The 60,948-nt window shown below is 41.7% G+C and overlaps 3 protein-coding genes across 5 annotated transcripts in view; all 3 read left to right on the top strand.

Moving 5' to 3' along the window:
• Window positions 1-1,831: 1,831 nt before the first annotated feature.
• ZNF285 (zinc finger protein 285) lies at window positions 1,832-7,441 on the top strand. Its single transcript, XM_054588385.1, is given in 11 exon segments — window positions 1,832-1,846; window positions 4,677-4,766; window positions 4,768-4,804; window positions 5,805-6,163; window positions 6,166-6,271; window positions 6,274-6,572; window positions 6,574-6,676; window positions 6,679-6,918; window positions 6,921-7,006; window positions 7,009-7,106; window positions 7,108-7,441. Coding segments are annotated over 11 exon segments (1,767 nt in total).
• A 12,142-nt stretch (window positions 7,442-19,583) lies between these two features.
• On the top strand, window positions 19,584-41,493 carry ZNF112 (zinc finger protein 112). The gene is made up of 5 exons (XM_054588583.1): window positions 19,584-19,638; window positions 23,205-23,252; window positions 25,596-25,722; window positions 30,444-30,539; window positions 38,415-41,493. Exons 2-5 carry the CDS (start codon window positions 23,238-23,240, stop codon window positions 40,886-40,888), a joined length of 2,712 nt encoding a protein of 903 aa, XP_054444558.1. The 5' UTR covers window positions 19,584-19,638; window positions 23,205-23,237; the 3' UTR covers window positions 40,889-41,493.
• Window positions 41,494-51,535: 10,042 nt separating this feature from the next.
• The window catches only part of ZNF235 (zinc finger protein 235), an 18,310-nt gene continuing 8,897 nt past the window's right edge, over window positions 51,536-60,948 (top strand). The window contains exons 1-4 of one of the 3 annotated variants that reach the window (XM_054588580.1): window positions 51,536-51,583; window positions 53,094-53,154; window positions 57,744-57,870; window positions 58,374-58,499. In XM_054588580.1, the coding sequence (XP_054444555.1) occupies window positions 53,140-53,154; window positions 57,744-57,870; window positions 58,374-58,499 (268 nt within the window). In that variant the 5' untranslated portion in view covers window positions 51,536-51,583; window positions 53,094-53,139. Of the gene's footprint in view, window positions 51,584-51,609; window positions 51,726-53,093; window positions 53,155-57,743; window positions 57,871-57,948; window positions 58,113-58,373; window positions 58,500-60,948 lie in introns of those variants that run through there. The other 2 variants (XM_054588581.1, XM_054588582.1) reach the window with 2 other exon arrangements.

Here is a 60,948-nt window from a genome sequence, read left to right as displayed (position 1 = left end):
TCTACAGGATTTCCAGTAGCTCTGACAGGGTTAGGGAGGAATGTTTTTGGCTGTTTTTAGTTGTGAAGCTGTGTGGTCAGTGCTGCACTAAGGAGTTGAACGAATCTTTGTGGAGCCCAGAATGTGGGTGATTTATGCTCTTTCTTAAAGGCAGCAAAAGGGGGCAAAGGAATCTAAGAATTTGTCAAAGACGTTTCATATCCTATTAATCTGAATCTATAACCTCGTCATGCAACTCAAAGAGTGGCCGGTGAACTGGTGACAGTTGGGGAACTCGGTGTTTTGGTCTATGACCAGATAATTTCAGAACTTGAGTGTAAATGTTTAAAAATTTGTATAGCGCCCTGACCAGCATGGCTCAGTTGGCTGAGCATCGTCCCTCAACGTGAAAGGTTGCCGGTCGGATCCCTAGTCAGGGCACGTGGGTTGTGGGCCTGGTCCCCAGCTGGGGCGTGTGCGAGAGGCAGCTGACCGGTGTTTCTCTCTCACATTGACGTTTCTTTCCCTCTCTTTCTCGCTCCCTTCCCCTTTCTCTAAAAATAAATACAATATTTAAAAAATAAAAATTTGTATAACAATTTTAGTAACTGTATGATTGACTAACAATACAAAATTAGGCTTGTAATTTGTATGCCTTTTTATTTTTTTTCTAGAATTTCTTTATTACTGTATTTTACCAAAATATTAGTCTGTGACAGGTTGAAAGTAACAGGGATAACGATGTGAAACTGATCCTTCCCCACAGGTAGTTTGAAGCACAGTCCAAGAGGACAGAGAGTGGCTTTGGGTTTTTATCTTTTCATCTTTGGGGCTCCCACAGTGCCTACAGCAGCAATTTTATCCAGTAAGTTTCTCCTCAAAGGATAGAGGCCACTGGGTTTATAAGACTTACCAGACGGAATCCCAGCAGGGAGCAAACAGCACCTTCTAACTGGGTAACTGGAGCAGAGCTTACTAAGGGGGCAATTTACAAAGGTCCTCACCACAGGGTGTTACGGAATCCCAGAGCCAGTACTAGCAGCACCACATAGCCAGCCCAAAGGAACTCCCAGGGAAAGGGCTGGGGAATAAACACCTGCCTGCCTGCTGGCTTTTCCCCGTCCGTGGAACCCACCCCTACAAGCAGTGCCTGGGAGGGCACTAATTGAGAGTTCCCCAGGTCACAGGTCCTAGTTACACAGGAACAGGTCTTGTGTGTGAAAGTGCAAGCAGAAGAAGCCCCCTGTCATCCTGAGAGCACCCTCCAAATCAGCAGTTCTGGAATTTGAGTAACTAGGATGTAGGTACATACACAAAAATAGTGAAAGGAAAACAATGCGGCAGTTTTGACCAAAAATTTGGGAGGAGAGAGGCATTACACAAAGGTCTGGGATAGGGGTGGGAGGAGGCCCGAGGAGATGGGAGTTCAGTGTATTAAGACCAAGAAAAGAGCCCCAGCTAGTGTGGCTCAGTGGATGGGCATCATCCTGCAAATCAAAAGGTCATCGGTTCAATTCCTGGTTGGGGGTACATGCCTGGCTTGCGGGTTCAGTCCCTGCATGGGGAGCAGATGAGAAGCAGCTGATTGATGTTTCTCTTTCACATCAATGTTTCCCTCTCTTTCTCCCTCCCTTCTCCTCTCTCTAAATCAAAAAATAAGATAAAATAAATTTTTAAAAAAGACTGACGAGGGAGGAAAAAGTATATTAGGAGAGAAAAACATGTGAGGAGAACTGTACAGATAAGAAGGAACAAGCATTCATTCACAGCTTGTTGAACCCTCGGCCTCATGCATTATTCCTCTCTGCCGTTCTGCTGTCTCGGGATCTGGCCCTTCCAAGAGGAGGATGGTATGATTAAGTTGCAGGTGGGTTAATGTTTCCTTTCTTCCTCTGGAATACCATGCCCAGTCTGAGGCCCTGGAGACCTCTCTTTTCTGAAAGGAGGCCAGCAGTGCCTGAGGGACAACTTGCGTTAGGCACTTTACCTTGGCTTGTAACAGCTGTGTAAGGTAGGTGGTATTCGTCCTTCTGTAGAAACGAAGAAACAGGCTCAGATGTCCAGTTGTCACGATGTCTAACTCAGTGCTACTCCAAGTACAGTCTGTATGCCACTGCCACTCCATGAACTGCTTGTCCCTGGTCCATGAGAGAGAAGCTTGTCCCTGGTCCATGAGAGATAAGAGAGAACCCAAGAGTAAGATAGTACAGAAATTTTTATAGCAGTTTGGTGTTGCCACAGCATTTGGACACATGGTCAGCATGACACGACCATTCTCTGAGTAGCCCTGGTCTACGAGCAAGATTGGAATGGATATGTACCAGTGAGCATTGAGCCAGCGAAACAGAACCAGTAGGAGAAAGATCTTAAGAGATTTATTATAAGGGAACTGGCTGACGTGATTGTGTGGGCTACACAGGTTGGAAGTTCATAGCGCAGCCCATTACGAAGGAGGACAGGCGGGAACTCCTGGACCCTGTGAAGCGGCTGTCTACCCGCGCGCGTTCCCTATCTCCCAGGGGGCCTTAGTTTTATTATTCATGCCTTTCGACTGACTGGAGCAGGCTCACCCAGATTATCTAGAGTGCCCTTCCTTAAACTCAACTGATGATAGACTTTTATCACGCCTACAAAATGCCTTCCCAGGAACACCTAGATTTTTGTTTGATTCAGTAACAGGCCTATAGCTTAGCCAAGTTGGTACATCAAAAACATCATCACAGGGTGGAGCAAGGATTTTATTAAATTATGAAAAAAAATTTCATTATGAAAATACACAAAAAGGAAAAAGATGCATAGCACTGTGACTCTCTGCATATAATACCCATTATGCAATTTCAACAATTAACATTTTTTGGTCTCTTTTTTACTTTTCTTTTCTGAAGCATTTGGGAAGGATTTTCAAAATAATGTACATAGTGCCCTGGCAGGTGTGGCTCAGTGGGTTGAGCGCCAGTGTGCAAATCAAGAGGTTGCCAGTTTGATTCCCGGTCTGGGCACAGGCCTGGGTTGTGGGCCAGGTCCAGTAGGCGGGTGCTTGAGAGTCAACCACACATTGATGTTTCTCTCCCCCTCTTTCTCCCTTCCTTACCCCTCTCTAAAAAAATAAAATCTTAAAAAAAAGAATAATGCATATAGCATGCTATTTTATACTGTATTGTTTTCTCTGAGCTTATCACTTTATTATAGTTCCTCACTGTATGCAGGTAAAATAAACAAGCTCACGTTTTCATCCTTCTGCCTGGAAACCATGTTGCCCAAGTCCACAAATTCGTTAGGTGTGCCTTCCATCTCCTAAGTTACTGCCAGCAACACTTTTACAGAGCGTTTTCTAGCCCCATCCCCCAGGTCACCGTTCCTCCAGCCTCCTGGCATAGTTTCCTCAGTTATTACAGCCTGGCCCCCAGCAGCGCCACAGGTAGCACTCTGCTTGCGGTAGCGGTTTCGTGTTGGTTAGCTCTGGTGTGGTCTTCCAGTGCAGGCAGAGGGGCACCAGAGCGGGCAGCAACATGCAAGACCCCTGAGGGCCTGTGCTTGCTACTGGAACCAGTCCTGTGGCCAAACCCAAAGTCAAGGGGTGTGGAAATTCACTCTGGCCCTTCTGTGAAATTAAGGAGCATGAGAGAATATTTCTAAATGACAATCTAATTTATCACATGCTCCCATATAGTCCAGTATGTATTACTAAAAACAGAATGAACTGCCCTGGCTGGGTGACTCAGTTGATTGGAGCATCATCCCATAAAGCAAAAGGTTGCACGCTCAGTTCCCAGTCAGAGCACATACCTAGGTTGTGGTTTCGATCCTGGTCGGGACATGTACAGGAGGCAACCAATTGATGTTTCTCTCTCACATCGATGTCTCTCTTCCCCCCCCGCCCCAGCTCCTTTCCCTCTCAAATCAATAAACATATCCTTGGGTGAGGACTTAAAAAAATGAACTAATGAAATTGTCCATATTCTTTCGTATCATTGAATACCCAAACAACTGTCAAATTTCCATGATTATCTCAAAGGCGCTTCTTTCTTGGCGTCATTCACTGAATTCCTTTCCATAATATTTCCTGTAAGTGGAAGCACTAGATGATTTGTTTCAGGTTCAAGCTGTTACAACAATACTTCATAAATGGTCTTCTGTACTAAGGAAAAGATTTTAAAATTTTTGCATTCATGTCTATTGGCTTATAAATTTGGTTTATTAATATTTTTGGACTGTCCTTGTACCTGAATCCTATAGCAGTTTCTGCACAGTATCCCTACAAGGGACACCTAGCTGCAAGGGTGGTAGCGAAATGGGTGTTTTGTTTTCCCAGACTCTAGGCTGAGGCCAAGAAGTGAGAAAGGGAGGAAGCTGAGTGAGCCTCTACCCCTAACCCCTCACCACTACAGTGTTTGTGCCACGTGGGCTCTAGGCTATTGGTTTTCCTGGCTCGCTGGCACCAGCTCTGTTTCCTGCCCTAGCCTTGCAGATCCCTCTAACGCCCCCACCCTGCGGCCAAGCCTATCGCAAAGCCAGTTGTTACCGGGAAAGTGTGACTTGCAGCACCCCAGCTCCAGCACTACAACAGCAGGTTTAGAAATGAAGGTTTGGAGCACGAGGACAAAAGCATACTGACTGGCACAGCTTTCAACTTTGCTCTTCTTCCTGCGGTCATTTATATGGATAATAGATGATGTGGCGTGTGCTTCATGTTTTAGGAAACCGTGACCTTCAAGGACGTGGCCGTGGTCTTCATTGAGGAGGAGCTGGGGCTGCTGGATAAGGCCCAGATAATCCTGCCGAGACCGCGTGATGCTCGAGAACTTCCCCAACCTGGTCTCAGTGGGTGAGGACAGCGACCCCCTGTGACTGAAATTCGAACTACTGGTTCTGTTTCCTCAAAGGATCAACTTCAACCGGATAAAACGTGCCCGTTGAGCTCAAAGGGAAGTTTTGGCCACTGGAAAGAAAACTCCTAAGAGATGTAAACAACGATGAGAACCCTGGGGTTCATGAGTTTTAACAGATAAGTGTGAGCCAGTGGACCTGGGAGATGTTGCTGAGGGAGCTGCCCTCCACCCTGCACCCCACCCGCCGGGCCTGTGGGCCTCCCATGCCTACCTGCACCTCCTCCCATGCGAGGCTCTCCTTCTTTCCTTCTGCTTCTCCTTGGTGAGCCTGATAACGTGCACACACTACCAAGGGCCCGGGTCCCTTGGGTGCTTCTGGAGAAACACCAGTGTTTTGGACAAATTGGTGTTAAAAGAACCAAACCAGGATCAGGTATCTAGTAAGTTGTCTGTTCCTGTAACCTTGTACAGCACGTAAAAGGTCCTTGAGATCCTTTGTGTCTCTCACCTTGTCCAGCACTCGTCATATGGGAGCCTTTCCCAGACCTTTTATAAAAAAATAATTAAAGGCTTTTTATTGACAAGTCTTACAGCAGAAAGGTGAATTTCTCCCTTTATAAATTTTCCCCAAGATTTCTTTTGATTTCCCTGCAATACCTGATTTTTAATTGGAAGCTCACAGATAGAATCACTGTGGTTCTTATTGTTTCACATATGAATGGAAGCCAGTTTTCTCAAAACTTCTGGATAGCCTTGGCTGGCTCAGTTGGTTGGAGTATCATCCTGTAACAGGAGGGTCGTGAGTTCAGTTCCCCATCAGGGTACATACCTAGGTTGCGGTCCAGGTGCTTATGATTCCCGGTATGGATGGAGGCAACCAATCAATGTTCCTCTATCACATCGATGTCTCTCTCTCTTTCAAAAGCCATGAAAAAAAAAAGCCTCTGGATAGATGATTTACTTGTCTGCTTAGTCAAATTCTCTTTTTCCTCATAGGAGACAGGATTAAAAACAACATTGCGAATCTTCAGGAAAAAGTGTTGAGTTGCCTCTCCCAGGAAGTGCTCAATGGTTGGCAGGTTTGGAAACAAAGGATCAGTGAATTAACTGGGAGTCAGGAGTATGCCATGAATCTTCAAGGTGGCTGTCTGCCGTGTTTAGAAGGACATGTTTCCCTCTCTGAAGGGCGGGCAGGATTGTCTCTTCAGAGTTCTGAAAATGAAAACTATGTAATTGATGCTATTAATTTAGAAAATCAGGATGGCGTAGCTTGGAAAGTCCTGACAGAGATCCCGACCCCAGAGTCTTGGAGTAGAGCCCACATAGTGGTCGAGTCCCAGAATTCTCAGGGAAAATGTATGAGAGTCATACAGAGGAGAAACTGCGTGGATGTGCTCAGTGTGGTGACAGCTTCAGTCAAACTTCACATGACTGTGATGATCCCCAAGAACATAAAGGAGAGGAATTGGTAGATACACCAACCATGGGAAGAACTTGGTTATGAAATCAACAGTCAAACAATTTAACGTGGTTCGTGCAGTACCCAAACCAGGCAAATGTAATAACTATGGAATGGGCATCACAGATGATGCAAATCGCCACATCTGTCACAGTGCTCATGTTGCAGAAAAATCCTATAAATGTGACCCATGGGAGAAGGACTTTAGTCAGAACTCAGATCTTATTGTTCATTATAAAACCCCCTCAGGTGAGAGAAGTTATGAATGTCAGGAGTGGGCTGAGGGCTGCAAACAGAGCCCTAACCCTTCCGAACATCAGAAAGACCCCCTCCGGACACAAGCCCTGTGAATGTCGGGAACGTGGCGAGGGCTTCCGGCGTAGCTCCTCTCCCCACAACCATCATGGAGCCCTCCCAGGGAGATGCCCTACAAATGCGATGTGTGTGGGACGGGGTTTGTGTTCAGGTTACTTGCTTGTATTCATCAGGGAATTCACACAGGGGAAAAGTCCTGTAAGTGTGAAGGGTGTGGGAGGGGCTTTGATCACAGCTCCAATCTTCTTGTCTACCAGAGAGTTCACACTGGAGAGAAACCCTACAAATGAAGTGGGTGTGGCAAATGCTTTGGTTCAAGTTCCCTTCTTCAAGTCCCCCGAGGGTGCTCACAGGGGAGGAGCCGTATAGAGGTAATGGTGAGTGTAGAAAGAGCTTCAGCCAAAGCACACACCTTCACACCCACCGGAGAGAGTTCACACTGGGGAGAAACCCTACAAATGCAATGTGAGCAGAAAGGCATTTGCATACAGTTCCATTCTTCACACTCACCAGAGAGTTCACACAAGAGAAAAACTATCAATGCAAAGTGTGTGGTAAGGGCTTCAGTTACAGCTCGTATTTTCACCTCCATCAAAGAGATCGTAACAGAGAGAAACCATATACCTGTGATCAGTGTGGTAAGGACTTCAGTCAGAATTCAGATCTTCATGTTCATCTCAGAGTCCACACAGGAGAGAGGGCCTGTAAGTGTAAAGAATGCGGTAGGGGCTTCGGTCGTGACTCCCATCTTCTCGCTCATCTGAGAGTGCATGCAAGTGAGGAGCAAAACACATGGCAGGAGCATGGCACAGGTTTTAGTTATAGCTCAGACCTTCTTACTCATCCAAGACTGCACTAGAGGACAGAAAAACAGAAGCCACATTATGTATTCCTGATGACAGAGGCTTACTCAGCCCTTGGAGGGCTGGGGGAGCAATGGACAGGGGCTGCCACGGGTGATGTCTGCCTATAGCACCAGCACAGGTGGTTCTGAAGGACATTCCAGGAAACCTCCGTGGATCTCAAGGACTTCTCAGGAGCTTTCATCCATTGTTGGATGCTGCAGTGGCAAAGTAAGTGATTCTTTTTTTTTTTTTTATTGTTGACACTATTACAGATATCCCTAATTTCCACCCCCCGCCTTAATATAAGTGATTCTTGGTAAATGGGTGGGTTGTAACAATGGCAATAATTAGAGGTCAAATTTCTATTAACAGATGTGCCCAGGAAGGAAATTCTAATTGAGATGAGTACAGTAAGGACTTCAGTCCAATCAAAATCTTGACTTGTTGTTTTTTAGTCTTCTCTTTCAGAGCACCCCCACTAGAAAGATACTCTCTATAAAGAACATTTAAAGTAGTGCTCAGGAATGAATACTATGCTATTAGTGTGGTAAGAATATTAGTCTATATTCAGGTTTTCAGACCTATTTGCTTCTCTTCACAGGAGAGAAGCTCCGTAGAAGTGATAATTTAGGGGTGTGACAGACACAGTTCTGTGTGTTCATCACTCTAGTTCCATTTCCTGGGAAAGTGGAAAGACTACATTTCCCAGAAATCCTTGCAGTTAAGAGCGGGTACATGCGATTGAGTTCCAACCAATGAGGTGTGAGCAAAAGTGATATAAGCTACTTCCAGGCCCCTACCTTACAAACACCTGAAGTCCTCTAGGCTTCTCCTTCCTGTCACGGTGACCTTGGAAGCTGTTTGTTCTAGAGTGGATTAATGGAAAGCAGCTATCTGACCTGTGTTGGACTTTTTTAGTAAGAAATAAACATTTATTGTGTGACACTAATGAGATTTTTGGCAGTTTATTTGTTACTATCATGCCTAGGCTATTCTGACTAGTACAGAGGAGATGGAAGGCAGTGGGCTTGGCCTGTCCCTGGGTGGTTGTTACAGTGTAGCGCCTTGCATGAGTAATTATGCAAATGACCCAATAGGCGAGCCAGTTGTCCTCTCACTGGATGGCCTTCTTGTGTCTCTGCCTACCATGCTGTATGGGCCAGCCCTTGGCTAGCTAAACCCTATCCGGTATGTCTTCCAGTGTAACCCAATGTTTACTGAAGTACTGACCGATAACTGGGACTTCAGGAGTGACAATGATTGAAGTTAAATCTAAGGTCAGTGTTAAGTTACCAGTTAATTGCCTTTCAGCTCCAAATACACCCTTCAATACGTACTCTGTGATAATGAAAGAAATTCCTTTGAGCATTTCTTCTTTGCAGTAAACACAACATCAAGCTTTCTCGGCAAAGGGTGCTGGAGGGCGACTGCAGGAGCAAGGGGGTCTCCTGCTGTTTGTAGTAGCTGCACAGTCAGTCATATGAGGACAGCTGGTCATGCGCTGCACCAGCCACAAGCCTGGAATGCACAGTCTTTTGCTGATTGTGCAGCCGTAGCCTGTTGGTCACATTCCCATGAACCTCTGGGCATGGACCCTGCATGCTCTGGGCTTTGTGCCCACCCAGGCACACCCATTCCCTCTGCACATCCATGTACCGGGCCCCTGGCTGTGGCTCATCTGTCCCTCAGATGGCTGCCATCTGCTCCTGTCCTCCCTGCATTATCTTATACTCCAGAGTGTCACTCCCACCCACACATTAGTAATAGTGCTCCTTCGCGCAGGAGCTTTTGTCATAACAGAACATCCTATTTTAAAGGAAAAAAAATAGTGACAATGTCAAAAGCTGGCTAGGATGCAGAGAAACTGGAACTCCCACACATTCTTATTGGGAAAGTGGTCTGGTGGTTCCTTAAAAAACTACACATACTTACCATACTCCCCAACCACTTCGTTCCTGGACATTTACCCCAGAGAACTGAAAACTTAGATGCACAGACAAACATAGAGAAAAACCTGTATGTGAATGTTAATAGAAGTTTTATTCAAAATAACAAAGAGAAAAAAAAGAACTGGACACAGCCCAACAGTTCTTTTAGGTTGGCAGGTAAATAGCTAAACAAACTCTGGAACCTCCATACCATGGAAACCACTCAGCAATAAAAGGGAATGGGCTCTGGTGCAAGCAGCAGCTTGGACACATCCTGAGATCTTTATTCTGAGTGAAAAAAAGCCAACCTACTGTATGATTCCAATTGTATAACATTCTCAAAATGACGAAATTATAAGGAGACGGAAAACAGATTAGGGGTTCGTAGGCGTGGGAGATCATTGAGGGAGGGGCAAAGGGTGTGACTATAGAGAGGTACAAAGAGGGAGGTCTGCAGTAATGGAATAGTTCTGTGTCCTTTTTTATTGTCATTCTATTACACTACAGTTGTCCCAGTTCTTTCCCCTTTGCATTTCTCCACCCAGCCCACCCACTCCAGAATAGTTCTCTGTCTTGATTGTGGCGGCAAACACACAAATCTGTGATAATGTGATATTCAACAGAGTTACACAAATCTACACATGTAATAATATAACATACAATTACCTATACTCATTGCATCAATGTAATTTCCTGCCTTTGTCATTGTACTATAATTATAGACAAAATAACCATTGATGGGAATTGGGTGAAGAAACCAACTTTGCAACTTTGTGTGAATCCATAATTATTTCAAAATAAAAAGTTGAAGATTTTAAAAGAATAATTTGATGCTTAGGATTTCTATAGAGGTTTTTATTCATTTTTTGCCAGGTTTATGAGCAATACAGGACAGGGGATTGAGCTGACTTGGGCCTGGGCTTAAACCTGCCAGCTTAGATCTACTTTCCATTCACCCTTCTTCCTGGGGGGCAGAACTTTGGAGTCCCACACACAAAACCCAGGTATTTTTTAAAAAGACTTTATTTATTTCTTAGAGAGAGGGGAAGGGAGAGAGAAAGAGAGAGAGAGAAACATCAATGTGTGGTTGCCTCTCACACACCCCCTACTGGGGACCTGGCCTGCAACCCAGGCGTGTGCCCTGGCTGGGAATCAAACCAGCGACCATTTGGTTCACAGGCCAGCACTCAATCCACTGAGCCACACCAGCTGGGGCCAGGTTTTTTGTTTTGTTTTAAATCAAAATCATCCCACCCCACCTTCGGCAGGTTCTGTGTTCCAACTATTAGCTTCTTGGGCTTTTACCTTAAGGAACTGGCAAATTACCCTCAGGAAAAAAAGTGGTCTCAAATGCCTAAATTACCTTGACAGATTTCCTTCTTATTCTAGGCTTTCTCACCAATTCTATACCAGCTTTTACATTCTCTGATACTTTGAGAGAATGTTCATCTTTTTCATCAAGAGATGGCTTCAGCCCTGGCTGGCATAGCTCAGTTGGTTGGAGCATTGTCCCATAACCAAAGGATCACAGGCTGATCCCTGGTCAGGGTACATACCTGGGCGCAGGTTTGATCCCTGGTCACAAATGGTAGGCAACAAACTGATTTTTCTGTTACACATCTATCTTTCTCTCTCTTCCTTCCTCTCTCTCTAAAAGCAATGAAAAAAATGTTTTCAGGTGAGGACTGAAAAAAAATTTTTTTTAAAGATTTTATTTATTTATTTCTAGAGAGAGGGGAAGAGAGAGAAAAAGAGGGAAACATCAGTGTGTGGTTGCCTCTCACACACCCCCTACTGGGAACCTGGTCCACAACCCAGTCATGTGCCCTGACTCGGAATCAAACCAGCAACTCTTTGGTTTGCAGGCTGGCACTCAATCCACTGAGTCACACCAGCCAGGGCTAATTATTATTCTTATGACTTCAATATATTGCTGATTTTTTAAAAACTTGTTTGTTTTCTTAGAACAATTTGGTAAGTTATGACAATATTGAAGCATTTATATTTTTCTCACTACTTAATCCTTCCAGAATTTAAAAACCCTTAATGAGCGAGTATTATTATTTTCATGACAATATGTTTATTTACATGAACCCATAGAAATCTAAATTTCTTCATAACAGGACACTTGAAGCCAGTTTCCAATTGTGGTTTTATTAACCAAAACTTTGAACTGTCATGTTTGAGAGAGATATGTCTAAGTCTCTGATGTCAGCAAAAGGCTTTAAGGAATGAAGATTGACCTTAAATCTGATAAAATCCCCTTGAATAAATGGCCTGGTACCTTACTTATTCTTATGGTTCATGACAGCCTTTCCAGGTAAGGAGCAAATGTTGCTTTCCTGCAAGATGGTACAGGAAGAATCTCAAGACATTTTGTGGACCTTGAGAACTTGATGAATTATAGGTATTGCAGGCAAAGCCTGATGGCAACTGTATGCCTTGGCTGTTTTGCCCCAAGAGGCTAATTAAAGTTCAATCTGAAAATCCTTATAATATTCCAGTAAAGCAGTTTTAAGAACAGCTATATAATCAATAGCTATTGCTGTTGTATTTATGCAAAGAATCAGGCCAAAGGGAAACTGGACTTAATATAGTAAATGAATTGGTCTGCATTTGACTCTTTAATAAAAATAAGGGTGATTTTAGAGGAAAATTTGTATTTCAATAAAATCAATTATACACAATTATGGAAATTAGATTCTGGTTCAGTAAATTGTCTATAAAGTTTTACTTTTCATCTATAAACTAGAACTGAATCCTCTATTTTTCTAGTTTTCTTAAATGTTTTGGCTACAACCCTCTAAGTTCCACGGAAATGGAGAAAAAACTGACAGTGGGGAATTGTGATAGTGGGGAATTGTAACCCACCCCACCATTCTTTTGATATTATTTTTGTAAATGCTGACTCTGACTAATATGTAGCTTGTAGACAAACAGCTTGTTTGTAAAAGAATATTAGGAACCAAGTTCAAAAGATACAGATGCCAACCTTCAGTCATCCCAGTTCTGGGAGAATTGCTGACCTTCAATTGTAAAACCCAAATGATACACATCAGATCATTGTTTGACCAATTTCAAGGTACTTATCGGAATGGACTGTGCTGGTCTGCATGCTGAAAACTTTTCAAACCCCTCCTTTGATCTCTTTTTCTGCTTCCCCTCTCCCTCCTTATAAAAACCTCTGCCTGCACTGAGATGTTATGGTGGACTTTGAGACAAGAGCCCCCCATCTTCTCAGATTGCTGGACCTGCATTCAGTTACATTAGTAGTTACTCATCTATGTATATTTGTCAAAACTCATTTACCTGTACATATATAAAAAGAAGCTTTTACAATGTATGTACATTATATTTCATCAACCAGGACTTTTTAAAAATGTCCAGAACTTAAAAAACTTAAGTGACAAAATCTCATAGGAAATCACAGAATTAAATTAAGATTTACTATATAATCCTTCTACTATAACCCCTCTCACATAAACATCATTTTAATTATGATTTATTTTATGTTATGTTTTGTAGATATTTGTTTTTATTAAATACTTTGTCTTTTAAAAATTCTTTTTATTTTACGTGGTAGTGGGCAAAAAGTAACTTTTACGTTTTGCTACATTCTTCATAATGTTCATTTCTAATTACTACATTGAGTGAATATGCAAAGGGAATTTGAAGACCAAGTGGCATGATGAAAAGAATGTGGACTCGTAAAACCTGGGTATGTGTAATGTATTTTTAACTATTCTCCTGTTTTTCTATATTATCTATAATACAGAATTCACAGGATATATACTACATAGAAATGGAATATGGATTTTTAGGGTAAGAGGACACATTTAATCTCAAGGCCTACAGCAGATTTACTTTCTTAGATGTGTTGGACAATTGACTTAACATCTCTGAAATTTGGCTTTTAAGCCTGTAATATGGGGATAACTCCCTTAAAAGCTTAAATGATGGAATATATCTTTTCCCTGAGGACATTGCTTCCTCTACAGTCTTTTTCAAGTGGTGGCTGTTTTTCTTGTCATGTCTGTTTCAGCTGTGCTTGAAATAGAAATTGGTATCCTTTTCATTCCTTGTTGCCCCTCCTTGTAAAAGTCAATTCTCATTTCATCAAAGTATAAATCATTACCCTTCTTTTTACAGGCATCTGCTGCTCTATAAGTTCAGCATTTCCTGATTCATTGAAGATTTTCCTCTTGGCTCTTTGACACATATCTTTTATAATTCTGTTTTTAAAAGATTTTATTTGTTTATTTTCAGAGAGAGGGGAAGGGAGGGAGAAAGACTACTGATGTGAAAGAGAAACATCAATCAGTCGCCCAACTGGGGACCTGTCGCACAACCCAGGCATGTGCCCTGACTGGTAATTGAACTGGCGATCTTATGGTTCACAGGTGGGCACTCAATCTGCTGAGCCACACTGGCCAGGGCTGTTATTCAATATCCACATTCACAGCTTTGTTTCCTTGATATCAATGCCTCCAGTGATCTTGTCTTACATCCTACCTGGGGCAATCATTTTTATGGTCATACTATAGATCTTAATGACCAACAGCTGCAATCCCTCCATAACCTGTATTTGAAGGCTCACACCCTGACCAACATGTCTTTCCAGATCTGTTTTACCCTGACTTTGTCCTCTATCAATTTTTACAATTAATTGATCCTACTGCCCTTTCAATCTCCCTTGTTCTCATATCCTCAATGCCAGCCAAGTCTTTCCCCTTATTTCTTTTTTTATTTATTGATTTTTAGAGGGGAGGGAAAAAAGCAGAAAAACATCAGTTTTTTGTTTCATTTACTTGTGCATTCATTGGTTGCTCCTTGTCTGTGCTCTGACTGGGGATCAAACCTGCAACCTTGGCATATGAGGACAATGCTCTAACCAACTGAGCTACTCAGCCAGGGCCTTCCTTTCTTTCTTGAATATATAAAAGACTTACACTTGTCTCATTGCTCAAATTGTGCCCCATGACAACCTCTAAGCTTTAGAAAAACTAAAAAATTGAGTATCTTGTTTTTTCCCTAGTTTTGTAGAAGAGACATGCAGGGCAAAAAGGATTATGCATGGGTACTGTGTGAGCCAGTCAATAGTATCTGTTACCAAAGGCTTCAGGTTAAAGTATATTTCCTGGCCTACTAGCTGCTTCAGAAAGAAAGCTGCAGTGCAAGTGAGAGTGATGATGTTATTACATGAAGAATATGGACTTACCTCTGTTTTTGTTTTTAAGTAACTACTAGATTATCTATTGCACAGTTGTTACTCAGAAATTATAAGACATTCTATAACTATTCATGACCTTGTCTAAGAAGCACTGCTTTAGGGGTACAGAGACAACTCAGAGAAGCAGATAAGTGAAATGGTAGAAGTATTTTAAATATGCTATGAAAGGGAAAAAACCACTAAAATTTATGGCATGTATTTTGAGAAAATAGTTCTGATATACCGATGGCTTAATCAGAGAAGTTGTTTTGGAGGACAGTGCTAGCAGTACCACTTTAATCGTGCAATGTGTAGTCCCTGAGATTTATGGGTATCTATTCTAGGAACTCATCCAATGGTAGTTCCCAGATTGAAGATCAAGATCAAATGGACATGGATGTTCCTTGCAGCATACTTTGCAGGACTATGGATGTTTAATAGGATGAAACTGGTAATATGAGGACAGAAGAGAAAAACATTCAAAATCCTGTCTTCCTTTTAAACTCTTGCAACATCGTTCTTCTCATGGATATTTGTATGCATGAAGTACAGTGTCTTTGATGTAGGAAGCAGTCACATTCAAGGATGTTTTGCGGTCTTCACTGAGGAAAAGTTGGTGCTGTTGAACAAGGCCAAAATAACTCACCTATGAAGTATTGTGATCAAAAATGATAAGCCTTAATCTAATCTTCCTTTGAAATCTAAATTGTACAATAGTTTACCAGAACTACAGGAGAAATTGTAGAAGGTGTTAAATGACAGCATGAGGGAACCAACATGTAGGACATCTTTCTTGAAAAATGACCTGGTTTCTTCAATGGGCCAAGGTCATAAATTAAACATGGATGGAAGGGGATACTCGTTTAGATTGAGAGACACAAGGGACAACAAACAAATGCAACAAATGGACATTTTTGAGATGGCTGTAAAATTTCAAGAGTTACTTTTTCAGGTATGAAATAATACTAAGAGATTACCATCGATTTTTTTAGTGTGATAGTTGTATTGTGGTTATACCAGAAAATGGAAATATTTAGGGGGAAAATAATTCAGCATCATGGTTTTTCTTTAAAACATTACAGTAACAAAAGGGAAGATAGAATTGATAGGTCAGGGAAATGTGGCAAATTTTGATAATTGTTGAATTTAGGATATAGGAATTGAGGCTATGGTATATTCCACTCTCTTCTGTACTTCTATATATGTTTGAAATTTTTCACATATAAAGGTATAAAAATGTTAGTTCCTGTCCAGAAGAAAATCTAGAAAGCAGAACCTTTGTATATCTTTTGTTGTTGGATTTTCTGTATTTGAGTCCAACCTTCCCAATCCACCTAGCAGAAAAATTGTGGTCTCACTGGTTTCCATAGTCCTAAGACACTTTATTGTATTTGTAATGTAAAGAGTAAGGCAAAAGTAGGTTATGTGTTGCTTGAACAAAAAGATATTTCAAATTTTTACACAATATTTTTCTCTTCATATTATAGCAATGTCTCCAATCAATGCATGCAGCTCCTTTCATTCACTTCAAGATCAGCATTTTGTAATGAGTAGTTAATATCAAGGTAGAGCTGAAAGCCCCAGCTGGTGTGGCTCAGTGGATTGAGTGCCAGCCCGCGAACCTAAGGGTCACTGGTTTGATTCCCAGCCAGGGCACATGCCTGGGTGGTGGGCTGGGTCCCCAGCAGCGGGTGCATGAGAGGCAACCACATTGATGATTCTCTCCCTCTCTTTCTCTCTCCCTCTCCCTCTCTCTAAAAATAAATAAATAAAACCTTTAAAAAAAACTGAAAGTTTTGCTGCTTTTGCTTTATGTCTTAATAAAACTTGCCTTACTTTCTCGTGGGTTCTAGTATGTTGGAATGCATGGTTAATGCCATAAACACTCTCAGGGTTGTAGATGCATCCAATGCTTATGGGATAAAGTAGAAAATCCAATCAAAGTAGAATTGAGATACTATGTCCCTTACAGTGATGCCATTTCAATGTCTGCATTTTTAACCTACACACATCGTCCCCTTTATAACATATGTCTCAGTTTCCTTTCACGTTTCAGGTTTTGTTCTTTTCTACAAAAGGGATTTTAGACGTTCATATTTGTTGTGTCATATATGAAAGGAAAAAAATGAGAAAAAGGGACTGAAAGGCTGAGCTCGACCGGCAAAGGAGAACTGATTCAGGCTGAAACTAGTGATCTAAAAGAAAGAAGGGGAAAGGCTCCGAGAAGCACCACCTGGAGAGGATCCTGCAAACCGGGGATTCACATGGATGGAGACACTTCCTGTAGAAAATAATTATTGATTAGAACCAAGTGGTTTTGGAGGCATTTCGCTCAAAGGGGATGGGGTAAGAAGCTTGCGCTGTACTCTGGAATCCTGTGAAATATAATGCACCCTCTAAGGGCAGTAGCCGAGCTTCCGCCCTAGGAAGGCAATGACGTTGACAGTTCTTCCTGAGGGTTCTGGAAAGTGTAGTCCGTGAGTTTACAGCGGCAGGAGGGCGGGGCTGTGACAATTATCTGGTCTAGAATTCTGGCAGTGTAATGAAAGAACTGTGGGTAGAACCACTTCCGCTCCTGGGAAGTTTGGTAGTGGCGTTCACCCTTAAGAATCAGGAGGGGGACAGCAATGCTTCTGGGCTTGGCCCGGGGCCGGCTGCGGCATGTGCTTGGCCTTCTGGAAGGGAATCTGTAGCCAGCAGCAGAGGCTGGGGTTCGGCCCGCTGGTCGCCGGGTTGAGGGTCTCCTCTATTCTGTGCTTCCTGTCCCCTACTCCGAGACTGATCAGACACCTCTGTCACCTCCTAGTGATGTGAGATAGGGCAAGTAACAAGCCATCTGTGCTTTGCATTCCTTTTTTATAAAATTAGGGGAACGATAGAGCTTGCCTAATAGAGTCATTTGGAGAATTAAATGAGATAGTTACAAATAAAAGATTTAAAACAAGTGGTAAAGATGGGTTTGTTTTAATACATTAATATTATATAATTTCTTGAGTAATGCTCAGTTACCTGAAACTTTGTATGAGCCCAGGAAGGGACCAGAGTGTCACCTGCAGAGCTACTGGCCCTGTTTTTCCTAATCCCTGGAGGAATCCGGGCTATTCTTGGCTTCCTTTTGCTCTCCTGCTCTCCCTTCCCTTCTCTCTCTTTCCTTTTAGGAAGTGGGGACAGGAAGTGTGTGTCACTCAAGGCTAGCATATGAGGATGTCCTCTGTGATTCATGCAGAAAGGAGCCACAGTTCGGATTTCTCTCAGCTTCCTTCGCTTCCCCAGCCCTGACTTCTGGAAGAGGGCCGCAGGAATGTGGAGGGAATGAGTCTGGCTGCCAGCACCAGAACCTCACCTGAGTCAGACTTACCATCTCTCCTATGTCATCTCTCATCTGTAATTATTACAATTAATAATTATAATGAGCACGTTCTGCTACATGTTCAAATGTTTGTTGAATAAATGTGGGAGTGGATGGGAGAAGTACTTGGGCATAGTAATGGTGATAGTTAATATTTAGTGCTAAGTAGTACTATTTTAAGAACTTTATATAAATAATCATTTAATCCTCACAACAGCTTATCGAGGTGGGTTATTTTCTTATTTAAAGAGCAGGAGATTGAGACACAGCGAAAGCCACTTACCAGAAGTCATCCAATTACTGAGTCTGAGCTGAGGATTGAACCAAAGTATTCTCAGTCCCTAGCCTCACTTTTCTTAAAAAAAGTTTTTTTTATTCTCACCCAAGGACATTTTTTTCCCCCATTTCATTGCTTTTAGAGAGAGTAGAAAGGGGATGGGGGAGAGAGAGAGAAAAAACATTGATATGAGAAACACGAGACAGAAACATGGATCCACTGCCTCCTGCACACTCCCAGACCCTGGATTCAACCTGCAGTCTGGGTATGTGCCCTCCCTGGGAATCCAACCTTCAACCTTTCCAGGCACAGGACAACCCTCCAACCAACTGAGCCACCGTGGCCAGGACTGTAGTCTCATTTTTTAATGCTTGTTGTCAGGTTTGGAAGTGATAATTGGTAAAGGACTATGAAAGCTATGTTAGTGAGTTTTGTGCTGTTGATATGCTTCTTAAGGCATCTTCCATTATTTAGTTGCATTTTATTTCAACTAATAGTTGATATTTTGATTATTGAAATAATGGTTGTGTATTGTAGATAATTAAGAGACTATATGAAACTTGAAGAAAATGTTGAATTCATATTCCCAGGATGTACAGGTAACAACTGTTAACATTTTAATGTATTTTTTTCATATTTTTATGTTTGTTTACCGACATTTTACAAAAGAGTTGTCATAGGTCTTTTATTTTTTCCTTCTTTGCTTTTTACTTTGTGAACTTCCGGTGTGGCCAAATGCTCTAAGAATGGGATAACGTTTCCTCACAGAATCATCACCAAGCTTTAACACTCATCAATATTTGCTCATTTTGTTGCATCTAACCTTCCTACCCACACCACCCTCTGCTCCCCGGCCATGTTTGAAGGAAGAAAAAAAAAAAATTAGAGAAAAGAGGGTGGCCAAGCTCGTTCAACAGTATGGAATTCAGACTGACTCTCCTAAAGAGAATGACGACTATCCAAATACAGACCATCCAAAAGAAAAAGGGCAGCCTTGAGGAAAGGGCTGCCCCGCAGGAGATTCAGTAAGGGTAGTCCAGAAGAGCCACACGGTGAGACAATTACATTCCCCAAAAGCCGCCTTTAAAGCACGATTGCTTGGAGAAAATACACAAGTAAGTATACAATAGAACTCCACGTTTGAAGCATTTCGGCTCCAGAAAGGCGGGGTTACGGAATTTGTTCCGGATCCCCTCGCTGTGAAATACAATCCAGACTCTCGGAGTAGCAGCCGGCACTTCCGCCCTAGGAAAGCGCTGAGAGTGCCCGGGAATTCTGGGAAGTGTAGTTCGGGAACACTGTAGTTGGATAACTTCCGCTCCAGGAGACTGAGGCTGTGTCCCTGCTCCCGTCAGGAATTCTGGGAAGCGTAGTCTAGGGGGTCTCTGTAGACAGAGTCACTTCCGTCCCAGTTAGTCGAGGCCGCGGCCTTCATTCCTCTCGGAAAGGTGAGCCCGTTACTCGCGGTGTCCCGCTCCCCGTGCCCACACTGACCTTTCTTCGCCTTGCTGTGGGCCGGTAGTGAGCAGCCGTGGACCTTGAGGAAAAGAGTCCTCCTGCGGCGAGGGGCGCTTGGGCTCCCTTTGAATGAGCCTGCGGGACTGTGGGGCGGTGGGTGCATCTCCAGCTTAGGGCCCCGCCACGGTCATACAGCGCTGGGATTCAGGGTCTCCAGGATTCTGTACTTGCACAATCCTTTTCCCGACCACAGGCCAGCAATGCCGCTTCCTAACAGTATAACATTTGGAGAGCATCTTAATGTCTCTGCCTGTTTCTTCTTATTTAAACTGGTGTTAGTGTCTACCTAATAGAGATATTTTGAGAGTTAAATGAGAATATAGAAATAAAAGGCTTCGAGCCTGGCATGTGGAACAAATACGTCTCTTGTTGCTAGCACTTTGTAGTTTCTGGAGAAACACTCAGTTCCCTGAAAGCTTCTGTGCACCCGGGATGGGGTCAGACTGGCTCCCTGGTCCTTGGCTCATCGCTGAAGGAAGCGGGGCAGTACGTGGATTTCTAATACTACTTTTCACTTTAATTTGGGAGAGGGTCACGCCTGGCTGTTGTCTGGGATGTCCACTGTAGTGTATGCGGGAGTTCTCATGAAGATCTAACTTCTCAAAGCCTCCTCTCCTTTGCAGCTTTGACTCCTCGAAAAAGACTGCGTGGGGGTGGGAGTGACCCTTTCGCTCCTGGCGTCGGAGCCTTACCTGAGTGGGATTAAGCACATTTCTTCCTCTTTTATCTCTTTGGGGAGGAGATATTTCCTTCACCCATTGGCAGATTCTTCTGCTTCGAAGATGCCATGCTATTTGTTGAATAATGCGGGAAGGGATGGCGAGTACTTGGGCATGAATAATAACGATAGTGCTTAATCATTGAGTGCTAAATATTATTCTAGAAGTTTTTTATGAATTAACATTTAATCCTCACCAGAGCCCATGGAGGTCAGGGGTGCTGTTATTCTCATGTTAAAGATGAGGAACTGATACACAGAGCTTAAGTTGTTTATCCTAAATTACATAGCTAGTAAGACATTGAGCTGTGATTTTAATTTAGACAGTTTCAATCTGTTGTCTTAGAGGCATGTTTTGGACTTTTATAGAGGACCATGAAAGCTATGTTTGTGAGCTTTGAGTTTTTGATAAGATTTTTTTAGACACTTGCAATTTAATTGCACTTTATTTGAAATATTTATAGTTCAAATTCTGATTAAAGAATTGATTGCATATTGTAAAGAATTAAGAAAATACATGAATATAAGGAAAAAAATTTAATTGCCCATGACCACAAGATACAGAGATAATAGTAATATTTTAATGTTTTCCTATTCCATAGGTTTATTTTTTGATTTTTCCTTAAGTTTTTACAAAATAGTTATCATAGGTTTTATTTTCCCCTTAATTTTTTTTCTATGGAAATTTATAATCATAGCCAAATGTAATAAATAAAATAATGAACCCCTATGTAATCATTACCCAAATTCAACCCTTGTTAACATTTGCCTATCTTGTAGCAATGCCTCCCCTCCAAATTTTCATGTTTCAGTATTTTAAAGCAAATCCCCAGCATTGAGTCAGTATGATAGTGATTGATTTATTGTCATAACTGCCAAAAATGGATGATCAGGCGTTGTTTATATCCAAGACCAAGAAAGGGAGACTTTAGCAGCTACTCTAATGTGATCAGTCTTTGCATCTTGGAGAATGGTATGTACTTGAGAAAGCTAAGGGACACAAGAACGTTGTTCCACTCTGAAGAGGGATGGTGATGAAATTTGTTTTCTCACAACACAGTTTGACTTACCTGAGTCTTGGGGCTCTTTGTTTCTTAGGTCTGTCTTTTTATACACTGAAAGTTCTGTTGTGACCATGGGACCATGTCATATGTTTCTGTCAGCACAAAGTGCAAGGTTGCTCTTCCTGGCTAGTACAGCTCTGTCATCCTCCAGGGCTAAGGCTGAGCCACATTTTCTCCACTGAGCTCATCCAGCTCCCTCCCTTACCCACTCTGGGTTTGGGGGCCCCTTCTATGTTCTCCCGAGGACCCAGCTTGAACTCCACCCTGGCATCTATCGGTGTGGTATAATTGCTGATTATCTAGTTGGTCTCCCACATGAGGCTCTGAGCAAACACGGATCTGGGAATTGTATCCCTTTTAGAAGGTGACCCGTAAATATTGGGTGAGTGAAAGAAAACTCAACTCTGGTTAATTATGAGGCCAAGTTAATCCTTGTTCTTGGTAGTGACACATCATTCTGTGGATTCTCCAGCAGTAGCCTTGTGGGCAGGGACCTGGGAGGGGTGGGTGTTCTACTAGAGGGTCAGAAAACCTCAGCGGTGCTAAAAGGCTCTGCCTTATTCATAGCCCGGGACTAGCCCTTGTTTTAGTTCTTTCTCTTTCACAGATGACCTTGCAGTTGCCTGGGAACAGTATGTAAGGTAAATAACAATAAATATCTGTTGGGAACAGTGAATAATCTGGAGGAAGAACCCAAAGAAATTAAACTTCCAGTCTCCAAATCCTCCCAAGAGTCGAGCACTGAGCCAGCACTTTTCACGGATGAGAGAACTGTGGGAGCCTCTTTCACTATATCGGTGCGGGAAGAGGATGTGCTGTCTGAGCCTCCTCCGGCTTCAGCAGGGATAGTCCCCAGCTTAAACCTTTCAGAAGGTGGTCTCAATCTGAACGTATGTTATTACCCAGGCCACCAATTATTAAGTAAGAAGCTGTAACCCCTGCCACCTCGATGTCTTAAAGACACAACTGCAAGGACATTTTTTGATGTACAACAGTATCTGCTTCTTTGCAGCTACAAGATAATAGAAAACGTTGGTACGTGTTACAGCAGTTTTCCACTACTCATGCATATTCTTCCACAACAGTCCTGTAATGTTGGTGCTATTGGCCTAATGTAGATCACAGAAGTGAAGCATAGGGAGGTTTATCAATACAACCATGTATGTAAACATGGAGAGCAGTGCCAATATATAGCAATGTCAGGTTTCAAAAGGAATTGTCACCAGGGTCTGCTTTTTTTAAAAGAGTTTATTTATTTATTTTTAGAGAGAGGGTAGAGGAGGGAGAGAAACATCAATGTGAGAGAGAAACATCAAGCAGTTGTCTTCATGGAACCTACCACCCAGACATGTGCTTTGCTGGGAATCAACCAGGGACCTTTTTGCTTTGCGGGATGACACCCGGCCCACTGAGCCACCCCTGTCAGGGCCAGAGTCCACTTGAACCAGTACCTTCCACCCCCTCTCCTTTCCCACATTTCCCAGTATCAGCATCTCAGGAGCTATAGGGTGAGTGAGGACTGCCGGGCCCAGCCGTGGAGGCTCCCTCACTCCAGGAGAGCCTGGTGGCAGCTGGAGTCCAGCCCACTCTGCCTGCCGAGGCATGTGTGGCAGCGTCTGCCTGCGGGGAGGGACACCCTTTTCCAATTTGCACAGAGATCTTCTTCCCTTCTTCTCGTGGCTTCTTTCTTATCGTCTGCCTTCTGCTTTCTCAGGTCTCTTCCTTTCCCTAAGAAAAGAAAGAGAAAATGACCAAGTTCCAGGTGAGTTGGATTTTTATTCCTGTCACTTAACATGTTATTTCACTTCTCAGCAAGTGGATACCTTTTTTCTCTTCCTTGACAAGTATAAAAAAATGACAGACATTTAATACGGTTTACATGACATGCTTTGTGTTTCATCTTTTAAAAAAAATTTACTTTTAGTATTTTTTTATCACTTTATTAAGAGACAGCAATTTAAAAAATGAAAAACCCACACACTACTCGTCTTACAAATCACCAGTTTTTTCCTGTGGCCATTTTTTATGTGCATTCATAACTGTACTTGCAATAATAGACACAATTTTGAATTGGCTTTTATTTTCAGTTAAAATTATAGCCCTTAATTGTTTCATCTAAGATTCTTTCAGTGGCCGGTGTACGCCCCACTTTTCGGCTCTTCCCCATTCACAAACTTGTCACTTCTCGAGGTTCTTGCAGTTTTGCACAGCAGCATCAGTTTTCCTACATTCGAGCTTTACTAAAAAAGCAGTTCTGAGAGAATTCTAATATAATTTGCCCTTCTGTTCCAGGGACCCAAAACTAAAACAAAGCGTTTTTTGTGCCTGACATACTTTGTAAAACATACACCTAAAAATGGTTTTGTCTCACAGGATCATACTGAATGAAGCTGGATTCAGAAAAAATTAGTGTTAGATATTTTCACACAAAAGGACTAGATTCTCTCTTTCCCGGACCTGAAGCTTTCTGTGTGTGTGTTGATTTGTGTGCCTTGTATGTGTCACCATCCATAGATTATTTTATTAGAGTAGTGCAGGTACTTAATTTAAAAACTTTAATCATACTATAGGATGTGGACATTTTCCATTTATTACATTATTCACATCTCTGAGAGGCACTTAGCATCATCTCCGCTGTTAACATGAACATAGAGATTCGTGTAAACTCAAGTCCTGCTCAGCTTCTTACAGAAGTCAGGTATCTGGTCAACTCCCAGAGTATTTACCATCCTGATCAAGAGTATTGGGCATACTGATCAGGTGTAAAGAGAGGCAGAAAATTCTAAAACCATCCAGAATTCTCATTCAAAGACCATACTTTGATGTTCGGAGCTCCAGCCAGAAATGCAGTGTTAAACAGGTCTTTATCCAAAAATTTAACTTTCCCTACAGCAAAAATTACAAGACAATAGCAAAGTAGAATGAAAAATATTAACAGCAAATTAACGTTATTACATGATCGTGACTAGCAAGTAAATGAAAGAGAATGATCTTCATTATTAATTAATTTTGTGAAAAATATTTGAAGGAACTTTTTTACTTCCCAAACTTACTTCTGACACTGTCAGTGTTTTTTGGGTTTGTTTTTGGTTTGGTTTGGTTTTCTTAAAGTATTTGTGTCCAGTGTTGGCCAGGGCACAGAGGTTTAGGAATTTACACCTTCCTGGAAGAAGAAGTTGGAAAAGCCTTTTTGAAGGAAATACCTGCCATTATGATTTCAAAACTTTAAAGGTTATTATTCTCCAAAGTTACTATTTCTACTTTTTGGGGGTTTATTTTAAGGAGATGATTAACAGATTTTCAGGGACTAAGTTCTCTGTGAAAGAATTTTCTTTTCAACATTATTTATAAGAGAGAATCTAAAACGAAGTAAGCGTGCACTATTACATTAGGTCAGGGTATGGTCAGTTAACTCCTTGAATTACCACGCAGCCCTGAAATGGGATGACAGATGATGATGATGATAATCACAACAATGGTAACATTTACTGGGTATTTACGGTGTGCCAAGCGCTGTTCCTAAGTGCTTTACCTATAGGTACTCATTTTATTACCAGGACCCTACGGTATATGTATCAGCATAGAGATGAGGAGCGGATGAGGAGCTTGTCCAGGGTCACACAGCTGGCATGGGGTAGGTCACACTCCGGGACTGGGCCTGCGCCACGACACCGTAACGCTGCTCACTGTAGCCGGGCCGCGGAGGGTCTCCGCGCGTGAGCAGTCAGGGTGACCGATAGCCTCTAAGTTCGGCAAATAAGTGGAGTGTGTGTGTAAAAGGGAGAAGAGATTCATCACACGTGGTCAGAACTGCATCTTTTCTGGAGCAAATGACATTATTAAGAAAATTTAAGTAATTAGCAGCCCATGATGCAGCAGAATTCCAGAGCCTTACCTACAGGTGTGCTAACGAAAGGTAGCAATTTAAAGTACAAGGGTATCTTTTCTTGCAGCCTTTTTGGTGGATGGAATTAGCATTGTGGAAGGCAGACAGAAGGCAGCTCCTTAAATGCGACTCGGGTGCCTCAGAAGCCAGAACAACATCCTTTACACTTTCTTACAGCTGCCCCTTTTCCATAAACATACTCTGTGTTTGGTGGCATAGGAGCCAGTGATGTTCAAGGATGTGGCTGTGGTCTTCACTGAGGAAGAGCTGGGGCTGCTGGACCCGTCCCAAAGGAAGCTGTACCGGGACGTGATGCTGGAGAACTTCTGGAACCTGGTGTCACTGGGTGAGCACAGGCGCCCTCTGTAACTCAGCGTCAGCCTCTTGGGAGTCTTTGTGTGCTCAGCTGTTGGAAGCTCCACGACCCCTGAAATCATTCCCTGAGCTTGAGCATCTAAGAGTTCTAGTAATCCCTGTGCAACAAAGACAAGATTTTTTTTGTTTAAGATTTTATTTATTTGTAGGGGGGGGGGAAGGGAGGGAGAAAGAGAGAGAAGGGAACGTCCATGTAAGAAAGAAACATCAATGGGTTGCCTCTTGTTTGCACCCCAGTGGGGGACCGATCTCAAAACCCAGGCATGTGCCCTGACTGGCAGCACTGCGCTTTGCAAGGTGATGCCCAACCAACTGAGCCACACCGGCCAGAGCAAAGACAAGATATTTTTGATGTCACTGTTCATGTACAAATCTGTCCTTTGAACTACAAAGGAACATATTGTGGTCCTGCCCCCATTGATTTGTCATGAAATTAATTTAGTTAGTTGTTCCATCTTTTTTTTCTCAGTGTGTCAGTAACTGTTTATTAACTTGAATTTTCAGGGTGTTTTTTGTTTGTTTGTTTTTTGCTTTAGCAATATGTTTGTAAATAACTTTAAACTTAGAATATTTACAAAAGTAAAAATATAGAACAAGAACACCCATGTAGCTTTTACCCAGATTCACCTATAATTACATTTTATCCCTTTATCATTTACACTCATATTCTCTCTCCATATAATTTATGTATATATATGAGAAAATGTGTGTATATTCATAATATTTTTTTTTCTGAACCATTTGAAGGTAAGTACTTACATCACCTTCTTTTTTCTCGAGATACTTCAGCATATATGCAGTTTGGGAGTCCCCAAGACTAAACTCCCTCAGACACCAATTGCAAGTTCAGGGGTCCCCAAGACTATCCTGAGGCTTGATAATTAGCTAGAAAGACTCAGAACTCAGTGAAAGCTGTTTTTATTTATTTATTTATTTATTTATTGTTGCTGTGGTTGTTCTGTTACAGTTGTCCCAGTTTTCATTTTTAGAGAGAGAGGAAGGGACGGAGAGAAACATCAGTGTGTGGTTGCCTCTTGAGCACCCCCTATTGGAGATCTGGCCTGCAACCCAGGAATGTGCCCTGACTGAGAATCAAACTGGCAACCTTTTGGTTCACAGGCCCGTGCTCAGTCCACTGAGCTACACCAGCCAGGGCTCACTGAAAGCCGTTGTACTTATGGTTACAGTTTATTACATGGAAAGGAAATGAGTTAAAACCAGCCAATGAAAGAGACACCTGTGGCAGTGTCCAGGCGGGTCTCCGCACAAGCTTCCACTTGTCATCTTCCAGCGGAATCGCAGGCAGCACTAACTTCCCAGCAACGCGGGGTGACAGTACACATGGCGCACTGCATCTGAGCTCTGGTGTCTAGAGCTTTTAGTGGGGCTTGGTCGTGCAGATGTGGTTAGACACCTCTGTGACTGTCCTTAGTTTCCAGTCCCACCAGAAAGCAAGCTTATAGCACGTGGCCTAAAGCCCCCCCACCCCGTAAACCACATTGTTAAGCCATCTGGTATGGCCGAAGACTTTGAGTAAAAAAAGAGTCTCTTACCACGTAGGACATTCCAAGGGCTTAGACGTCACCTCCAGAGAGCTGAGGGCAGAGACCAAACCTCTGATGGGGCAAGGTTCATTCTTTACTGAATGGTGTATTTTGTAGAAGGAAGAATATTTTCTTACATTTCCCCAGTGCAGAAGTAATGCTTTTGTTCACTCTATCATTTACACTTTAATTTTATCAACAGAGCCAATTCTATTCCTTCTGGCATATATTTCTCCAGAGCAAGATGTAGTCTAGTATCTAGTCTCACTGCCGTGTCTCTTTAACCTCCTTTAATTAGGAACATTTCCGCAGCATTTCTTTATCTTCTATGACGATGACATTTTTGAAGGATATTGTTACCCCATCCCCCAATTTTAATAGAGCATTCCTAATATTTCCTCATAATTAGATCCAGCTGATCCTTTCTGGCTGGAACTCTGCACTGGTAGCGCTGTGTCCATTTGAGGGCATTGCATCTAGAGGTGCACCGTCTGTCCCTCGTGGGTGATGCTAATTTGATCACCCAGTCAAGATGTCCAATTTCTCCACCATAAAATTACTGCTGTTTTTCCTCTTTGCAATCAAGGCAGACTTTTAAAAAAAAATTATTTTTCCATTTATTTTTTTCTTAGGGAAGGGAGAGAGAAAGAGAGAAACATGCATGTGCAAAAAACACTGGTCAGTTGCTTCCCATACGCCCCCACCTGGGGATCTGCCCTGGAACCCAGGCATGTGCCCTGACCAGGAATTTAACCAGCATCCTTTTGGCTTGTGGGACAATGCCCAGCCCACTGAGCCACACTAGTCAGAGCATAATGAAACACTCTTTAAGACCACACAAATATTTAGCATCCAGTGATGATTCTTGCCTTATCCAATCTTTGCCGTGATGGTTACAAATGATGACTTTCTGTCTTAGTACTTCCCTCACGTTTAGAAGTCAGCACTTGACATTCTACAATATGCAAACCCTGTCCCATTTATTTGTTATTTCTAAGGGTTTGTGAAATTTTTAAAATATGGCTTATGATTTATTGCTGTAATTTGCTGCTAAAATTGTCCCAAACCTAGCCTTTTTAAGCTGACTCTTGTGCCCTTGTAATATGCCCCAACATTTTTTTTTAGCACTTCCTTATTTTATGCTCATCTTTTATTGGGTAGGCCAAAAAGTCCATTTATTATTTTTCCATAAAATAAAAGACACATTTTTCATTTTCACCAATAACTTTATTGATTTGGATATTTTGAGTATATCTGCTATTTCACGTGCAGTATAATGTCAATTTTCTCGGTTAATGTCCCGATTTGATCACTATCAACTTCAGCTGGTCTACCCAACCTTAGAGAATCATCCAGTGAGAAATCTCCAGCATGAAACTTCACAAACCACTTTTGACACATTTGATCAGTCACAGCACCTTCTCCATACACTGCACAAATCTTTTTTTGCGTTTTTACCTTTCTTGAAAGAATAAAGCGTAATATACCAAAAATGTTGCATATTTTCTTCCATCTTCAGTATTAAAATGGCTACACAAAGCTTCACCACTTTTGATAAGCTGTTTTTTAAATGCACTATCCGTTGTAACAATCTAACAAAATTGTTTCAAATGACTTAAAGACAACTAAGCACTGCTAGAGCCACTAGAAAATACCCAACAAGGTTTCTGGCCAACCCAATACTTCGCCCCAGCTCTGCAATCGTCCATTTCTCCTACTAGAGAATGGTATTTAACTTCAAGGTCTGGATGTTAAGTATTGTCATTGCCGGTGTGTTGTTTTGTTTCTTGGTCTCAGGGAATAGAGCTAGGAGGGGTGTGTGTGTACGTGTACGCACACACGGTCATACACATACACAAATGTGGATATTACATATGAATAGATGTTCAGTTTTATTCAAAGTAAGAGATGGTTAATTGAAAGTATGCTGAAATACCATTTCTGACCCATGGGATTGGGAAAATGTTAACTTTTTTTGGACAAAGCCATAGGAAATAAAATACTTTAACACATTGAAAGTGGGAATGCTAAATGATGCAACCCTCAAAGAGGGGAATTTGACAATATCTAACAAAACGATGTATTAACCCTTTCCTAGCAATTCACCTCTAAGAATTTTTCCTAGAGATAGCAAAGTACAAAAGAGCATGCATTGCACACTATGATTTCTGAAAGAAAGAAGAGGAAGTAGGTAAATATATGAATCTCCGCTTATCTTTAACTAGAAGAAACAAAAGGATTAATCAGAAAATCACGGAGTTAGTTTTTATGAGGGGTGGAAGTAACAGCGTGGAAGGAACGTGGGAGGGAGTGACGCCTGTTTGAATATACCTTTCCATCTCGTTTGGACTTCTCAAAATGTGTTGGTTCAGCACATTATAAAAATTAAATTAGAGTGCAAAGGAACGATAACCTAAAACTGAAAGTAAAATGAAATAGCCCTGGCTGGTGTAGCTCAGTGGATTGAGCACTGACCCGTGAACTGAAAGGTCGCCGGTTTGATCCCCAGTCAGGGCAGATATGTGGGTTGCAGGCCAGGTCCCCAGCTGAGGGCATATGAGAGGCGACCAATTAATGAATCTCACACATTGATGTTTCTCTCCCTTTCACCCTCCCTTCTCTCTCTTAAAAAAAAAAGTAAAATTAAACAAATGAACTCAGCTGTACCTGAAATTGATACCATAACCACATTGAAGAGAAAGGACTCATGGAGGATAACTAAGGAACACAGTATGTATCTCTTTACCCTTAGTTTTAGGAATAGTGGGAGGGGGAGGAAAGAATGAATTGCAATCTCAACACTTTTTCAGTGGGTTTGTTTTTATAGTGATACATGGAAGAAGCCATTCTGAAACTTTTAGATGTGTTACAGGTGCCAGGACAATTCAGTGGAGAGGCAGTCTTTTCAACAGGCAGAGTAGAAACTTTGGACACCTAAATGGGTCTATATGTATGCCTTATGCCTCACAAAAAATTATCTCAAAGTAGATAAGAGATCTAACGTAAATCTAAAATTATGAAACTTCTATAAGGAAACATAGGGCAAATCTTTCAAGCATCCTCAGGACACCAAAAGCATGATTCAGAAAAGAAAAAGAGAAGTTGGACTTCAGAATTAAAAAATTTCTCTCTCCTTGCCTTTTTGCAGGGAATCAGCCCTTCAAACCAGACCTTATATTCCAGCTGGAGAAAGAGGAAAAGTGTTTGATGATGGAGACAGAAACTCGGAGAGATGGGTGTTCAGGTGAGAACTGTCCCGCGGTAACCCAGCAAGCAAAGAGACCCTTCTAAATCATGAGTCAGAACATATCACTTCTGTTCAACTGTAATGGCTTTTCATTTCACACATGGTGAAATCTAAAGTACTTAGTGACTATTAGGCCTGAAGGCATCTCTCCCCTCGGCCCCCTCTGGCTTTCTATATTTTCCTACTATTGTCTGCTCATTCATTGTGTTCCGGCCGCACCGCCTCACTGCTGCCCATCAGACTTGTCAGTTATGCTTCCGCTTCAGGTTCCTTGGCTTGATTTTTCTCTCTGCCTAGTTGAATGCATGGATTGGTTAATAGGCACATGGTCTTCTCTGTCACAAATGCTCCCTGAGATGGCGAGTAGGTATAGAACAAATCAGTTTCATCGAACGAGACTCCAGAATGTTTGTCATCTGATGAATGCGTGTCCTAATTCTAACTGTTGAGGTGTCCTTGATTATTCTTAGGTGGGTAGCCATTATTCCTAAAAGATTAAGAATCACCAGTCAACTAGAGTAAGTCCCAAACATGGGCAATGCCAACATTATGATTGACCCTTCCCACGCAGCATTTTCAGGTGAGACATTTTTGCCTTGGCAATTAAGTTCCTTATTCATATGCCTAGCTCTTTATCTTCCCATTCTGTCCTCTCCTTTCCTCCTCCCGTCCTCTAACACCTATATAGTCGCTTAACCTAACTATAATTTTGAAGTAGAATTTTCAAGTTGGACATTTGTATGAGTCCAAACATCCTTTGTAATGTTTCTTCTACTCTGACCTTCTTTTCTGTCCCAAGTTGAATGTCACTTTCTACAGTGAAAAAGAGACACAGCTGAGTTTCTCTGCCCCCACCCCACATAACCTTGTTTTTGTTTTTATAACATTATACATTTTTCCCTGTGGACTGAGTTAAAAGTAATCCTAAAATGATAGCTCTGTGGCATGGAGTTGGATATTGGAGCCATTGTTAATGTAGATAATTCGAAAAAGAAAACTCTTCTTCCCAAGTTCACACGAAATGTGGGCCCTAAGTCACACCTTAGCAAATTTAAAAGAATAAAGTCATAAATGTCAACTCCAAGACCGCAATGGGATTAAACGAAAAATCAGTAAATTAAATTACTGGAAAACCCCAAAATACATGGAGATTAAACAACACATTTCTAAATAACACATGGGTCAAAGAAGACTTCCCAAGAAATTAAAAAATATTTTGGGTGAAATGAAAATGATGTTTACTTATTTTGATAAGTTGTTTACTTATCAAAATTTGTGGGATGCCATGAAAACAGTGCTTAGAAGAAATTCATAGCATTAAATGCATAGAAAAGAAAAAAGAACTAAAATCAGCCATCTAAGCACCCACCATAGGAAACTAGAAAAAGAAGAGCAAATTAAATCCAGAGTAAGGAGATGAAAAGGATAAGAATTGGAGCAGAAATCAATGAAAGCGAAAATAGAGAATCAATAAAACTAAAAACTGGTTCTTGGAAAAAATGAATAAAATTGATAGAAAAGTTTAGCCACGCTAACTAAGAAAAAAGAGGATACAAATTACAAATATCAGAAATGAAAGAGGGAGCATTACATTAGAACCTATGGGCTTTAAAAGGATAATAAAGGAATACTATGAACAAACTCTGTGGTCACAAATATTTTTAATTTGTAATTACAGTTGATATACAGTATTATTTTCAGGTGTACACACCCATGATTAGACATTCTATATCTCATTAAATGATCATCCTGATAAACCTCATACCCATCTGACACCATATGTAGTTATTAGAATATTATTGGCTACATTCCCTATGCTGTATTTTACATCCCCATGACTATTTTGTAACTACCATTTTGTACTTTAAATTCCTTCACCTTTCTCATCCATCTCCCCAACCTCCCTCCCATTTAGCAATTGTCAAAATATTCTCTGTATGAGTCTGTTTTTTGTTCTTGTTCATTTATTTTGATTTTTAGATTCAGTTGTTGATACTGTCATATTGTTGTACACACTTATCTTTTTTTTCTTCTTAAAGAAGACCCTGTAACATTTCATGTAATACTGCTTTGGTGGTGATGAACTCCTTTAGCTTTTTCTTGTCTGGGAAGCCCTTTATCCATCCTTCAATTCTAAATGATAGCTTTGCTGGGTAGAGTAACCTTGACTGTAGGTCCCCACTTTTCATCGCTTTGCCACTCTCTTCTGACCTGCAAAGGTTTTTTTAAAGAAATCAGTCTTTTTTTTTAAAAAAAATTTATTTTTAGAGAGAGGGGAGGGAAGAGAGAAAGAGAGGGAGAGAAACATCAATATATGGTTGCCTCTTGAGCGCCCCCAACTGAGAACCTGGCCTGCAACCCAGGCCTGTGCCCTGACTGGGAATCAAACCAGCAACCCTTTGGTTCACAAGCCAGCACTCAGTCCCAGGGCTAAGAAATCATTCTTATGGGGGCTCTTTTATAGGTAACAAACTGCTTTTCTCTTGCTGCTTTTAAGCTTGTTTCTTTGTCTTTAACCTTTGTCATTTTAATTATGATGTGATTTGACGTTGACCTTTTTGGGTTCATCTTGTTTTGGTTACACTTCCTGTAATTGTGTGTCTGTTTCCTTCACCAGGTAAGAGAAGTTTTCTGTCATTATTTTTTCGAATAGCTTTTCAGTTTCTTGTTCTCTCACTTCTTCCACCACCCCCATGATGCAAATGTTGGTATGCTTTTAGTTGTCCCATAGGCTCTTTACATTATCTTCATATTTTTGGCTCTTTTTTCTTTTTGCTATTTTGTTTGGGTGGTTTTTGCTTTCTTATATTCCAAATTGCCATTTTGATTTTTAGTGTTATCTGCTCTGCTGTTGATTCCCTGTAAATTATTCTTCATTTTAGTTAGTGTATCCTTCATTTCTAACTGGTTCTTTTGTGTGGTTTCTATGTCCTTTTTCATACTCTTGAAGTTCTCATGAAGTTTCTTAAGCACCCTTATAACCATTATTTTGAACTCTGTATCTGGTAGTTTGCTTGGTCCATTTCATTTAGTTCTTTTTTTGGAGATTTCTCCTCTTCTTTTATTTGGGACTTGCTTCCTTGTCTCTGCATTTTGGCTGCTTCTCTATTTTGCTTGTATTTATTAGATAGAGCTGCCACATCTCCTGGGCTTGGTAGAGTGGCCTTATGGAGTAGATGTCTTGTAGGGCCCAGTGGCTCAATCTCCCCAGTCACCTGAGCTGGGTGCTCCAGGTGCACCCCTGCGTGGGCTCTGTTACACGGTCCTGTTGCTGTTGGCATCAGTGGGAAGGATTGACCCCTCCGAGGCCAGTCAACTGCACGGACCAGCTGCGACTACAGTGAAGGAGCTGCTGTGCAGGAGTTGACCCTACGGAGCAGGACTTGCTTCTGTGGGGCTTTGGTGCTCACTGAGCCCGCCCCTTGAGTGTGTCACTCATCGGGACAGTAGTGCTTTGTAATCTGTCATTGTCTGAAGCTATCCACTGGCTGCACTGGCTGTGGGGTCTCCTGGGAGGTGCAAAGTCAGCCACTGCCTGTGCCCTGCCTTGGGCCTCCTGGCACAAGCCACAGATGGCTGCTACTTGTGTTGGGCTTGGAGGTGCCCAAAAGAGGTCAAGCTTTGTACCAAGATGCGCTGCCACTAGTGTCCGGCCTGGGGCTGCCTAGCAAGATGTAAGAGGTATCCTGAGGCCAGATGCTGGTTCTTTGAGAGATTTTAGGAAAGTCTGAAGCATAAGGCAAGAGAGGTTAGGAGTATGGAAAAGCCCCTGGAAATGCCTTGGGTAGGCCCCCAAGTTAAGTGGGGTGGGGTCTCAGGGAATCACTAGGGCAGGGCAAACGGTGTGACCGAGGTTGATGGAGACTCAGATGCGGTGCCCACCTGTTGGCTCTGTGTGTGTGCGTGGTGGGGAGGTCTCAGAAAAAGACCAATGGCCTCTGCCATCACTCGCCTGATGCCAGACAACTCAGTTCTTCCTCATATGTCCCTGTTCCTTTAAACTTCTGCCCCAGGGCTGGAGTTAAGTGGCAGTGAGTCTAGGTAAGTCCATGCACAGGCCTTTTAAGAGGAATTGCCTGAGATTCCAGAGGCCCCCTGTCTCCCTCAGTCTCAGTCCCCGCTGGGTTTTAGAGCCAGAGGTTAAGGGGACTTGTCTTCCTGCCCTTGGGACCCTTCTTTCCTCAGGGAGTACCCCTGCAGCTAAGATACCCCTCCCGATTTTAAACTTCGACACGTGGGTATGGGACCAGCCCTTTTATATCTCTGCCCTTCCTACCAGTCTCGATGTGGCTTCTTCTTTAAACCCGTAGTTGTAGGACTTTCATTCAGCTAGATTTTCGGCAGTTCTGAATGATGGTTGCTCTGTAGTTTAGTTGCATTTTTGAAGTGATTCTGGGAGGTTTTGAGTACTGTGTTCACCTAAGCTGCCATCTTGACTGGTGGTTCTGTGACCATGGATTTAATAACCTAGGTGAAATGGACCAGTTCCTTGAAAGACACAAGTTTCCCCAAACTTCCACAAGAAGTAGACAATACCAATAGGCCTATATCTGTTAAATAAACTAAATGAATAATCATAAATTTAGAATTCATTCAGTTAGGAAAAAAAGTAGAAACAGACAAAAAGTCAATAAAGGTCAAATATATTCTGTTAAAGAAGGATAAGCCTCAGCTGTGGTTAAGAGAGTAGCCCACACAGCAGCATAAATATTTGTAATCAAAGCATTGTTACTGTATCATCTGTCCAGAAAATGCCTTAACTTCTCCTACTGTCGAAAAAAGCAATTTTCAGTGGTGTGCCACAAGAAATTTTAAAACATGAAATATCTGACTATTTACTCACAGGCACTGACCTCTTTTTCCCTTAGATTGTCAAATACAAAAATGACAACAACCAACACAACAATCATCATCCAGTTGAATGAATCAAAATTATACCTGTTTTTTGTCAGATCAGCAAAAATACATTTTTTGGCGGCCTGCAGAATTATAGTAATTAGTTTATGTATGCCATGAGATGAAAAGGTTGAAAATCACCGATCTAAAGCATATTAACAAAGCAGAGTAATATCAGCCTGGGTTGCCTGAGTTGATAATTCTGTTATTTTTATTTTATTTAAAAACATTTTTTTCAATTACAGTTTACATTCAATATTCTGAGTTGATATTCTTGAGTATTCTTTATTAAAGGAGAAGAGAAAAGGAAAATATAAACAGATTTTTCTCTTAATTCATTATGGTTAACTATTAAATTTAAAGATTTAGTTTTTATGATAAATACAACAACTTTGTTATTGAGTGAGTTAATGTAAGATGCTGGAATGGTTAACTTTCTCAAACTGTAAGGATGGATTACAAAGAAGATGAAGTAAATTCTTACTTCAGGTAAGGTTTTTCAGTGCTTTTTTGCAGTGCATATTTTTTTCATCAAATGAAATTTTTTTATAAATTTGATTTAACACAGTTTCTCATCAGTACTCTACTGCTGATATTAAAATAGAACTTAAGTGTTGAGATATGGGAAGGAAAGGACAAGGTGTTTCTTTATGCAGTATTGACTAAAGGAAATTAAAGTTAATGTTGTTAAATATGTGATCTTTCCCACAAGAGGCTGAAACTAACTGAAATCACTTTTTTCCCCCTCTATGCCTTTAATGTTAAAACCATTGGTCAGAAAGAAACTTTAATCTCTTTTATATATTTGAGAGATTCTTATGTCATAAATTTTGTATAAATTTGTATTGAAACAGTCGCTTTGTAAGTTGACTAGCAAGCTGCTTTCGGGTCCTTAAGCCACCTCATCAGTTCCAAAAAACACAACTTACTAAATTGTATCTTCAGAGATGAATACTGAGTGTTTTTGATGGCACCAAAACAAAGCTATAAGCATTATGATTAATTCTAGCTTAAAGCCCAGACTTCTTAAATATAAGCTGTTTACTTTATCCAGTATGCCTCCTATAACATGCCTCATTTAACCTTTACATGGTAAAATATTAATGTAATAATTGAAGATTCACTTTTGAGAAGCCAGATAAATTACTAAATATTTTTTAACGTACTGAGATCTGCCCTGGCTGGTGTAGCTCAGTGTATTGAGTGCTGGCCTGCGATTCAAAGGGTCACCGGTCCGATTCCCAGTCAGAGCACATGCCTGGGTTGTGGGCCAGGTCCCCTGGTAGGGGGCTTGTGATTGGCAGCCACACATTGATGTTTCTCTCCCTCTCTTTCTCCCTCCCTTCCCCTCTCTAAAAATTAATAAATAAAACCTTTTAAAAAAAGTACTGAGATCTTACAGATTAGCCGTGTTACCCTGCAGTCAGTGCAGGGTAGTGTCAGAGTGTGATGTCACTCAGTCATCAGTGTGGCCTTTTCCATTTTTTAAGTTGACAGTAGGGTGGAGCTACAGGTAAGATTATGAATGACAAAAAATATACCAACCTCAAGGTTATTTTAAAAATTAAAAAGACCCAATCCACAAGAGATTCCTGTGACCTTTGCTTTTCTCATCAGCACGTGATAGGATACCCTGAGAGTAGCCTTACCTCACATATGGCCTTACAGCTTTGCTGCTAAATTGCCATCACTGTTTCTTTTCCCATGAAAAATAACTTACATATACATGACCTTTTAGTCCAGTGAGAATGACTAAGTCTATGAACTGTTTATTGCACAGCTACTATTCAGTAGGAGTGTTGTAGGCAGTGAGGGTAATACCGTGCACAAAACAAAGTGTTTGTCCTTGTGGATAATACATTCCAGTGTGGAGAAACAGACACAAATAGAGAAGAATGATAATGTTTGAAGGTAATATGTTATGGAAAAAATAACGCCTACTGCTTTCTCTTCTGGGCGATGTAGAAAACTAATGTGCTGCCAAGTGTTAGGAGAGCACATGTTATTACTTTAACCCTGTTGAACCAGTCATTCTCAGGAAGGATATTCTCACTGGATTATGAAGCTCTGCTGTCTGCTTATAATCTGAGCTTTAATAATGAAGTGAAAAGCCATTTCTACCCACACATGCTTGTCTTCCACTCTTTTGGTAACTCACATTCCCTGGACGTGAAAGTAACTTTCCAATAAGATGACGCAAGCCAACATCAATGTTCATAATTGCCTCAAAGGACACCTATAGGTGCCATGAAATTTGGCTCTGCTTACCTCCCTCAGCGTCTGTTTTTTCCTGATGTCTTTGGAATTGGATTCTGTCTCAGTGTTTCACATCCTGATCTGCACCGTGGCCCTTGGTAATTGTGACATATCTTATGAAAGTACTTAAAGCTGATAAGGCTTACAGTGACTTAGAACTTACAATTATAATGAAGATAAATAGCTCATTAGATGTAAACCATACGGTGCCTCAAATGTCCATTAAAGGTCTGTGTTTATCATTGTCTGCACAGAATTTAACACACAATCTTACAAACAAACTAAAACATTACCATGCCCAGGTGCCAGAAGAAAAAAGAAAAAGTTATTATCAGGATAAAAAGTGTTTCTCCACTTGAAACAATATTTTTTCTAATTTGAGACTATCCCCTTCTGTTTTCTCCTTGGCATCTCCAAGCAACGCATGACGTGTATGGTTTTACCAAGCCTTTGAACAAGGCCGCCACATTCAATGTCCAGTATGTGTTGCAAAGCCCTGATTTTGAAGCATGCAGATAGCCCCGATTTTATGAGCTCTATTGATACTTATATTCCTGATGTAGCCAAAGAAGAGCCATTTTCTAAGTGTCATTATAGGTAGCGACATGAATATTTCTCTAGTTTGTTGAAGGTTCATGTCATAACCGAAGTGGAAAATCTTGAAATCTCTGAATAAAAGCATTCACTGTGTACATATCTAAATTCTCTGTGTCCTTATAGGAACTGAGAACCAACATAATATGGAGACTATTCAAGAAGTAGGATTAAGCTACCTTTCTCCCAAAGAGCTGACCTCTTTGCAGACCTGGCAACAAGGTACAGGCGGGTTAACCAGGTGTCAAGATTCCATAAAAAATTTTCAAGGAAATATTTCTAAGTTGCAAAAACAAGGGGATTCCCCCTGCCAGGCTTCAGCAGGAATACCAATTCAGATTTCTGAAGATGGAAGTTATATATTGACTCACATAGGGAATGGTTCTGATTACATAAAAAATCAAGAATTTTCATCTTGGAGAGCCCAGCATTCTTGGAGGAAAATGTATTTGCTAGAGTCACGTAATTATCAGTGCAGATGTCAACAAAGCTCCATAAGAAATAATTTCTCTAAGTGTGACGTCAGTTGGATCTCACGTCACAATGATAATCTGAGAGTACACACAATAGAAAAAAACTACAGCTGCCATGATTGTGGAAAAGACATCCTGAATGTTTCCTTGCATAAACAAGACATAATTCAAACAGGGCAAAAACCCTGTCCGTGTAATGGGTCCAGAAAGGCCATCATTGATGACTTCAGCTCCGAGGTACATCAACAGTTAGAAGGGGAGCCCTGTACATACAGTCCTTGTGGAAAGGACTATAGTCATCATTCAGCTCTTCATAAACATCAAAATGTTCATAGAGGAGATGATTGTGTTTTTGAGAGTTCACATCTGCAATCCCAACAGAGAGAACATACAGAGGAGATGCCGTGTAAATGTGACTATGGTGAGAACTTGAGTCAGTGCTTATCTCATAACAAGCATGAAGTTGTTCACACAGGAAAGACATTCTATAGTTATGAGAAAGCCTTCAGTCATACCTTAGACCTCAGTAGCATTTTTAGGGTTAGTACTCAGGAGGAACCCCACAAATGTAAGGCAAATGGGAATGTCTTTAATCAGAGTTCTCATCTGCAAGTTCATCATAAAATCCACACTGAAGACAAACTTTACACAGATGTGGGATGTCAGAAAGGTTTTTTTTGTAGCTCAAATCTTAACATTCAGCAGAGAGTTCACATGGAAGAGATTCCCTGTAATTCTGAGGAACATGGCAATGGCTTCAGTCTGCTCTCACATATTCAGAACCATCAGATAGTCCACTCTAGGGAACAACCATATAAACATTCATGTGTTAATAGCTTCAGCCAAAACTCTTATTTTCAAGGCCATCAGAAAATTCACATTGGCGAGAAACCCTATAAGGAATGTGGAAGTGGCTTCAGTTGGAGTTCAGAACTTAAAGATCATCAGATAGTCCACACTGGAGAGAAGCCGTACAAATGCAATGCTTGTGGTAAAGGCTTCAGTCATAGATCAGTTTTTAATGTCCATCAGAGAGTCCACACAGGAGAGAAACCTTATAAATGTGAGGAGTGTGATAAGGGATTCAGTCGGAGTTCATACCTTCAAGCCCATCAGAGAGTCCACACTGGAGAAAAACCATACAAATGTGAAGCATGTGGGAGAGGCTTCAGTCGCAATTCATACCTTCAGGGCCATCAGAGAGTTCACACTGGAGAGAAACCATACAAGTGTGAGGAGTGTGGGAAGGGCTTCAGTAGGAGTTCACACCTTCAAGGCCATCAGAGAGTCCACACTGGAGAAAAACCCTATACATGTGAGGAATGTGGAAAGGGATTCAGTTGGAGCTTTAATCTTCAAATTCATCAGAGGGTTCACACAGGAGAGAAACCCTATAAATGTGGAGAATGTGATAAGGGCTTCAGTAAGGCCTCAACTCTTTTGGCCCATCAGCGAGTTCACACAGGAGAGAAGCCATACCAATGCGATGAGTGTGGTAAGAGCTTCAGTCAGAGATCATACCTTCAAAGCCATCAGAGTGTCCACACTGGTGAGAGACCATACATATGTGAGGTATGTGGGAAGGGCTTCAGTCAGAAAGCATATCTGCAGGGTCATCAGAGAGTCCACACCAGAGTGAAACCCTATAAATGTGAGATGTGTGGGAAGGGCTTTAGTCAGAGGTCACGCCTTGAAGCACATCGCAGGGTCCACACAGGCGGGAAACCATACAAATGTGAGGTGTGCACAAAGCGCTTCAGTGAGAGTTCACGCCTTCAAGCACATCAGAGGGTCCATGCAGAAGGGAGGCCCTATAAATGTGAGCAATGTGGCAAGGGTTTCAGTGGGTTTTCAAGTCTTCAGGCCCATCACAGAGTCCACACTGGGGAAAAACCATATAAATGTGAGTTGTGTGGGAAGGGCTTCAGTCAGAGATCAAACCTTCAGGCTCATCAGAGAGTCCACACAGGAGAGAAACCATATAAATGTGATGCATGTGGTAAGGGTTTCCGTTGGAGCTCAGGTCTTCTAATTCATCAGAGAGTCCATAGTGATAAATTCTATAAGAGTGAGGAGTATAGCAAGGATTGTCCATCAGAGAATTCATACAGAAATGGAGTGCTGTAAAATGGTTTTTAATTTTATTTTGATGTCTTCAAACAGGAGCTGAATTTTTCCATTTACTAGATTTCTCATAGTAGAAAAAAAATTTTTCAGTGAAAATGTGATGTTTCAACCCAACTTCAGCATTCACAGTAGTCAGGAGACTACACAGCCACCTAACGAGCTGTTCCATGAGGGATTTTGTCAGAAATGTAGTTATCAGTCATTGCACATGACTTAACTAGTTGCACTAGGGCTTGTAAAAGATAAGAGCATAGTTTGGAATTTAACAAAAGTACAATGATGAGCATGCCTAAATCCTTATCCACTTGAATGAAAGCTTAAGGAAAGGAGCTTCAGTCATTGCTAAGTATATAAAGCCATCACATTGCCTAACTCAATGGAGGTGCTCAGTACTTTTTGCTAACTGACAAAGTGTGTATTGAAATTTATTAAGCTCACTCACCCCCTAAGAAAACATGTATTTGGAGGACTGCAAGTAACCTTAATATAATCACTTCAGGTAGATAAATACTATTTGAAATGCGGAACATCAAGGAAATTTGCTGTCTGAAATGATATGAATTTGGTTGTAACCCTGTTAGGATTGATCTCTGTCCTGTATGCCACCTTAAGCTGGGAGGAGCTGCATTTCTTACCATTTGGTCTCTTTCTGTACACTATCGTTTAAATTTAGTTGTGTGTGTCTGTGGCTGTGTGTGTGTGTGTGCACTTTAAATGACAGTGCAAACTGATAATGTATTTGGTTAACTTTGCAAAAATGGAACACTGCATTTTACATAATTGAATTTTTACTCCTGCCTGTGTGTTGAGGCAGAGTTTTACTGTAATATTTGGAAAGTGTCAGAAATTGTCACTAATGAAAACTACTTTCTTAATAAATGTCAAAATTGCAATACTTGCTTTTTAGTCTCCATCTTTCCATCACAGCCCTTTGGTCTGACTGGTTTCTAAGAATTACAGCTTTTATCCAACTCAAACCTCTTTAGGCAGGATCTGTAATGAGTTTAGAGCACATTAATTTTGTCAAGTTTACCACCCCCATACTCCAACTCACACAAAGAAAAGGAAAATATTGAATTTTTAAAAACATTTTTATCAGACATATTGATTATGAGGATACATATGATTGCCTTTTACTTGGTGGTTTCTGTTTCCAAGAACAATGTATTTTGTTGGTGGAAGTGAAAAGTATGAGCTTGTTAGAGAAGAGTCAGTCATACAATATATGTCAAAATGTCATGTATACATACCCATCTGGAAATCATAAAATAACTTATGATAAAATAGTGAGAAAGGATGTGTACAATAAGATAATTTTTTAAAAACCGGAAATACATAGGAGTTTGGATATATTTCTCTATGTTCCTATAATTTGAAACTCCAGAAATTATGGCATAGATCTAAAATGACAGAAAGGGGTCATGCATACTGTTTAGTGAGAATGTAGATTAAAGCTTAATAATTATCCAGTTAATTTAAGTCTGTACACATATACAGGTGTGGGTAAAAGTAGGTTCACAGTTCTGAGTAAACAAAACACAAAGTTTATTCTTATTTATTCATCGCATTATTTTACATACAAAAGACAGTAAACCTGTTTTTGTCTACCCCTGTGTGTTCAAACACCTTCTTAATAGATAATATATGTAGATTATGTAGACTACTGATAATGTAGGTTACTCACTGTCGTGTATACAGTGGTTTTCTGGCAAACAAAATGTTGGCTTGGTTTTTTATTTTTGTAGTTCATTAAAAAATTCGCAACATTGACCAATTTCACCAAAGTAATAAACACTGAGATAGTAACCGTTGTAATTAAGAACTCATACTGTGCTTTCTCTCTTTCATTAGATAGCAATATTTGTCCAAATTAGGCCCAGATGTAACATTCCTCTTTGGAGAGGCCAAAATAAGGAAGCACTAATTATGCACTGGGAAGCAGTTTGGCTTCAAAGTAACAGATGAACATCAAGAACATGTGTGATGCATGTCAGCTAAGATGAGCTGGTCTGGGGACGCTTAGATTTTAATTTGATTAGTCATTCATGTAACGATAAGTTCTCCAGCAAACCATATTTCATAGGTATATAAATGTCAAGTTTACTTGCAATAGGCAATTTGAACAGACTGGTGATAACATAGAATTTATATTAACAAGTCCTGATTACCCAAAACACCAAAGAGTCACCTAGCAGGAAGCACTACTATGCAGCACATTCTAGGAATTAGTCTAGACAATTGTTAGTTAAAAAGCTAAGTGAGAGGCAACAAGACTTTACCTGTGATTAGCCCTGGCTGGTGTGGCTCAGTGGATTGAGTGCTGGATTGCAAAGCAAAGAGTCACCAGTTCAAGTCCCAGTCAGGGCCCATGCCTGGGTTGCAGGCTGCTTCCCCTGTAGAGGGCGTGCAAGAGGGAACCACACATTGATGTTTTTCTCCTCTTTATCCCTCTCTTCCCCTCTCTAAAAATAAAATAAAATTAAAAAAATTAAAAGAAAAAAGGTTGACTTGAGATCAAAGAATTGCAATACGGGGAAGCACTGTTCAGGCAGAAACCCAAATAGTGTTTCTAAATGTTATGAGGTGAAGGCAGAGGAATTTTTGTGAGAAAGGGAAGGAAAATACATGAGTTAAAAAAGGAAATTCTATTGGTGATAATAAGCTGTTATTCTTTAACTATATATAGTATTGATTTTTAAAAATGTCCATAATTATGTTACTGTGGTCAGGAGGTCTGCTTTCCTGTTGTCTTCACTGAAACACTGAAAGTTGTTTGAAAGACAGTGTTGGTCTGGCCTAGTCCAAAGGTTATTTTGCCTAAGCAGACATTCCAAAGGTTAGGGAGCAAGACATACAAGATAGTGCCTTTGGGATAGGAGCTCCAACTCCATTTTGGAAGGGCTCTGTTTGTGTTGTTTTCTCACAAACTCCGTGTAGTCAAAGAAACTTCTGCACCAGGCAAGTGTGTCAGTGGCGCTCAGTCTGCCAGAGCTCTGCTTTTTTGGAGACATTTCTGTTCCAGAATGATCTGACTGTGGATTATTTCCCATCCCAGGATTCTGGGAATTTCAATCCAAGTACTCAGCGCAGTAAATCTGTTATTGAACAAAAATGTTTAGCTGCCTGCATCCACAAAAGACAAACTCTAGTGGTAGAGGCTGATGAGAAAGGAAAGAAGTTTTTATTCAAATGCTGAACAATCTGGGAGAATAGGGGACTCCCCATGTCAAACCTCATCTGACAAAACCCAGACAAAACACAGCAGTCCTCAGCCATACCAAAAAAAAAAAAAAAAAGCGCCTAGAGTTCCTGCTTCATTTTATTTTATTTTATTATTTTATTTTCATTTATTTAAAAGACTTGTTTATTTTTAGAGTGAGGGGAAGGGAAGGAGAAAGGGCACATTGATTGATTAGTTGCTTCTCATATACACCCCAACCAGGGACCAAACCCACACCCAGGCATGTGCCTTGACCAAGAATCAAATTGGCGACCTTTTTCTTTGCAGGATGACACCCAACCAACTCACCTACACTGGTGAGAGCTCTTGCTCCTTTTGAAAGTACCATCCTTTGGAACCCAAGGCAGCTGCTAAGCAGTCGTTCAGGTAGCTCAGCTTGTTCCCCACTACTGTCCATCTTCAGGCTCTGTCCTGGAGGCAGCATGTGGAGCCAGAGCAGCCGTGGCCAGGCGGCTGCGAGAGCCGCAAGGTCCCATGCTCCTGGGCCAGAGAGCATGCAAATGCACTGGTGAATGTTTCACAGGTCAGTGAAAGAGAGGTACTCCTTTCTGGAGGCCATGGGCCTCGTGACTAAGGCCAGTGCACCATGCAAGTGCAGGTCCTAAGCAGTGAGTGAAGAGCAAGAGAGTGTTTCTTTGTTCCTCTGGGACTATATTTTTTGGGGGGTGTGAGACAGACTAGGTACTTTCTCAGAATGACCGATTAGCTTCCCAAACGTTTGTGTGCTTTAGTTGGATCCACCTTCCAACCAATCTCTTCTCCAGGCTAGACTGACAGGATTCTTTGGTCCAGCACCTCCTCTTCCCACCATTCTGTCCTGTATGGCTAATGTGCCTGCCTTCTCCTAATCCCACTAAGTAATCTGGCACTGGAAGCGAGTAGGAGGGCTTTTTCCTCTATCCAATTATCTTGCTAGCCTCGCTTATGCTCAGTGTAAGAACCTCCCCCATGCCATCTTTGCTGGGTGCAGGAGACTCCCATGATGCTCTGTCAACTCTGTGCCTTCCATGCCCTAGTCTTTGCATGCAGAGAGTTGCTCGTACTAGGGGCCCACCTGCAGAGGGCAGCTGAACCAAAGGCCTGAGTAAAGGGGCCCTGGGAACCCTGCACAGTCTCAGGAAGTGCCAAGTGTGGCCTCAGCAGGAGGGGCAGGGCATCTGTACCAGCTGGGTAGGAGCATGCATAAGGCATGTGCTCAGTTAGCTGTTCAACAGGCCTCATGGTCCCATGAAGTACAACATGGCACTGCCCTGCCAAAGTCAATGTACTTGCCATGGCCCACAGCAGTTCGCAAATGCATTCTTTGCTGTATGGCACGCCCTCAGTACTCAAACCTTTGACCTTTTTCTCCCAGGGGTGTGGCTTAGTGCACAAGCAGCTCCCAGGTCCCTTTCCCATGGCCTAGCACTGTCTCCTTTGTGGCTCCTTCTGTTCCCCGCTCTCAACCCACTCCCAGTGCTCTGGGCAGGCTGTCTATAGGTATCAAATCCACACATCCACATGGTTGACGTGGCTCAGTGGATTGAGCACCAGCCTTCAAACCAAGAGGTTACCAGTTCAATTCCCTGTCAGGGTATATGCCTGGGTTGCAGGCCACGCCCCCAGTTGGGGGCATGTGAGAGGCAGCTGATTGGTGTAACTCTCACACATTCATGTTTCTCTCTCTCCCTCCCTCCACTTCGCTCTAAAGTAAATAAATAAAATCTTTTTTAAAAATCCACATTTCCACCCAGGAAGAGGGACTGTAGTCTTTTTTGCCCTAGGGCACTGTAGGGAGTGTAGTCAGGAGTTGTTCCCTGTGGCCACATGCATTTTTGCTGCAGGGAGGCAGGACCATGGACATTGTTCTCCCTTAGCATTCTGGATGCACAGTTCAGTAGATGTTGGCATCTCTGCCGCCAGGGAAGGGTCTGTGGATGTGGTCCTCCTCTAGAATTCTAGGAAGTGAAGTCCAGAAACTGTTACTTCGAGCTCTTTCGTTCCCAAGGGTCTGTACTAGGGAATCCTGGTAAACCTTGATCCTGGTAGTAACTCACAATTTAGGATCAGGTGGGTGAGATTATGTCCATCCTTCCTTCCTAGTGGCTATCAGTTCCACTTGCACAACCCTTCCAAACTTCGTCCACCTGCTCTTAAAGCAACAACAGCCCAGTTGTCCATTTGAGGGGGAAAGGAGATGTTTGAGACTTGCATTTTTAGTTCACTTAGGTAAAGGTTTCTCACATTTGGGGAGATTCTCGAATCTGGATTGGGTACTGGCAGGTGTCACAGTCTCCCTAGCACTCCACTTCCTCATTTCTCCTCACCCATTAGCCACTTCCTTGCAGTATAACATTGGGTGGCTACTTAATCTCTGGATGCCTCTGCTCTTCTGTGATATAGGTTGACAGTAGTACCTTCCATATAGTGTTGGAATGTCCGGTATGGTTTTCAGGTTTTCATGTTGATACCTGTACTCCGGTGCTTTCATGAAAAACCTACCTTAGTACTTGTTTTCACTAACCAAAAGAAATCCCCATTGCATTTTTGCTTTACAAAAAAAATAAAAAAGTGAAAATAGTGTTCAGGGCTGATTTTGCAACGAGCATTTATGGAGGCAGTGGGCATCCTTAGCAGCAGGAGGAGCAGTGCCAAGTTCCTTCCCAGGAACTACACTCAGCATCTCAGCCTCAAGCCACCAGAGGTTTCTTTCAAATGTGTCTGTGAGCATCTATGCTTTATCACACTTTATTTTGTATGTCCTATGGTATCAGGAAATCCAAAGAGGGCCCATAAGGGTGTCATGCATAGTGTAAAAGTGGACATGATTAAGTGTATTTAGTATATATAGTAGATTATTTTTTAGGTATGAGAATGCTCAAACATTTTTTCAATATACATTAGTGGCAATTGCTTCTTCACTTTATACCATTTTGGCTTACCAAAGTTTTCATGGGAACACTCTACTTTCTGATGGGGGGAAGTAGGAGACACCTATATTTCATAGCCTCCTTTCTTTCCCATGGCCTGGTTTCTCAAGGACTGCACAGAGGTGGAGTGAGTGACCCTTTCGTTGCCAGTGAAAATTAGGCCTAGGATCATGAAGAAGGCATTCTAAGGACACACACACACGTGAGATTGTGGTGTAGCATGGTTTACTTATGTGGAAATAGAATATGCCCCCTGGGTTTCCAATGTCCTATCACCCTCTGTCCTGCCATGGGAAGAATCCAGCCACATCCTCAGTGAGGCCAAGACAAAAGCCAGTTTTCGTGTTACTGGTGCCGCAGCAAATTGAAGAGGCAGGAGATTGAATGCGATGAGCAGTAGGGGACTTAGCGGACGTGACTGACTAAGCCCAGAGCGGAGGGAAAGCATCTTACTTATTATCAGGCTTAAACAACACAAAGAATGCAAGCTGATTTGAGAACCACCTGACCTGATATTTATCAAGACTGCAGGGACGTACATTCCTTACATTAATCTAGTTACTAAAGCCAGCTCTTAACCCTCAAGGAAGTGCCATACAGAGATAACACTCATTGTCTCTTGGTGGCGTTCCACCTCCCTCGCCGGCCAGTGTGCTGGTCCAGTGAGGATTTGCAGACAATGAGCTCCTCTGTGCAGGCAACTCCCCTGGCCAGATGCATCCGTCTTCCACAGCCAGTGTCCAGAGTTCTTGCTTCATATTAAAGCTTAGTCCTTTTGTAACAGAGCCACTGGGTTCTATTGCCCACCACCAAGAAAACTCCCATGACTCCCAAAGCCAGAGTCTTATGAAAAGGAAAGAAACTATTTATTTAAAAGTTATACAGGTTCAGAATAATGACAGAATTCTGTTTTTAAGTCCCAAAGTCCTTTAAAACCAAACACCCATAAACAAACACAGTCCTGCCTCCCCTTGCCAAACCAGCCCAGTCAGAGGTATCACCTCTCAGGAAAAGAAAGAAAAGTCTGTAGCTTAGTTAGGCAGATTCCCGTTTTAACATCCTGGCTTCTCCCAGTCATCTGTGCTCAACTAGACTCCCACTCTTAATCCAAAACCGCACAGCCCTTCTTATGGTAGGCTGGTGGGGGTCCTTCTGCATCTTTTCAAATCACGTGGCCCAGACAGCATGGCTGCCCTGCTGCTAGTCTGGGCAGGCGTGGCCATGTGATGTGGAGTGGATGGCGTGGACCATTTCCAAGCTCTCACGAAAGGACTGTAGCTGGGGGACCGCCTTGGCTGCATCACAGGTGAGAGTCATGCCCATCTCCCTGGCTCCAAACAGGTACAGCTGTTCGCATTACTAAAACACTGGCCTATTTCTTTAGATATGCAAAGTAACTCTCAATGGCCCTGCTCTGCGTCCCCTTCCCCCAGCCATGCTAGTGCAGGTTTTGGGGATTCTCAGCCTGTACCCCATTTTGGACCTAAGCTAGCAGGCTTATGCTTCCCAAGTCCATTAGGCTCAACAATGTCCAATTCCCTTTATTTTCTCCCTATTAGTATCTAGCTAACTTCTAACACTAACAATTCCTTAAATTTTTTTCCTTAAAGCCACTATTTTGCACATATTTACTCTTCTTTTTTGTTTGTTTTCTCTATTCAGAGGTGCTTTGCCCAGGATTTGAATTGGTGTCAGTTGGTCATTGTTCAGATATTTTCAGTACCACCTATGAAGTAGCATTTTTTCCTCAAAGAATCAGGTCTTTAGATTTAAATTTTACTTCATAGGAAACACAAAATATAAATTACTTAATAACAAAAAACGAACAGTGGGAGAAATCCAAAATGTGGGATATTATGACAACTGATCTGATTCTTCAATAGGTCAAAGGTCAGAAAAAAGGAATGAAGGAATAGTATTTGAGAATAAATGGCACCCGAGTGGATAAATAAAATGAATAGTCTCTGTACATTGATTTGAACAAACCAGTTACGAGAGATTTTTATTTACTGATTTGAGAGAGAGAGGAAGTTGGGGGGGAGACTGTTGTTCCACTTATTTATGCATTTATTGGTTGCTTGTTGTATGTGTACTGACTGGTGATCAGACTCAACTTTTGTGCATTGGGACAACACACCAATTGAGCTAACTGGCCAGGGCCAGTATTGGGAAATATTAAGGAATTATTAGTAATTATTTTATTTGGTGTGATAAAGGTATTGTGGTTTTGAAAGAAAAAATGGTTTTTTATCCTTAAGATTTTATCGTCACATAATAAAATGAAATATGAAGCTTAGAACTAGATTACTGGGCCCTTTCTCCTATCTTCTGCCAGTTCAAAATGCTTGCATGTCTTGGTCTGTCCAGAGTGGCTCAGTGGGTAGTAACACCGTCCTGTGCTACTACCAAAGGGTTGTAGGTCTGATTCCTGGTCAGGGCACATACCTAGGTTGCAGTCTGATTTCCGGTCCAGGTGCATATGATCCCCAATCCAGACATGTAGAGGATTCTCTTTCTCTTCTCCCATTTCCTGTCTTCTCTTTCTAAAAACAATGAGAAAAAATTCCTCTAGTGAGATTTAAAAAAAAATTCTTACCTCTTAATAGCCAGCATTCTATTAGATCTATGCATAGGCGCAACACCTTCTAGCTTCAGCACAATCTTCTTTGTAGTTTTAGCCTTTTTGCAGAAAATTGGCTTAGTCTGCCCACGAGAGCTACTCCGAGAGGAAATTTTTTTTTGAAAATTTTCTTTATTATTTATTTTTAGAAAGAGGGGAAGGCAGGGAGAAAAAGATGCAGAGAAACATCCATCTGTAGCCTCTCGCATGCCCCAACTGGGGACTGGGCTGGCAACTCAGACATGTGCCCTGACAAGGATGACACCCAATCAACTGAGCCACACCGGTCAGGGCTATATTTATTTTTATTTAAAAATTATTTAACAAAGTATTTGGGGTGAAAAGATATGTCAGATTTGTTTTAAAATTATACTGTAAGTAAAGAAAATAATGACACATAAATGGTAAAAATAGTGTATATGGGGTCCATTTTAATATTATTGCTACTTTTGTATTTTTTTGAACTTTTATAATAGACCTCCAAGTCCTCCTTGCTCAGCTCCAGCCTTGGGGCCCTCTCGCCTGTCGGCAAGGCTACAGTCCCTGAAACCAGGCGGGACTGTTCCCAACACTTGCCTACCCCTCTCTCTAAAAATAAATAAATTTAAAAATTAAAGAAAAAATGAAGTTCAAGATATTTCTTTATTATAGACTAATCAATATTTGTATTGCCATTTTAGAAATTCTTAGCATATTGGAGTGAAAAATTTTCACAAAACAATGTCAAGAAATCTTAGGTGCCTTGTGGTTTAAAAGAAGCAAAGGAATTCTATTTCTTCCCCTCTCCTTTCCTTCTCTTCTGACTTGTACAGCTTGGACATGGAAGACTGAGAATTCCTACATACTTTCTTACCCTCGCAGGATTTTTTTGTCCATATCAACATAAATATTCAGTTGTCATTGGTATGTCTTGACTATTTCAGGCGATTCCTGCCCAAGCAAAGAGCTAGATTGTTTATTACAGGAATTTCCACAAACGCCCATCAACTCTTCCAAAGAAAGTATCAACAGTTTGCACCTAAAAATTCCTTGCATAGCCCTGACTGGTGTGGCTCAGTGGGCTGGGCATCCTCCTGCAAAGCAAAAGTTTGCAGGTTCAGTTCCCTGTTAGGGCACAGTCCTGGGTTTTGGCCCAGATCCCCTTTGGGGATGTTAGGCAACCCATCCATGTTTCTCTTAAAAAAAGAAAATTCCTTGCCTACAAAAATCCTTATTGTTCCCACTAATCCTGGACAAAGCACCATGGCCTTTACACAATTCTAATCAAGTCCCTCGCGTTGAAAGACTCGCCTTAAACCAAACTTACAATTCTCAATAAATTGCAACCTTGCCTTCCTGGCTCTGACACTTTGCTGTCAAGGTGTCGAAGCTCTGTGGAGGTGCGGTTCTCCCTTACCGCAGTAAGAAACTCCGTTTTTATCTTATCGACAGGTATATTAGTGATATTTGGGGAGCCGGCATTTGACACAAGTTTGAGATCCAGTGTTCCTTTAGTTCTGTTTGCGCAGTTCAGGCTAAGTCACTTAACGCCTACGTTTCCAGTATTTAGCCCACCCTTTGCTTTCCATAAGACATTTGGTTTTAACATTATTTTCATAGTTTTGGCTTCGCTTTTCTCCCTTATACGGCTATATTTTTAAAAATCCGTAATTATTTTCTCATAAGCTTTAAGAAACGAATAAAGCAAAAAGGAATCTGACAGAGCCCCAGGCAAGTGACTCAACCCGAATCCTCCACCAAAACACTAGGCGGCAGGTGGGAAGCCAGCCCTGTGAAGTGCATTCTGGGAAATGGTGTGCAGGAGTGCGTGAACCAAGAGGCGCTCCCCTTGGGTATTCTGGGAAGTGTAGTCCAGGAACCGTGTGTAGCCCGAGGCACTTCCGCTCCCGGAAGGCGAGGTCGGAGTTGACATCGCGCGCAGTGAGGTGAGTTAACCTCGCGTCCTGGCGAGCTCTGTGAACCCTGTTTCCCTCGGCGTGGAGCGAGCGGTAACTAGGTCCTCCCTCCTGAGCAGGGGAAGCCGCGGCCGGCGGCCCTCGGCAGAGGGCAGATATGGAGACGGCGGCGGTGAGCATTCGCTCGGCGGAGCCTTCCGAGTCGGGGGCGGGCTTGCGTGGGACGTGGAGTTTGAGGGTCTCCTGCGCTCGCCGCTCCCCCAGCCTCCCTGCAGGACCCACTAGCCAGCTTTGCCTCTTTCTCGCTGTAAAATATCGGGCGAGTTCCTTGATCTCTCCTCGCCTCAGTTTCCTCATGGCAAAAAATGTGTAGTTCTTCCTAATGGTGTTCTTGTGGGAATTAAGTGAGGTTGTATAAAGAAACTTAAAAATAGTGCCTAGTGCGTTGTAAAGTGTTGGCTATTCACCATAAATTCCATTGTAATACTGAGAGAGGCGCCCTGCGGTTACTTGGAAGCTCGTGCCAGCCCGGGATGGGGCCGGAGCTCATTGATCGCTGCCCGATGTGGGGCTGCTTCTGCACCTGGACTAAGTGAACGTCAGTCGGATTCTGGAAAGTCCTCTGTGGCTTTTCCCGGACCCAGGAACAGTCGTGATCTCGGCTTGCAGAGTGCCTGCCTGCACACAAAGTGAGGCCTTAAGAAGTGTGCAGTATTGCGTAATAAGCCAGTGTTGTTGATTTAAATGCAACGGGATATCTTAGGCTTAGGTTTTTATTAGTCATTATTTACCTTTTTGTATATCGGAGAAGAACTTTGTTGAGACTCTTCCAACTTAATAACATTTGCAAGGGATTGCACCTATTAGGAGAAAAAAAAAAAAACATCTGTGGCAATTTAACTATTATTACCAACAGAGAAAATTGTCTGTGAGATAACCAGTTGGAATTAGATTTTTCTAAGGATAACAATAACTCACGGGACAGAACAATCATCTCTGAATTCTGGGTTTCTTAAAAGAGTGATTTTTTTCTGGAAATCACATTTGCAAGGGCAGTTTTACGAATCCTAGACTACTGCTTGCCTTTAGCTGCAGGAGGTAGGGAATACTTGTATTATCATCATCCCCATTTACAGGTGATTGGAATGAGGCACAGAGAGATGAATGACTTGCTCAAGGTTTACACTCCTGATGAGTACAAAGTAATAAGTAGAAGTGCCAGAATTTGAACCCAGGCGTTTTGGGCCCATTGAGTTTATACTGCCTGCCTGCTTTCCTCTCAGTTCCTATAATACCCAACCTCAGGAATACTCTGGGAGCTATAAGAGGCACTCAGGTTAGGGCTGTTTTAAGGAATGTTCATGAACAGCAGCAGCTGGCTGGGGGCAAAGGGGAAGCTGGAGTCCCATCCCTGTTTTCACTAAGCTTTGTTGCCGTTGCTTCCGCCCAGAGAAAGGAACACCTTTTTGTGCTCCCATGAAGTGCCAAGTGGACTGGCAGCATCCCTAGCATCTCTCTCATGATGGCTTTCCCTTCCCAGCTCTGTATCCAGAACTCTGCCTTTCCCAGAAATAAAGAGGAAAAAAATGACCAAGTTCCAGGTAGGTTGGGTCTTTCTGTTTCTTAAAATGACATCTCATTTCACAAAGTTTGTATGCGTATTTCTCCTGGTTGGGAAGGATAAAAGGGAACCAAAGGCACTTGACAAATTGTTGCATGCCAGGCTCTTGCTTTCTCCTTATTTCCAAAAAATAGTATAAAAGTTAATAGGTTGTTTTTTTGTTTTTGTTTTTTGTGTTTTTTTTTTTTAAAAAATAAAAGGAGCCCTGGCTGGTATCGTTCAGTGGATTAAGTGCTGGCCTGCAAACCAAAAGGTCATGGGTTCAATTGCCAGTCAGGACACATGCCTGAGTTGCAGGCCAGGTCCCCAGTAGGGGACACGCAAGAGGCAATCACATATTGATGTTTCTCTCCCTTTCTCCCTCCCTTCCCCTCTCTCTAAATATAAATAAATAAAATCTTTGGGGGGGGGGGGAATGGAGACAACTGTAATTGAACAATAAAAAAATAAAAATAAAAAAGAACTCCCACTTTATAAACATGTTTACAAATTTGCTGTGTACTTTTCCACATTCCTTTTCATTTGCATTTACACGTATATATTTGTAATCACAGCTTAACCATTTTGGATTTTTAAAGTTTAATATCTATGACTTAAATGGCCACATTATTTTCCATAGTATACCTAATATTCTTCCCCCTTTTATGAATTTTACCATTTTAAAGATGTTTGCAATGACAGTTTTTCTACATAACCTTTCTTCCCAAATAGGAATTCTGAGAATTCTACCATCTTTTTCTTTCCTTAAAGTTCTAGGGACTTAGTTTTCTGCTGCATGGAGCCTCATATTTTGTGGAAGGAATCTGTAAAGTATGGCTTGTTGTTATGGAGTCCAGCTGATAACTGAACTCAGAGAAAAAAAAAATTTAGTTGTTTCCAAACAAGAAGAGCTAGATTCTGTCTTTAATTCTAAGTTAAACTATGTATGTATTACAGTTAAGCATCTGGGGTTTTTTGTTTGCTTTATTAATTAATTAATTTATTTTTAGAGAGAGGAGAAGAGAGAAAGGGAGAGAAACATCAACGTGTGGTCGCCTCTCAGGCTCCCCCTACTGGGGGCCTGGCCCACAACCCAGGCATGTAGCCTGACTGGGAATTGAACCTGCGACTTGGTTTGTAGGCCGGCGCTCAGTCCACTTAGCCACACCAGCCAGAGCTATGTATCTGTTTTATTCGTTGACATGTTATTGTATTTTAAAGACATACATCCTTGGTCTAGGAGCACCAGGGACTTGCCTTGCCTTTATCCCATGGAACAGCTGTAGGAAGATATAGATGGTCCTGTTCGCATTTTAACATAAACAGATTTGTGAACTTTCAGATACCTACTGAAGTCCACTCAGTCCCCCGCTGACACTTGCTAACCCAAAAATAAAAGACCAAAGTTGAGTGTCAACAGACTTTCATTTGATCCAAAAGAAGTACCTATTAGGGAAGCAGAGATTCAGGGAGAAACCCAAATATTCCTGTTAGGAGACAATGAGAAGGAGGGTATTTGTGAGAAAGGAAGGGGAATAATTACGTCAATAGAAAGGAGGCATTTCTGTGGGTGTTATTAAGCTAAGGATGTAATCTCTATAGGTGCAGGTAAGCTAACACAGTGATTAAAGAATGTCATTAATTTTCAGTCATAATGTCTGCATTCCTGTTAGCCTTGCAAACAATAGTTGGGCTCCCATGCTGCATTAGGCCTGGTCCAAAGGTTATTTTGCCCAGTTATAGTCCAAACGTTTGAGGAGTAAAACTTGCAAGGCAGTCCTTTGGGATGAGAGCTCTGATTTTATTTGAAGTGGATCTATTTATATTATTTTTTTACACACTAATGGTTCAATTACCTGAGCCAGGAGTTTTGTGTATCCAGTTATGGTAAATGGAGAGACCCAGAAGAAATGATACTACAGCCCCGAGGGGCGGAGTCCATGCAATGTGTTTACCTGGCTTGTCTGGTGGATGATGGACTCCCAAAATAACGTTGTCCCTTCTCTGTAGTCTTTTTAGCACCCAACTCTTTGCCACATGTGTCAGCCAGTTCTTCAGTACACAGATGCTCAGAACTTCAGCCAAATGAAAGGCAGAAATGAGCAAAGTCCTTTTTTTTTCTTTAAAGATTATATTTATTCACTTTTAGAGAGACGGAAAGGAAGAGAGAAAGAGAGGAGAGAGAAACATCTATTGGTTGCGTCTCACATGCACCCTGACCTGGGAGTAAACTCACAACCCAGCAATGTCCCCTGACCTGGAACCAAACCAGTGACCCTTTGCCCTGCGGAATGATGCACAACCAACTGAGCCACACTGGTTAGGACAAGATGAGCAGTCTTTAGATAAATAATTTTAATTTCCATAAGGAAAAATGCCATACACATTTTTTCCTATTTATCTCATAACTTTGTTATTATAAATGTTATTAAGCCAACTTTGTTATGAGACAAACAGGAAACAGGAGTGGGCGGTGAGGCTGGGAATTTATACACGCAAGAAGAGGCTTAATATTCTCAGGAGGAATCTTACTGATGCATGAGGTTATGAGCAAGTGAAATGAACAGGCAATATGTGGAAAAAAATCCAAAGATGTTAATAAATGGAAAATTTTAAAAAGTTATTTTTGTCACTTACCAAACTTTTTAAATCCAAGATTAAAAAAAATAACATAATGTTGAGTATGGAGAATCAGGGATACTTCTAATTGCTTAAAAGAAAAGTTAATTGGGAAAATCACCATTATACGAATAAAACAACGGTGCGTATCTTTTAGCAGCACAACTGCCACTTCTTGGAACTTAGCCTAAGAAAAAACCAGACAAGTTGGCTGAGATATATGTAAAAAGTTTGTGGGGTTTTTGCAGCATTATTAACAATTAAAAAATTTTAAATTATTGCATTATTTATTTGGTATCGTTCATCATTTTTATGAAACACCTTGCAGCCATGAATAATGAGTACTAATAGTGATGACTGGCATATTGAGTTTTTAATGTGTGTCATACTGTCCTCAGTCCTGCAAATAGTCTCATTTAATCCCTTCAAGTACCCTATGATGTACTGTACATTTGCAGAAATTGAGGTATTGAGAAGTTAGGTGACTTGTTCAAGAAAGCTCGTAACGGACAGAACCTTAGCGTGCGAACAGAGGCAGTCAGTCTCCAGAGCCTGTGCTGTAACCTCGACACTGAAAGCTCCTGCATTTGACAAATACAGCATGTTCCTGAGAACAGAGAATGAATTACATACCTGCTCCAGAGGGGTACTGAAGACAAAGAATGTTAGATTGGCAAACATTGACGAAATAGTGGTACTACCCAGGGAAAGGAGGAGATAGGCACCGTTCAATATTGTTGAATCTAAATTAACTCAGTTTCTTACGTTATCTGACACTGTCAGCCTAATTGTAAAACGTGTATGCCATGATTTGACAATGACTGTTCTAGAAGCTTTATTTAACTACATAAAGGGTGCCGTGTTAAATGTACACAGATTTTTTTTTTAATGTTTCTCTTGGTTCCTTCCTCTTCCTCTTCCCCTTTTTGGCGTGATTGCAAAAGGGGAAGAGGAGAAACTCACCTAAAAGTAGTGGTTCAGGTCCATTAGAGTCTGGGACAGCTTCCCACCTATTTCTTCCACCCTCTCTGTTGGGAACCATCCTGCCTGATTTCAGGGACTGCAGCCTGCTGACAGGTGAGAGGGCCCCAAGGCTGTAGCTGAGCAAGAAGGCCTTGGGAAAATAGGCCACTGAGGAGACAAAACCTGTCTCTCTGGCAGGGGCGCAGCACCTGCCTCTCTCACATCACCCTGCTTGGCCCTGGAGGATGGCTGCTTAGTCAATGACAAGTAAGATCCTTCAATGGCAGGGGTAACCTAAGATAGGCACAGTTGCATAGGGGCCATAGGGAAGGACTTGGGGGACATGGAGAAGGGACAGAAGACCCTCACCCCTCAGCTTTGTCATGGCCAGAGTCCTCATTCTATCTGAAAGAAGTCTCCTCATCTCTTTGCTGCTCTGCTCCCCGCACCTGGCTCAGGCTTGAAATACTGCTAGAGGCAGATACAGCTCTAAACTGGATCAGGCAGTTCCCAAGGACAGTTAGGCCTGGAATAGGAATGCATTAAATCCTATGAAACCTTCTTTGCTAAGAGTGCCCTTGAGTTAACGAGTACTGTGTTTGGGATCGAACATAGGATGACATTTTTTCCCCAGGTTTCAGGGCCGAATGGGTGTCACTCTGTTCACCTGACCCTGACTCAGAAAGACTCTTGTAATCCCTTTACTGTTATCCTTGAACCATGCCTCCTTCCTTTAATCATTACTGTTTAACATTAATTGATAAGCTTTACTATGTATCCCCATACAAGCTAAACTCAATAAAAGCCACTTAAAGAGAAGGGCTTGGGGCATTCTCCACTGGAGGGAATCACCACCCCCTCTCCTGACAGGCACATCATGTCTGGTACAGTTTATTTCTTCATCCGTGGTGACTGGAGAGACTCTGCGGGACAGAGCTCCCCCCTCACCTCTCAGTGATGCCCTCTGCCCAGTTGTGAGGTTGAGGTTGCCTGTGTTTGGTGTTGCAGGAGGCGGTGACATTCAAGGATGTGGCTGTGGTCTTCACGGAGGAGGAGCTGGGGCTGCTGGACTCCGTCCAGAGGAAGCTGTACCGAGATGTGACACTGGAGAACTTCCGGAACCTGGTTTCAGTGGGTGAGGACAGGCGTCCTCCATAACGTGGCTTCAGCCCCTTGCACGGGGTTTCTCCGTCTCGGCATTGTTGACATTTTGGGCCAGATATTTGTATGTTGTGGGGACCGTTCTGTGCGTTTTAGGATGTTTGGTAGCATCCCTGACCTCTGCCCAGTACTTCAAGGCTTCGGGACCCCTTAGAGACCAGAGTTTTCCAGTGTGTTTGCAAGTAGAGACAAGACGTTTCTAGTCTTTGTTCCAAGGTAAACATTTGACTTTTGTAAATTAACCATAAATGAACAGTTGGGCTTGGCTGTACCTGGCTCCTCATTGCATACACCTTTTTTAAACTTGTGGGTCATGATCCATTGTTGGGTCATGAAGTTAATTTAGTTAAGTTGCATCAAAATGTTTTACAAACACTGCTTTGGGGGAAGGGAAGAGCTTTACATCATGGGATTGGAACTGTAATTTTGTAGCACTTTTTATCTTTAATGTATCGCTTTAATCTTGTCTTTTCACAGGGCATCAGTCCTTTAAACCAGATGTGATATCCCAGTTGGAGAGAGAGGAAAAGCTTTGGATGACAGAGATCCAAACCCAAGGAGGTGGGCATTCCAGGGAGAGCTGTGCCGTGGGAGGCCTTGAAGGTAACAGCCCATCATTCGGTCTCTCCTCTGGGGAATCTGGCCTTGACACAGTGACTCCAGAGACGCTTGGGAAACAGCATCACATCATGTCACTCCTCTGCTTCACACCCTTTGCTGACTTTCCATTTTACTCAGAACAAAACCCGAAGTATTTAAGTGGCCTTGAAGACCCTATCGTGTTTGCTCTTCTCCAGGCTTTCCCATTCTGTGTCTTTCTCCTGTCGTTTCTCTCCTTTTGATGGTGCCAGCCTTACTTATCTCTAATGCAGAACGATTATGTTTCTGCATCGGGATCTTTTCTCTAGGCAGAATGCTGCTTTCCCATAAACCTTGAACCATGCTTTCTTATGCATTCATATCTCTGCTCAGAAGTCATTTTGTCCAAGTGCTTCTGTGAGCACTCTATTTAAAATACCGTCTTCTCACTCTCCACATGCTTTAAAAAAAATTTTTTTTAAGATTTTATTTATTTATTTTTAGAGAGGGGAAGGGAAGGAGAAAGAAAGGGAGAGAAACATCATTGTGTGGTTGCTTCTCGCACGTCCCGCACTGGAGACCTGGCCCACAACCCAGGCATGTGCCCTGACTGGGGATTGAACTGGCGACCATTTGGCTTACAGGCTGGTACGGAATCCTCTGACCCACACCAACCATGGCACTTTAAAAAAATTTTTTAAAAATTTTATTGATTTTAGACAGGAAGTTGGGGAGAGTGAGAGAGGGAGAGAGACAGACAGACAGACATCAATTTGTTATTCCACTCATTTATGCATTTATTGGTTGGTTCCTGTTTGTGCCCTGATCTGGGATAGAACCCACAACCTTGGTGGTCTTTCGCTTTGTGGAACAATGCCCAACCAAGTGAGCCACACCAGTCATGGTCAGACAAGGCTATTTTTAATTTTTGAGGAACACCCACACTGCTTTCTACAGTAGGAATACCACTTACATTCCCACCAGCAGTGAACAAGGTTCCAGTTTGCTGCATCCTCTCCAGAATGTGGGTTTCTTCCTTCCTTCCTTCCTTTCTTCTTCCCTTCCTTCCTTTCTTTCCTCTTCTTCTTCTTCTCTTCTTCTTTTTTTTAAATAATAGCCACCAGAACTCTGGCTGGGTTGCTCAGTTGATTAGAGCATTGTTTTAGTACACCAAGATCACAGGTTGGATCCCTGGTTAGGGCATATACAAGAATCAACCAATGAATGCATAAATAAATAGAAAAACAAATCACTGTTTTTGTCTCCCTCTCTAAAGTTGATTTAAAAAAATAGCCATCCTAATGAGTGTGAAGTGGTATCTTACTATTTTGTTTTGCATTTCTGTAATGATTAGAGATGTTGAACATCTTTTCATGTGCCTATTGGTCATTTGTATATATTCGGAGAAATGTCTGTTCAAGTCTTCTGCTCAGTGTTTAACTTTTATTTTTCAGTTACAGTTTACATCCAATATTATTTTGTATTAGTTTGAGGTGTATGGCCTAGTGATCAGTCATACATTTCACAAAGAATTCCCCTCATATCTTTTGCTCATATTTGAATCAGGGTGTTTGTTTTTGAATTTGCTTGTTGGTTGCAGTTTTTGTGTATGTATGTGTGCGCGCATAATCTTTAATATTTTCTACAAGTGAGATCACATCATCTATAAATGGATATAATTTCACTTTTCCTTTCCAATTGGAATAGATGTCTTCTTTTCTTTTCTTGCCTACTTTCTTTGGCTAGCACTTCTAGTACTGTGTTAAATAGAATTGACAATGGCAGGCATCCTTACCTTGTTCCTGGTGTTAGAGAGAAAGCTGTCACCACTGGGGATGATGTCGGGCTGTTCGCCTTTCGCATCGTTATTGTGTTGCAGTCTGTCAAGTGTTTTATCATACAAGGATATTAAATTTTATCAAATACTTCTATTGAACCAACTGAGATGACCATTTTCCCCATTCTTTTGTGGTCTCTATGACAATGTTGTTGGATTTTCATATTATGAAACATCTTTGCACTGCAGGAATAAATCCCACCTGGTCATCATATGTAATCCTCTTATTTTTCTGTTGAATTGTTTGCTAATAAGTTGCTAAGGATTTTTTTAACAGTAGTCATCAAGGATATTGGTCTGTAGTTTCCTTATAGTGGCTTTGTCTGGCTTTAGAATCAGGGTAATGCTGGCCTTACAGAATTACTTTGTAAATGTTCCTTTTGTGATATTTCTTTAAATATTTGGTAGAATCTTCCAGTGAAGCCATCTGGTCCTGGGCTTTTCTTTGTTGGGAGGTTTTTGATCACTGTTTCAACCTCTTTATTAGTTAGAGGTATGTTTAAATTTTTATTCATGATTCAGTCTTGGTAGTTTGGATACATCTAGGAATTTATCCATTTCATTTAGGTTGTTTAATTTTTAACATAGTTTTTTCATAATATTCTTTTATAATCCCTTTTATTTCTGTAGAATCAG

Source organism: Pteronotus mesoamericanus, unplaced genomic scaffold (assembly GCF_021234165.1).
Source record: "Pteronotus mesoamericanus isolate MK-2021 breed Mesoamerican mustached bat unplaced genomic scaffold, CSHL_Meso_final scaffold_137, whole genome shotgun sequence".
Lineage (NCBI taxonomy): Eukaryota > Metazoa > Chordata > Mammalia > Chiroptera > Mormoopidae > Pteronotus > Pteronotus mesoamericanus.
The sequence above is the reverse complement of the archived record's forward strand: the minus strand, read 5'-3'. Positions and strand labels throughout refer to the sequence as shown.

Coding starts and splice junctions, on each gene's coding strand:
- ZNF112 (XM_054588583.1), top strand. Junction 25,723..30,443: donor CTGGAACCTGGTGTCACTGG/GTGAGCACAGGC, acceptor GCCTTTTTGCAG/GGAATCAGCCCTTCAAACCA. Junction 30,540..38,414: donor TCGGAGAGATGGGTGTTCAG/GTGAGAACTGTC, acceptor GTGTCCTTATAG/GAACTGAGAACCAACATAAT.